At 41.2% G+C, this 59303-nt stretch overlaps 3 protein-coding genes across 3 annotated transcripts; 2 read left to right on the forward strand and 1 right to left on the reverse strand.

Moving 5' to 3' along the window:
* The first annotated feature begins 7131 nt into the window (after positions 1 to 7131).
* On the forward strand, positions 7132 to 18802 carry pou1f1 (POU class 1 homeobox 1). The gene is made up of 7 exons (XM_053440324.1): positions 7132 to 7267; positions 9313 to 9471; positions 10093 to 10191; positions 16770 to 17033; positions 17189 to 17353; positions 18408 to 18468; positions 18562 to 18802. The coding sequence occupies exons 1-7, from the start codon at positions 7132 to 7134 to the stop codon at positions 18800 to 18802; spliced, it is 1125 nt and encodes a 374-aa protein (XP_053296299.1).
* A 3484-nt stretch (positions 18803 to 22286) lies between these two features.
* On the reverse strand, positions 22287 to 33058 carry chmp2ba (charged multivesicular body protein 2Ba). The gene is made up of 6 exons (XM_053440014.1): positions 32869 to 33058; positions 30037 to 30128; positions 27211 to 27405; positions 26017 to 26119; positions 25150 to 25256; positions 22287 to 23940 (listed from the first exon to the last, which is right to left on the reverse strand). The coding sequence occupies exons 1-6, from the start codon at positions 32900 to 32902 to the stop codon at positions 23830 to 23832; spliced, it is 642 nt and encodes a 213-aa protein (XP_053295989.1). The 5' UTR covers positions 32903 to 33058; the 3' UTR covers positions 22287 to 23829.
* Positions 33059 to 43694: 10636 nt separating this feature from the next.
* On the forward strand, positions 43695 to 46513 carry vgll3 (vestigial-like family member 3). The gene is made up of 4 exons (XM_053439975.1): positions 43695 to 44129; positions 44798 to 45155; positions 45256 to 45807; positions 45926 to 46513. Exons 1-4 carry the CDS (start codon positions 44025 to 44027, stop codon positions 45964 to 45966), a joined length of 1056 nt encoding a protein of 351 aa, XP_053295950.1. The 5' UTR covers positions 43695 to 44024; the 3' UTR covers positions 45967 to 46513.
* Positions 46514 to 59303: the final 12790 nt, after the last annotated feature.

Here is a 59303-nt window from a genome sequence, read left to right on the forward strand (position 1 = left end):
GAACAGCTGGCAATAAGTTACAAGCCTGAGTGGATCCAAATGAATAAATAAACCCAACGTGAAGTTAACCAGAGAACCGTTTTGCTTTGAGCATCAAATACCGTATGGAAGCTTATGGGCAAAGTGCTTGAGGGGGAGATCTGAGGTGGAGACGCTCACAGGAAGTTGCTTTTACTGGCTCATCTCTCTGCTCCTCATATCCATCTCTGACTCACTCTCTTTTGTTTGTGCTTGCCGCTCTGTAGCCTCCTGGTGGCCAGGTGAGGGGAAAGCTCCCTCAAGGAAGCAGATGGTGAAATGCAATTGTAAAGCTCGATGACCAGGCTTCATGTGATTGTTGTGCTCTGTGGCTAAATGCTTGATGAGACCAGATTTGAGGTCTTAAATGTTACAAAGTTGCAGTATTCATTTTATTTTTCACCTGCTAAAAGGTTTTCTTTGATAGTTAAACATCATAAACCTCATGCACAGTGTAACAGCAATATTTAATATAATATAATATGTAATATTTGAATATGGGCTCTATAAACAATATGTAATTGATAATGAAGTAAGGTAAACTTATAGACATAAACTGAGACAGTAGGTGCAGCACCCTTGAAATCGATTTGATCCTATTGATCAATATCTATCAATGAAAGCAGGTTCCTACAAGTCCTAGTGGTAAAAGCAGTAACAGCAGAAACATACATTTAACTGCTCACAGTTTTCTGACTCTGTCTTGTGTCTGAATTGTTAGTGACCCTAAACATTTCTTTCCCTTTTCTGTATTTATTTTTCATTTCAGTGCTTGTTTGGCCAATGAAGGGATAGATGGAAACTCATAAAGCTTGTAGACCTACAGGGCACAGGAGTAAACTGCCCTGTCTTCCTGCCTGTTGCCTAGCTACCGCCTACATCCATCCTGTAGGATTTTTATTCTATTTCTTATCTTTTTTTTCTCTCGCTCTCTCTCTTTTTTTCATTTGTTGCCCCGGCAGAGAGACTTGATTGAAGTTGATTATATTACACCGACATGTGCATGTGTACATCATGTATGTTTCATGCTTTTATTCTTCTCCTCCCTTTACAGTTTCTTTCCCTTTGTTCCTCCTTTTATATTTTACACCCATTTTAGCCCTTTGCATCACAGCCCTGAGGACATGATGGCATTGTGCATCAGCCTCGCTTTTTTAAATACTGCTGGTACAGTGTGCATGAGGTTTATGATGTTGAACTTTATACGCTGAGACAGTTTTCCTCCAGTGGAAAAACTCTAGTCAGAAACACCCAGCAGCCTTGGAAGAAGGATTTCTCATGGATTCAAATACCACTCCACCAGAAGGGGAGACATCAACAAGTGTTAGTTTCACACATGTCTGTTGAATCCAAAGCAGCGTGGCCCCCCGTACAGGTGTCACTTCCACTGTTTCTTTTTATTTATTTTAATATTCTGTCTCATCTGGTCAATCATTGACCCACGTGTCACTCTTCTTCCACCAGTTCCTTGAAGAATAAATGTTCTTACTTGTCAGATTTACTTATTTTTTTCTGCAGCATCGTGTTATTCGGCTGATCTGTCCTGTGAAGAGCAGAGGAGATGAACGACAGGAGCACGGTCGGCAGAGCAGAGCGCCTGCAGCCGTGTTGACTATGTAGAGTCTAAAACTGGGGCTGAATCTCGTCTGGCGCCACAAATTGTATATGGATCGTCAAATAAAAGTCTCTTTAAACATTCAGCATGCTGTGCAATAAATATATTTAGCAAGTCCAAATATATTTGTGTGATTGTCAGGAGGAAACAGTGTGTGCTCCTGGCTGAGGCTCGGTGGATGAAATGTGGCGTCTGGGTCGGAGGGAAACGGAGGAAGTTTCCCACGGGACTCACAGCAGGTTTATATGGAATAATTATATTTCATCTTTACTGCATTGAATCATGATCGTTGGAGAAATTGGGTGATGCTTTTTACTTGTTTTATTATTTATATGGCAGCGGTCACCAGCACCTTTGAATACTGTTGATGGTAAATTGGATGGCTCATTCACTTGTATTACCTTGCGTGGAACCTTTCATGCAGTCTGTTGTAGGACGAGGGATTGGACTTGGTGCGATCATTGCGTATCAAAGGTTAGTTGCCAATTTAAAAAGCTTGCGGTCGGGCTAAGGGATAAGTAATCGGTGACTGTGGCTGAAAGCCCTTCACGTCTTATTTTCTCTTGTGCTGTGGAATGAAATGAGAACTTGTTGAATGGAGCTCAAGAGAGTATAATACAGTTCCTGTGCTCTGCAGCATCTTTTTTCTTTTTCTTTTTTTTCTCCGTCAGGGCTTCGGAGCATTACAGAAAACACTCAACAAAGTGAAGTGTTGCTTTTATACTTCAAAGAATTTCACATAAATGTGGGGAATGCTGAAGTTTAGACATCAAATATTTGATGCTGACATTTGCCTGATGACGAGAGATCGTAATCTGCGAGAGACGACGAGAGCAGGTTCTTGTTTCCTTCTATATGGACGCTTAACCTTTGCTGTTCTCAGCGGGGTTTGTTGAATATGTTGATGAAATTAGCCGCGTCCCATGCGTTCGGGCAGTGTTTGTGCTCGGTGAGTCAGGCGCAGCTCCGGGCAGATGGTGGTCGGAGCGGCGAATAAGATTTGCTTGATATTCATCAGGAGAGCTGACCTCTGCCGTGATGTATTCAAACATCCAACAGGCCTCATTCGGAATTCATCACTGCATAATGAACAGATGCATAAATTCACAGACAAGACAAAAAGCCGCAGCGATCGGTTTCAGCTCGCTCTCTCCTGCTTTACTTTGGGTAAAAACAGGGACATTCTGCCAAAATTCACTTGAAATACTTATGTAGGTAGGGTTTGGTGAATAAACACTGGTGCTGATTCTCTTATTCAAGGTTGATTCTTTGAGGAATTTTCTGTAGTGGTGCGGGACCAATCATCAAAGTTCAGTGTGTATTAATAAATGAAACGCTCACACCCACATCCAACCGTGAAATACTTTCTCAAGTTAAGACCTCAGAAAATAGGCAGCAGCTCAAAGCTGCAGTTCTGCTTTCTTAGCTCGGAGATCTTTAAAAACTGAAAGAAAACACTTTTCACTTCTCATTGTGTTATCTGCATAACACTTTCACACTCCATGGAAAAAAATTACTTCTGTGTGAATCTCAGGAACATGAAGGTTGATGTGAATGATACTCAACTGCAGTACTCATCATTTAACAGCATTTTTGTCAGATTGATGAAATGATGTGGCAAAACTAACATAAAAATAACATAGATGATGCCAAATTTTCCCAGATACAAAAGTTGCCATCGTTCTTATTTGGAGTTGTCGTGGCAACAACCGATCGCTAGAGGGGCTCGACCAATCACGAGTCGGGCTCAGCTGTCAATCATGTAGTTTCACAATGTTTTAATAGCACCAAATAACCAATTAAAAACCAACCTACCACTAAAAATCTAAATTTGTATATATGTCAGTCTGATAAGAACTAGAGGGAACTGTTAGGTTTCTCTACATATTTTAAGGTCTTGACCTAATTTTATTAGTGGACACTTAAAAGTTAACAGAGTGGATTACCTTTTATTTTAGTTAATTCATTTCTTGACATTTTTGTGAACCACTTTGTAACCTTGTTTAGATAAGTGCTACACAAATACAGTTTTATTATTAGAATTCCAGAAACTCTTTGAGAAACTTTTATTTGATATGTACCTTGACCTTTTAGCTTGGTCCATGCTCCATGTCCTATATGCTAACATGGAGGATGCCGGTTTTAGGACCTGTACTACGTCCATCTTTATATGCAGTCGCTGAGTGTTCACCGGGTGTTAATTCAAAAGTGCATTGATACACACGCACACACACACAATCACACACTCTCTACGGTGAAGACTGTTAAGATGTTACGATGTGGCTATTAAGATGTATACGTCATGGTGCTTTATTAGTTTTTTTTTTTAAATACACAAATGTGTTGTCAGGTTTATACACATCAGGGAAAACAAGATGTGCCAACTGGTTTTCAACACAATGGTTTACACATGCGCTCACACACACACACACACACACACACACATAGAACACACCGTGTAGACTGTATGTATGTATGTGATACCTGTGAGAATGTGTCTCTGCACCATGTTCCCACTGCACCAGTGCATGGACCTGTGGTCTTTGGTGTGTTTGTGTGTTTGTTTGTGTTGGGGAGGGATATTACTATTGTGCCTGAATCCGATTTTATGCCTGTTACAAGATGTTTTTATCAACTTTATGAGCAATTAGGCTAATAGTCTATGTGAAAACTGGAACACTGTATTTAGGTGTGTGTGTGTGTGTGTGTGTGTTTGTGAGGAGGGGGTGTGTGACAGGGATGGTGGAGGGGGATCTAGGACAGGTGCTTTAAGAGAACCCCTTTGACTCATAGTCTCTTCACTAATTAAGTTCAGTCTCTTTATGTGTGTGTGTGTGGTTTTATGTGTGTGTGTGAGTGTGTGTCTACTTGTCTATCCATGGGAAAGCTTTGCCTTTTCCATTCCCTCGCCTTTTGATTATCTTTTTTTTTTTTTACTCGTCTACGAGGCCATTCAGTCTATACAGGTCTGAGCCTATAGATCTTTGAAGCTTCTTTTCACTATCATTGTAAAACATGAACGTTGTATTGTTACATTTCCAAACAGCCATTCGGTTCTTCACCCTTAGTTAAGTTAAAAATGAAACAGAAATTTCAACATCCCTGTAATATCTCCAAAAAAAAATCATATTTATGGTGTTAAAAACAAATTTGTAATTTTTTTGTAAGCCTGCAGCAAAAAGAAACATTACGACTAAACCAAGGGTTAAATGTGATTTTAAGAGTTAACATTTCTTGTTCCGGGTTCAATTTCTTTGTATATATTGTGGCTACATGTACTGTTGTGTGGACCTCGAGTCATCTCGGCCAAATGTTACAGATCAGCTGCTTTCACCTCAGGTTCATCCACACATTTGTCAGCGAAAAGGCTGTAAAAATAGGAAATGAAAAGTATAAGCATGTGCATCAAAGATACTTGAACTTTTGCTGCAGCACCGTTCACCGTTGCTCATTATTGAGACACTCTGCAGTCTGAAGGGTTCTTTTAATTATTTAGTTATACTTTTTTTGTGAGATTTACAGGAGCACACAAATTGTTAAAAAAACAGAGGTGGTTCAGTCTTGGTGTGCAAAAATAAGACTGCACTCGCCAGCTGGGAAGATGGACTTTAGCCTGAGTGGGTGTTGCTGGCTGCAGTGAAAGAAGAAAGAAAAGTATTTTTAAGGATGATATTTGTGTTGGTGAGTGTTTTTTCTCTCTTTCTGTTGTCACACAGCATTTTGTCGACTTGTCTCCTTAATATTATGGGTTTTGCTTTGTTTATTTCAAGCCTTGAACGGGTGAAATAAGATTTGTCAACGTCCATTGTGATTTGCTCAGCTATTTGTCTCAAAGGCTTTCATTATCAGCGCTCAACCTCATTGACTCTTCTTAATCAAATATCTGATTAAAGATGGGCATCTATCAAGCGTCCAAGTTGAAGATTATTAGCATTTAGATTTTAATTTGGATTTTAATTTGACACCCCAAAGTCACAATTAACAGATCCTGAAATTGTTTCTTTCGATATTTGAACATGAAAATGAACTAAACTGTCCCTAAACCATCCTTAAATGAAAAGATTGCTCAGCTTGAGTCCAGTGAATGAATGATCTCTGTAACATTTAAGATGCAAATTCATTCCGAGGAGAAACATTGACGAAGAGTTCATCCCCCTCCAAATTTACACTATGTGCTCGAACAAGTCGAGTCGTGCCTGCCACCCACGAGCTATTTTTCACCTGCTGCCCACCTACATCAACACCAGTGAAGCAGAGCCCGGGATAAACACAAATACAAACAGACACAACAGAGTGCACATGGTGGCCACGCTCCTCGGATTAACTGTTATCCTCCCTGATGAAACCTGTTGTCTTTACCCTGGGGCGCTGTCTCTGCATTAGACACAATGTGGACACCGTGCCGAAATGGTAGTAAGCCTTTCTGCCACTCACTCTGAGATAAAGCAACAGTTTTTTGGGGGGTTGAGGGCTTAGTAGGCAGAGTTAAGGGGTGCTTCTCACCTCCAGGTCACACTGCTGAGATCTGGACGAAAAACGCCCCCCCCCCCCCCCAAAAAAAAGGCTCATGCAAGGCAAATATCTGTGGTGTACATATTGTTTTTTCCAAGTTGCTTTAGCATTGACTTGCGGGCACACACAAGCAAAACAAAGCAGAGCAATTGGTCTGAGACAATTCAAGTGTTCACTTTGCTTTCCCATTTGCTTCCACAACACAATCCTGTAATCAGGGAGAGGGACGGAGAGATGGCAAGAAGAGAGGAGGGGATCGGGTTTCTCAGCTGCGCTGTACCCTAATCCTGGATTTGGGAGCAGGATGAGAAGAACGCAGGTAAGGACAAACACAAGTAATAACAGCACTGACATTGGATTGGTAGGTGGGGGTCTCATAGGAGACAGGGGGGGCCTCATAGGTTGAGAGAGGGGTGGTTAGTCGTAGATGGGTGGGATATAAATACCTGCAGTAGACAAGGGCGGCAAAAAAGCTGTGGGTATGACAGACTGGCTTACCTGCATATCTAATAGAGACAGGGAGCTTCACGGAAGAGGCCCTAATGAGCGAAATCTCAGTAGCTCAGAAAGACCTTTGAGCACATATACAAGCAATAGTGACTTGAACTTGCAGCTCATCACTATTCATCTGCGGCGGAGGGTAAGAGTCATGCCAAAAAACAGAATAATGTTGCTCGAAGTGCTGACATGCATTTGTCTGTGAGAACAAAAGCAAAGTAACCTATCGCAGTTTTCTACCCTCACAGTCCCAAGTGACTGAAGAGGACTCGACTCCAGGTGGTGCAAGGAGGCGTGAACAAGACGAGGCCAAAGAAGACGAGACGCAGCCTAAACTCAGACGGCCCAGGTAACAGAGGACAAGACTTGAAAAGACAAAGGACAAGCAACAGCAGTGATGGGAGGCAACTAAAGCGGGAGAAGACAAAGCCAGACAAGAAGTCAGTCAATCAAGCTTCAGCTTACCATTGGGATCAGAGCAGAGAAGAATGGCGTGTCAGGCCTTTAACACAGACTCTTTCACGCAGCTGTCAGGAGACTCAGTTTTGCCGATCCTCATGCACCATGCCTCCGCCAGTGACTGCCTGCCATCCACGTCCCACGCACACAGCATGGTTTCTGCAGGTGAGCTGAACCTCGAGTTAAACACATTTTCTCTTGGATTATTCTCACAAGTTTTACCTTGTTTAATTATTTGAATTGAAACTCATGAATCCAGATCGATTTGGGCCATAACCCACTTCGTGTTTTCCTGATGTTAGATCCCAGCTGCAGGAAGACAGGCCTCTAACAGGATTCACAATCACAACTTGGGGAAAGTGAATTAGCATTGTGCCTACGACAATGTCTAGTTGAGGGTATTTTGAGAGATATACTTGCGCACTATTGATTATATCGGAAGTCTTTTGGTTGCTACAGGTGAGCCAAGTCTCTTGTCTGTACGTATAATTGACCCAATTGTGCTTGATGCCTCCTTATCAAGGCCCAGTATCTGGTGACAGTCGAGGACAAATTGACACATTTATTCAAATCCAATTCAATGTAAATGCATGAAATCAGCTGGGTTGGCCCAGCTGTCTCTACTCACTGGATAATTGCTTTTGAGGATGTGTTATCATTAGGACAAATTCCCCGAGGTCTTTTTCTGTCTCCGGAAAAATGTGGTGAAAACATCCGGGGCATTTTAGGGTCCGCTGACTGTTGTTGTTTAGAATAGACTGTGTTGGATTGTGCAGAACGTTAATCACACACTACATATATATAGAGGCAGTTTGAGTGTGTAACATTTATTTTTCTACTCTGACATCACTGCGCTTTTTTGCACTTTGTTGTTTGCTGCTACAAAATATTGACCCGGCCTATATATTTTATCGTCTTCCCAAAAGTATATAAACCAAATGCAGCCTACAATATGGCCATGTAAGACAAATACAAGTTTTAATAATGGAACAAATAAAATTCACAGTTATGACGGAATCCTCAGTGGTAGAGTATTTTTTTTCTAACACGGCCCTCATGAAAACTCAAATCATAACACACAAAAAGAAAAGAGACAGTGTCTGTACACGAGCTGCACCAGCTCAGAGTGCATCTTAACCACACTGGTGTGGATGCATGAATAATCATGTAATTAGCAGATGACATGACCAGAACAATGTTCAATAATATTTAAAGTCACTTAGCAGCAGATGAGCACACAGCAGAGACGAGTCATCCTCCAGCTGGGGAATCGCAATAATTCCAACACTTCAAAACTTCTAAAACATCCCAATGTTTATTTCCTCTTTTTTTATTCGAAGAATATAATGTGATTAACTAGTTTGTATTACTCATAAGTCCATCTGCGAGTTTAAAATTAGAATTAGTTAAAATCAGACTGTATAAACATCTTCTCCCCCGTTCTGTCTGCATGAGCATGAGGTCAATGTGGTCCAAAGAAATATCCAGATGAAAGATTTCGTATCATATTGATGATAATAATAATAATAATGATACATTTCATATTATTTCTTTTCAAATATATGTTGTGTTACACCAGCTCACTTTGCTTACACAATGTTTTTGTTAAATTGCAATTGATCAAATTATATTAGTTCATTGCTCAGCCCTACATGAGACAGAAATAAACACACATATTTGCCATCATCATTTTCAGAATCAGTTTTTTCGGCCAAGTATTTGCACACATTTTGAATTTGACTGCTGTTTTACAATTTTTTACTCCCACTGTACTGTTATAGAAATAGATATCCAAACTGAATAAGTTCATGAATGGTACAATAATGCTTAAATTCTAGTGGTGCATAGTTCCGACTGTAATGTACATACAGTATATAGGAAACACTAATGACCAAGTATACACCATGACAATAACTTGTTCTCTATGTTGTCAACAGATAAGTTGTCTCAAGAAGCAACGTAGCGCAATGAATAATAAATACTTTATAAATATGAGGATAGGGGATGGATATGTACATTGTTAACGATACATTTATTTATTTATATACACACACACACACACACACACAGCGAGATCATCTTTCTTTTCCCGTCTGTCTACTACAATGAAGCTGTCAACAATTATCGCTATATTTCACGTCTCTGCAGCACTTGTTTTGTTCCGTCTTTTGTTCTCCACTCACAATGAAACCACGTTTGTCCCCCATCAGTGTCATCTGGACTTTCCCTGGGTCAGAGCTCCAAGCGCTCACACATGCATCTGTCCGCCTCCTCCCTCGGCAACGCACTGGGTAACAGCCCCCCGAGCCTTCATTACCCAGTCGCCCCCTGTCACTACAACCAGCAGGCCACCTATGGCATGATGACAGGTGAGTAGTTGCTGCTGTTCAGGTATCTTCGATGGTGCAGATGACAAAGCCGTGATGAATTTAGCAGTGGAAGATTTAAATGGTTATATATAGAATTATAGTGTCCGGGTTCAGCTTCTTGTATGTATAAATAATTCTTTATAAATTGCTTTCCTACATTTTTTTTTTTTTATATATATTTGGGTTTTTATCAAGCGGATTCACTCTGGTCATGCTACATTGGATTCTGGGAAATTTTCTTCTCTCTCACATTTAACTAAATAATTAATGGAAATTGAAAAAGTAAACACTGTCAGACAGCTGAACTATTGATTAGCCAGTTATTGCTGAGAAATCTGAACTTGTTTGTGGGCTCTATACACCAAACGTGAGATACTTTATTTGACAGGCAGGACACACGGATGTAGTCTCATAACTTGACACAGATCACACTGAGGCGTTCCGTGTGAAGACGTCAATATGTTCAGCTCGGATTATCAATCCAATATTCTGAAGATATAACAGCATCATAGCAATAATTGCACTGACGGAGGCTTCGATGATGATTATAGATAAAGGTTCTTGTGGTATTTATGGTATCTCTCTCTCTCTCTCTCTCTCTCTCTCTCTCTCTCTCTCTAGCTCAGGAGATGCTCTCTGCCAGTATCTCTCAGACTTGTATCCTGCAGACATGTGGAGTCCCTCACCCTAACATGGTGAGCAGCGCAAACCCACTGCAAGGTAATGAGCAGATACACACTTACACCCACACACACCCATATGAGGGCACACACACACATACACACTCTTCTATTTCTAACTTGGTGAGGACAAGGATTTGCATAATGCATCCCCTAGCCCAAACTTAATCATCTCAATTAAATGCCCAACTGCTCCTACTCGGTGTCTGTGGTCTTTCTGTTATTTAATTATTTTATTTACGTATTCATTTTTCCCTTGTATGGTAAGATTTTAACCAAATCAATTATGATTTTAATGAGTGACTTTTTAAGTGTTTTTTAATTTTAATATTTAACTTAATTTAAATTGTATTTTTATACATCCACGGTCCCCGTATGCCCAGGCCCCTTGTGAGTGCTTGATTTTAAACCCAACCTAATTCGAACCTTAACCCTGAAACCAGGTCTTAACTCTTAAACAGCCCTTTGAAAAGTGAGGAGTGGCCAAAATATCCTCACTTTCCGGAAAGTCCTCACTCCATACCGTCTATGTTGATGGTCCTCACAAATATATGAATACATGTACACACACACACACATAAACACACACACTCATGCATGCACGCACACACAGGCATAATCATTCTCACCCTGTCCTGCAGTTAAACCTGGTAAACTCAGCAGAGAATTACTTTATCCTCCATTTAATTTTAAATCTGCTACCAGTTCAAATCAATTTCAGACTTGATTACCTCACCTAGCGCCTGAGATCTTTAGCGCAGTTGTTAGGCGTAACTGTCAAAGAGGACTTGCCACTTCCTCCCCCTCCTGCAGAGAGTGTAGAAAACCCAAATAAAGAGGCAATAGTGTGAAAACGGTCTCGAAGAGCTGTGTTGGTGTCGAGAGATTTCCTTTTAAGCTCATGGAAAAAGGAAACAGATTCATGTCAGTCCTCTGTGTTCTTTTTCTAAATATTTTCTAAATAAAAAGAGATATGTGCTCTAGCAAAGCAGCTGTTTATGCAATTTATCACATGTTACCTAATTTAAATGGGAGCTCCATCCATTCATATTGAGATTATATTTGCATTTCAATATTTCACGCTAATGTCTTTACCGCCTGCTGGTTGATGTTTTACACTCAGTGAGGAGGAAAAGGAACTTTAAGCATACGTTGTGCAATGCAACTAATATTTATTTAAAAGCTAGAATGGTACTTGGTAGAGTGCAAACCTTTATCATGTCCAGACAGTCCCCTAATTAAACCAGCTTAAAACTCACTGGATACACATTTTTATTAGGATCTGCACCGAATTGCCCACACTCATAAATATTAGTTCCCTAAAAATGGCAGATTTTTATTGAGATCCATTAATTGTTCTCTGAGAAATTAATGAAAATTCTGAGAGAAAAAAATCCTGGATCTGATCCAGATCTGCAACAAAATGTAATGGCTTCTTCCCTCGCTCTAATTTTCGTGGTAATCAGTCTGGTAGTTTTTGCGTAATCTTGCATACAAACCAACCAACAGCCAAATGGACAGTGGGGAAAACCACAGACAACAACAGGTCATAATATATTTAGATGTAGCTGTCGCCTCACAGCAAGAAGGTTTCTGGTTCGAATCCCAGTTCGGTCTTGGTCTTTGTGTGTGTAGTTTGTGGGGTTTGGAGGCTCTAAATTTGCCGTGAGGATGAAAAGCGGTATAAATAATGCTCAGATATTTCATTCATGCACTAAGCTTTAAATCTAAATTACAATCACAACCAAAATGGAAAATGGCAACATTCCTCATTTTGAATCCACTTTGAAAGCAGTGGTTTAGACTTTTATCTCCAAGGAAGTTGAACAACTTCAACTTTTTTTTGTACCAGACATGAACGCAGGCCAAAAGAAATATATCTAGCAAGTGTAATCTGTCAGACAGGCTGTTACAGCAGAGGTGTCCTGCATACTAATTCTTCATAAATAATAAGATTCACTGAATACATAACTCTCCTCTGTAGGTCTTAAGTAGAAAAAAAATGAATGTGACTTTAGTTAACGAATGTGTAATTGAACTATTACAATTTCATATGATTGAACCAACTGGAGGAAAATCAGGCCAAGAAGAGTAAATTAAGTAAAGTGTAACCCTGTGATTAGTATTTCCAGACATAATGCCAGCAGGGTTAAAAAAGTAGGATTCAACCCACTCGAGCATCAACCCGGTGACATCAACCCTCTCCTGTAAATGGTCTAATAAAGCAGTTTGGTCTGTGCTGTCCAAGGCGGTGCTGAATCACATTAGGATTAAAATTAAACAGGGACCCACATTTACGACCAGAAAGCGATCATTTGTCACTTCAATTAAGTTGCTGTGCTGCCAAGGGGCAGAATGATGGTGTGACAGATGTAACCAATGGTCGACGTGAGTAACATAAACTTGTTTGGGATAAAGGGATGATGCTCAGCTCAAACCAGGGAAGTATTTATTATTAAAAGGCTGACAAACCAACTGTAATTAAGACAAATAAACCTTGTGGAATTTAGTGGGAGGCACATAAAGTGTAGGGGGGGGGGGGGGATCCAAGAGAGAAACTGGATGATACTTGTTCAAACAGGTCAACAGTGCTGGACAGAAGGATATGGGAGAGGAGGCAGAAACAGTTAAACAGAGCTGTGTGGTTAGAGATGAGATCACAGTAGAAATTGCTCCTTTTAATTTTTAAAGCTGTACTAATCTATTAATTAAAAATTTACAAATTAAATGACACGAAGTGGAATGTGAAAGGTGTTGCTTTACGAACCCAAAGAGAATTATCAACTCCCCTCCGCTATCTAGAGGTTATTTAGCCTTTTTTACCACATCAACCTCCAACCTTGTTTTCAGATATATACACACATACTTATTAACAGAAAGGTACAGGTATAGATAAAGAGAAAATGAACAGGCGACCATGCTGATCATGGACGTGTATGTATGTAGAGTATATATATTAAAATGGCCAACGCATCTACATTTCCTTCCAATATCAAGAAATGAAGCTAAAATATCCGAGATGCAAAGGCCGCCATCTTGCGCCTATGGAGCCGGAGTCTGCGCAGTAATAAGTAGGGGGTGGAGCCAAAGTAGTGAAGGGCCAGTCTATACAACCTGGGCCAATCATGAGTCAGTCTCAGCTATCATTCACGTTTTTTAGCATCAAGTAACAAATTAAAACCAAACTAATCAGACACATGAATATACATCAGTGAGATAAGAACTACCTAATATGACAGAAACGGTCTTTGAGAAGATGTTATTTAATGTGACTTTAGTTTGCTGCATGTCCCATCCACTAACATGGAGTAGGAAGCGGTAAATGACCTATACTGCAGCGACAGTCAACGTAAATGTAGCAGTTTGTTTTTCTTTCTGTCTTTTCTGATGCTGCTCCACTCTTTGGTCGGTCCACATGTGCTGCAGCTGGATGGACCGCATCCATGTGCACAAAGGCTTGTGAGCCTCTTTCACAAACCCTCTGGATCCTCATGTGTTTGGAAGGGGGCTCGCTGCCCGCTCAGCCTCTGTGTGCACTGCACCATGGCCGTGTGTAGACACTGTCCAAGGAACATCAGAGCAGAACAACAGCCTCCCCCCCCCTCCAGCACAGTGAGCAAAACACGGCGCCTCAGGCCGAAATCACACAAGCCCTTGACTGACAGGAAGTTATGAGGCATCAGCCAAGCTCTATGAAATATAGGCTCCAAGTTATAATTGTGAGAAGGCAGACACGCTGTGCACTGTACCGGTATTTTACCTCCTAGCGTAAAAAAAAAGTTGATTTCAACTTCTCCCCTACACCTTCAAGACAAGAGGAAATCACTGGTGCATACAGTTCTGCTAGAACCTGCCACTTTGCTTTCCAGCTGCTGCTGCGTAGACTCGACAGAACAATTCACCGGGTCGATGACAGCAGCCTTTTCTCTGTCCACTTTGGAAGTCCAACCATTTTGAAAAGGGGTGGGGGGCGGAGATCGAGAGGGCTGTTATGGCATTTAGTATTTCTGCAGCTGTATTCCTCCACAGAGCCTAAAAACACTACTCTGCTAAACGTTTAGCTGCTGCACATCAGAGTTTCAGATGAAGCGTTCGCAGCCATGTTGTCACCTCGGGCTCAGTCGGAAAGGCGCTGCTGTTAGAGGCAACAAGCATTTGATGGATTGTTGCTGTTGTCTTTTAGCCGAGCAGACGGAGAGATAAATCTTTGCCCCCGAGCAAAGTGGATGAGAGGCTGAGATGAAACCGGTGTGAATTTTGATCAGCGGAGCGACAGTCACACAAAAAACTTTTTATTTATTGTTTACCTTTGCAACACAACAGTCAGAACAATATAAGGAAGTGTGTGTGTGTGTGTGTGTGTGTGTGTGTGTGTGTGTGTGTGTGTGTGTGTGTGTGTGTGTGTGTGTGTGTGTGTGTGTGTGTGTGTGCGTGTTAGTGTGTGCAATATATAATATAGTATAAAATGATATTATTAATTAAAATTATATAATTATATGAACAGTCTCACCAATATGATTCAATTGTTAATCCAACGATAATCTCATCATTACAACAGTCTTACAAAATTATAAAAGAAAAAAACCTTTTAGATAAATGAATAAAAGAAAAATGTGCATTAATACTTGTATTGTCAACATCAATGATATTTACTCACAACATTCATTTGAACAAAAACTGAATCATAGAAGATGGATTAAATACCCTCCTTATCACAGAAAGTCAGGTGATGCGTGCCTGTAACATTTGCATTGTAATCCCACAAACACAAGAGGGGAGTGTTGTCTTGTTTATCTCAGATGCAGTTGCAGCAAACAAAGAGCATGAGATCAGTGGAGCTACTGTTGCCTACTGCAGTGAAAAGAACGTAGTGTCAAGGAAATATTTTTTCGGTAAAATCTATCAATGCACTTCTTTTCCTCCACTGCAGCTTTGTGTGTCTGTGTGTGTGTGTGTGTATGTATTTGTGTGTGAAGCCGTGATCCAATGGGGAAGCATCATATAACAAAAATCCCAATTATGCACCAACCATCTGCTATTCTGGCAGTAATCCGTCTTTAATACAAAATAAAGGAAGGAACTAGTTATTAACAAGCAGCAGCTCCACTGCATCGCACTGAGGCCTCAACAACCACCTGTAGAAATAATGAGGAATCAAGGTTTTAGTCTTTTGTGCAACGTTTATCTCACCTGGAAACAGATCCTTCACAACAAGTGTGATAAGGGAACTCCGGTTTGCGTGAGGACACAGGAGCCAAGGACGAGAAGCCCCTGAAAACACTAGAGTTACTTCAACACAATGTTTTTCACACCATTCAAACTCTGCTCACTGTATTTCTCGGTGAATGGAGTCGGCTCAGGTGTCAGAACATCGCCCAAGTGTGACAGTGAAAAATTCCATTTCATTCCGTACAACACACGGTACATTCAATGCCCGGTTTGTGCTTGTGTTTTCGGAGTAGACGTGCGAGTGACAGCATCTACTGTTCCACTGCGGATTTGAAGTGTTGCTTGTACATTCAAAGAGACGGAAAATAAAAAGAAGGCAGCGCAGTGGTCCCAGCAGGGAGGTTCCCAGTTCGTCCGGGGTCTCTCTCTCTGGACTCTGGATGTTCTCTCTGGGTCTGCGGGGGGGGGGGGGGGGGGGGGGGGTTCTCCTGGTACTCCGGCTTCCTCCCACATTTCCAAAAACATGCAGATAGGGGTTCAATTAATTGCAAACTTTACCTGTGAGTGGATGTTTGTGTTTATATGTCCGCCCTGTGATACACTGGTGATCTGACCAGGTGGGTGTGGCAGGGATGGGCTCCAGCTCCCCCCCCCCCCCCCCCCCCCCCCGCTACCCTCTGCAGTGTAGATGGTGGATGGATGTATGGGAAATGAAAATGTATCAACAACCAGAATGGCACCCAGTAGACCCATAACTTGCACATCTTTATGATTGTGCGTTGTAATCGCAAAGGTACTTCCTTGTGAAATTCTTCTCGTAACCAAATAATCAAAAGTTAAGAAGGCTTTGCAGTTCATAGCACAAACACAATGGCACTCAGTGGAGCACACACCTCCACCAACAGTCTCCTTAAATTCAATCAAGCTGCAACAAAGTGCACACACTCACAAATACCGGGTCCCTAAATGAGACAGATTATACATTTTTTTAAACAAGAAGGGAAATTAGTTAAAATGAGAGATTCCTCCGTGGATCCACACCAAAATTTACAGAGTTCTTTTTTGGCCCATGTTCCATTCTTCCTCGAGAAATCTGCTTGGTAGTTTCTGCATAATCCTGCTGCCAAACAAAAAAACAAATGGACAGCGGTGAAAACATAAACTCCTTTGAACCTTCATTTCAGGAGGGGGGGCTGGAAGTTGTCATCTTGTTGCACACCAACCAAACAAAGGGAAGTTTTTATTCCCATGCCTCAGAGAGTCTCACAGGGGCACGTCAAAACACTTTCTGTGCTGTTGAGATAAAGGCTCCCAGTGTGCTCGTGGGAATAGAGGCCATGCCACTTCCAGTGCCCTTCTGACAGGCTGAGGGTCTCCCCTGTGTCTCCCACCCACTAATTTTCCTCATTCAAGTTCTCCCTCTCTTTCTGCCCCTCTCCCCTTCTCCAGGGTCTCTTACTCCTTGCTTGTACAAGTTTCCAGATCATGGTCTGAGCAGCGGCTCTTGCGCATTAAGCCACGGTTTCTCTTCGCTGCCCTCGGCTATACTCTCGACTGATGAGGCCCCTGGGGGCCCCACTGTCGGAGAGATGAAAACTGATGCCCAGAGGAAGAGCATGCGGGACCCTGATGATACCCCCGCCATGGACTCCCCGCAGATACGAGAGCTGGAGATGTTTGCCAATGACTTCAAGATACGGAGGATCAAACTGGGTATGATTCCTGGGCAGCTTGAAACCATCTTCATGTTTGACTGCAGCAATTAGATATCTCACCACATGCGTCTGTGTTTGCACCGACCGAGAGCTGCTTCTCCACCCAGTGCATTCAGTAAAGTGTTTCCTTTTCTTTCCCACTTTGACCTCCAGGCTATACCCAGACTAATGTAGGCGAGGCGCTCGCTGCTGTGCACGGCTCCGAGTTCAGCCAGACCACGATCTGCCGCTTTGAAAATTTGCAGCTGAGCTTTAAGAACGCCTGCAAACTCAAGGCCATTCTGTCAAAATGGCTGAATGAAGCGGAGCTGGCCGGCGGTGAGTCACACGCGCATCCGCTCTCACGCACCATCAGCGAAAGCATTTATTTAAATGTAACCTTTAGCCATCTCATCTCTGTAAGGAAAATAAGTGCTTTTGATTAGTCTAAAAGGATCTGTTAGAAATTATGAGAGCAAACTTTTCCCTGCGTTATTATTAAGATTTATGCCCGACTTGTACATCATGTAAGTCAGAAGTTCACAGTCTTTTTGCTTTATGACTTTATTAAAATTAACTGATATCTATCATCGGGCTTTAAGCAGTGGCGGCTCTAGGATTTTTCTAAAATGAGCCGCCATAGAGGGGCCACAATTTACAGAGGGGCCAATTATATATCCAATGTCGATGTACATTCCTGATTCAGTAAGGTGCACATTTAAGTGATTTTCTTGTATTTGTAAACTCTATAGCTTTGAGTCAAAGAACAACATCATTGAATATATTTGAAAATGTTTTTTTAATGTTCAGGTAAATATTAGGATTTCTGTCAGCTCTCCAGAAACCCCTCAGGTTTTGGGGGGTTGTTCTCAAACAACACTGAGGTGTAGAGGTCATTTCTAAATATTGTTGCATTGGGTCCTAATGGTTTGATGACTACTAGCAGGACAGGGTCACTTCAGGGGCCAATCAGATTTTAGCTGGGGCCAGTTCCCCAAGGCCCCGCCCCTGGCTGTGAGCTGATCTTTTCTTACTTCTAATTTAAATGAGGTCAATTACTCAGAACTGATGTAAGGAGAACTTTGACACAAATGTACGTCATGTTTTATAGTGTAGGTTTTCACATGTCTCGTAGAACAAGGTCACATTACAGTGCATCTGAGATATGTGATTTCTAACAGGGTGACTAATATCTGTTCTAAAGGTCATAGGGACGTCACAGTTGCTCTTATGCTACAGTCGTACAGGTGATTGGAGAGAAATAAAAAAAGGTCCAGTGTGTTAGATTACGTTGTTCAGTCACTAACTGTCAGTAAATCACTTCCATCTTTCTTTTCATCCTCACTCACAGCTACAGGTACAATAAAGTAACGACGTGTTTTCTTCCTTGCAGCCTTGTACAACGATAAAATAGGGATGAACGAGCGAAAGAGAAAACGGAGAACAACAATCAGGTATCTAATGTAAGGACCAAACATACAGAGCGTATATATGTAGATGTAGATGCTTATTCTCAGTGTTCTCTCCCTGTCCCCCCCGCACCACAGCCTGGGAGCTAAGGAGGCTCTTGAGCACAGCTTCGGGGAGAAAAGCAAACCGTCCTCTCAGGAAATAGCGCGGATCGCCAAAGGCCTCCACCTGGAGAAGGAGGTGGTCCGAGTGTGGTTCTGCAACCGGCGCCAGCGGGAGAAACGCGTGAAGACGAGTCTGAACCTCAGCAACTGCTTGTCCAGGATCAGCCCAAACTGCCTCTCACAGATGAGTAAAGCTCAGAGGCCGATGACGTAGTTTAGTGTTGGGATGGGGAGCGAGTGTTCCACTGACGGTCGGTGTGCGAGGATCATTCCCGGGGGGGGAGGGTGAAGTTCACTCAACAGCGAACAGAAAGGTCTAATAATAGAAACTGCACAGTAAGCAGCTGCTGACTCTTTTATTACATGTCATTTGGCTGACGCTTTTGTCCAAAGCGACTTACAATTAGTACACTCAACATTTCTGAGGGGCCATTTAGGGGTTTAGTATCTTGCCAAGGATACTTCGGCATGCATATGGGGAAGAGTGGGGATTGAACCCCCAACCTTATTGTTGGAGAATGACCACTCTACCCCCTAGGCCACAACGCCCTTGAAACAACCGGAACACTTGAAACTGTTCCGTTGATTTGACATCCAGATGAGGAATTATACCCAGTGAGGCTGACAAATTATAAACATAAAACGCTCCAACACAACATTGCTATAAAACCACAAATCAACATCAGCGGCGAATGTCTGAGTTTGTAACAACATCCTTTATTACAATTACCTTAATGCCATTTAAAGTTGTTTTCCTTCTTTATTACGAGAACAGAATTGTTTGTTTGTCACATAAAGGACAAAAAAACATCGACAATTTTAGAATAAGGTCTTAAAATTGCAAGAATGTTATTTGTTATCTTTCAAGAATAAAGTCTTTATTTTAGGCAATGTCATTTTATAAAAGGAATATCAGAGGATTTCTAGAAAAACGTTTCTAGTAATATTACAACTGTACTCTTCTGATATAAAATCCTCTGATAAATTTGTAACTTTATTCTTGTAATTGATGGTCTTTTTCATATTATGGCTTTTCTCATTGCATTATGACCTAGTAATATTATGACCTTATTCTCAAAATCTTTATTTTAAATTATCATTTCCTCAGTAGCCTGTCATACTTCTCCTCTTTATTACTGGAACAGTCCTTTTTCTGAACTCGTTAAGTTGAAGCTGTGAAGAAAAAACCTTCATTCATTAAGTTCATTTGAGCTTCAGCTTCCAGTCCTGACTTTCAAACCCACTGAACCTTGACTGTGCCTTGTTTGCAACGTTAATACAGAAACTCTATTAACCACAGAGACCAAATGTTATTAATCAGCATCAGATTGCAGATCCATCAATCTCTGTGATCGATCAGTGCCTTTTCTAAAACACAGACGTCAACAATCCCGTGCTTGAACCTTAGAGGTAAAAACATAATGATGATGATTTACATGCTTGTGCTGTACTTTTGTGTGTTTGTGTACTTGTGATTACAGCCGACGACTCTGTCTTCTTTAATCATCTGTCACTGTGTTATGATAAATGTTTGACGATTTATTTAAAATGAACGTAGCCATAGTCAGAAAAGTAATATATGTAAACTTTCACAACAACCTATTTATTTGAGATCTAATATATCACGTTGATCCACTTACGACCTCTTTGATTAATGCTCTGAGGTCTAAAAGACTGCGGTGGAACTTTTTTGACATTTTTGTCAACTAATGAATCCGAGGTGTCCCCGTTTCCTGCTGTGGGACATACTCAATATCCTGCTTTCTGTTCTCGCCGCCATGACAGAGTGTCAGACCGAGAGGAGCGGCAGCCTGACACTCCAAACCGGTCGGGATGACTAATGTGAAACTTCTGAGACTCAGGTAGCATTGATCTGTGTCTGGAGGAGAGCTGAGGAACCAAACTAAGCGTCTAAATGCCAGATGGATATTAAGGAACCTTTATTCATCTGAATTGAAAATATAAATACGCTAAAAGTATGTTAAAATGTGCACTTGTTTGAAGTTTGATTGTCTCTCGGCTCCCAGAAACTGAAAAGTATATCAGCTCAACTCCTATCTGCCAAACAATAAACTCAGTTTTATGATGAACCCCATGTGCCATCTCTCATTTGTAATGATGCTATATTACAGCTTTGAATAAATACATGAGTAGTCAGAGAGAGAGGGAGAGAGAGTACAGTGTGAGCTGTACAATTCATGGGGGGGTGTCACCGGGGATTCATGAATAAAGTCAGAAGACGCCTCAATCCAGAAACAAGCAGTTTGCCGTGTGATTCATGTCGAACCGGAGTGTCGCCAGGGGAAATAAAGGCAGCGGGGGCATCGATTGCTGCCACACGTCTGAGGCTTCACGGAGGAAAGCTCCATCCCATCGTGCTGACGAGGAGGATGGAGACGCTCGGTGCTGCTGCTGACACGGAGCTTTAATACTCCTGCTCTTCGTAGAGCCACTTCAGCTCTCCACTGCTTTTTTGTATTTCCACGGGACGTTGCTGAGTCATTGTTAAAGCTTCACAAGATGAACTTATCACACTTTGTCAAACATGTGATCACGTACTGTTCGTGATGTCTTGATATTCTACGAGAAGTAAAATGCAGAACACTGCTGCACGTTCAAGTGTCTTGTTCTTGAAAGACCCTGCTGGTGATATTATTTCTCATTTACTGCAAATCACGTTGACCCTTGTGGGATTTGCAAGAAACTCAGTGGAAGTGTGTGATGTGGGTTTTTGTCCATTTCTTACACTCACATGGTTTTTACATTTCCCTTAATTTCTTAGGGAATAATTCATGATACTTAATGAAAAAGTCGGGCATATTCAGGGGACTGATATTTAAGAGTACAATTTGGAGCAGGATAAAAATCTGGATCTAGTGAATCTATATGTTCAATAAGGTTTTACTACTTTCAGTGACCAGGCTGGTGTTGATTTTTATACATTTGGGTGTTTTTCATTCCAACTGTCGACTCTGCACTGGTTTCATCAAATGTCACTTTAACAAAAATGAATGAGGTCTGCCTGTTATGTGGAAATGAATTGAAATCCTTGGCTGTCTGGGATTTTAAGTTAAAATACACGTGTATATGAAAATCAAAGACTCTACAGAACAAATTGGAATCTGGTCTTCAAAAGTGTGAAGGCTACATGAGTCATATGAAGTTACGGAAATGGCATGAGAACAGTGGAACTGCACATTAAAGAATAAACTCATAAAGAAGAGGTTAAAAAGAAAATCTGGAGAAACTTCCCACCTCGTGATTTACAAATCACAGCTAGTACTTTCAGTAACCATGCTGGTGTTTCTCTTTATCCATTTGTTTTTCATTATTTTCTGTTTGCTCCTGTCATTCCAACTATCTATCTTAGTTCCATGTTTCTCTGCCTGATGTGAAAATCTATTAGACTCTTCATTCATCGTAAACCAATTTTTTAACGTCTGCACTGCTTCACTCCCATGATGCCACTTGACAAAAGTGAATGGGGTGGTCTGCAGTTAATGATGACATTTATGAGAATCCTTGGCTGTCTGGGTTTTTTATGTTGTAGTATAGATGTAACCATTTACTTAACAAAAATATCTTGAAGAATTTGAACCATGCATTGTTAATTTTGAGTTATGTAACTAACAAAAAACACTGACCTCTAAAGGGTAAACTCAAATGAGGCTCAGAAGAAAAATACTATCAACAAATAGTACCTGAAGAAACTTTATTCATTATAAAAGCCAAAAACCCTTTACAGAGTCAATTTACAATGACAAAGAAGGAAACAGAGATGAGTATACATACAGCACATATGTTGTTTTGGAAACTGGGAATTTTGAAATCACACTCGATGTCAAAATGTGTTAAAACAGTTTACACTCATAAGAAGACTATTGGAAGGTGGAGGATGAGAATAATTTACAAAAAGAAGATGTGACTTGAACATGTGGGATACATGCAAGAATGAACACATTTTTTAGAGTTGTTTTGGCAATGAGAGAGAGACCAGGTAAATATGAGGTGTCTTCGTCACTCAAAGCCTGAAGCTGAAATTAAATCAGTGTATAGAGGAATCTGCTTCAGCCCTGAAGAGGAGAAAAGCCTCTCTTGGATCACAGTGTAAATTTATTATTTAGTTGTGTGTGTGTGTGACTGAGGCAGCTTCGAATAACAAATGACAGTAACTGCACAGCAGCTGAAAGAGAAGAGCGACTGCAGGACCAGTGCCATCCTACAATCACTGTGTAAATCCCAAGTCTGATATAAGATATACAATCAGACAGCAAGCAGCAACCCATAAGACCCCCCCCCCCCCAAAAAAACAAAGAAATCGTGATTAATCAGTAGCATCAAACAATCGATTTACTCTTTGATAGAAAGTCTTTCATTAGTCCCAATTTGTGTTTGCTTAAGTTTTGTCTCACAATCTGTACAACATTGCAGCTTCGGCAGCGCTAATGAGATGCTAGCCAGTTTGCTATCGGATCAATCTGTCTCTTCATCTGATGCAAATAAAAGGTGTTATCATCGCCTGAAGGCATCAGTCTGTCACACGCTTCACATGAACATCTGCCATATGCATAGATTTAAATAAACATCAGGAATCTACTTGACCAGTTGGTTTTCTGTACATGGAGTCAGTTTAATAAGTTTGTCCCATCTTAGATTACCCAGTATGAACAGTAAAAGTCTTTATACCCGCAAAATAACTTTTCCAGAGAATTCTTGGACAAAGACAGTTCACCTCAGAGAGGAAGCAAATCAACCAATCACAGCAAAGTGAGCAGGTAATTTGGGAAATCTGCTTATTGAACCATCGTTTAACCACCACACTACGTCCATCTTTAATCAGGGAGAGGCTGATATCTGACTAACTCAAGTTTGACCAAGACGTCATATGGAAAAAGCTAAATATTAAGCATATAGACTGTAGCCCTTTATGAAGACAGGGGTGGATGGTAAACAACAGTGTGGGTGGTTCTTCAGGTTACGCATCCATTATTAGTCCAACTTCAGAATAAATATAATTTTAAATAGATCAGATGTTCTGCCTTCATGATCTATAAGGCAACCTGTCCAAGAATGTGAGAATATGATTGTGTTTGTGTGTGTGTGTGTCTGTTTGTTAGTGTGCACCCTCTGTTACACCTGTACCATTTAAATCATGACAAAACCAATGTGTCTCACAGTCTGTATCCATTGGTATTAATGTTGGACAGGTTTGTGGTGTGAACATTAAAACAAAGACAGCAATTAGTCCACTCCCAGCGCTCGGAGCTGTCGCTCGATCTCGTCGTCGGAGATGGTGGATTTCTTGGCAGCGGCGCTGGGGAGGCTCTTTCCTGCAGCTGGAGCTCTCACCATCTGGAAAATTCAAACTCAAAGTTAAACACACAAACAGTATCACAAGGGTCGCTGCTTGTTTTGAGATTGGCTGCTGTGGACAGCGACTCCAAAGCCAAATCTAAAATTAAAACTAATTAATTTAACACCATGTAGTAATCCTGAAAGTAGGAATAATTAGGGATAATAATAATAATAGTAATAATTATGCAAGTGTGTGTCAGTGAACTGTTTTTATTTTCCCAGACCTCAATTTAATCCTATTTAACCTCTACTTTAGAGGAGATTTGTCAGTTAATAGTCAAATGTTTTCAAAAAACATGTAATTAAATTCAAATTATTATAAATTACATTTGAATTAGCGGAAAAAACCCTTATTGTTTCTCTATGTTTGTCATCTACTCTGAAAAACATGATCAAATGAAATATGATCAAAATCCAGACTTTAATTCCTTCCCTAAAATCATTACAGCAAATACTCCTTAGCTGTATTAAAGACTAAATAAGAAATTGTGGCATTTATATTTTTCACAATAGTGCGTATTATGTTAAAAGTAAAGATAAAGACCATTAACTTTATGACTTGTGCTGAAAACACATGGTAACGAATTTGCTGATGCTCGTTTCTTCCAAACTACCTCAGTTTATGAGTCTAACTTCCTTCTAGCTTCAGGGTTGGTTGAGAAAACCTTTACTCTCTTGTTTTCTTGGAAAGTACATGATCTGCTCTGTATTTTATTGTGATTTAGCAGGAAACGATCAACCCCCTCCCCCCCTGCTCCCCAACAGCAAAACGCAGTTTAACAGGTTTGTCTGAAACCTGCCTGTTTGTTCTCTGCAGCTGTGTGGGCTCCTTTATTGGACAATTTGTAGGTTTGTGTTGTGTTTTGAGAGGTAATAACTCATGGAGACCCCAGGGGGAGCCAGACACACAACAGATGGCAGGCCTGGCAGTTTACAAGGACTGCAGTGTTCACAGCTAAAAAAGCTGAAGGCTATAGCCCCACCATGTGGCAGCTGTAATACATTTTAACACTCAGTAAAAGACGTGTGGAGCACTTATTGTTCTCTCCATGTTGCTACACTCCATTAACACATGTTACACTTGTAAAACGTGTAATGAAATGCTATGTTTTAACTTCTCACTTTAACTGTATTCTAAATGTAAAGAGTATTAAGGCAATTTGAGGTCAGTGGTAGTTTCCGTTTCTCTCATTTGGAATTTCTTACCTTTCCTGAGATCTCAATGCCGATCTCATCCAGAACCTGGTTGACAATGTCCTGAGACTCTTCCTCATCCCCAGAATCATCAAAGATCTCATCCAAAGTGTCGTTGACTGGACAGATAGTGAGGGAAGGAGGGAGAAGATAAGGACAGACGAGTCAATTAAATGCAAGTCAGACAAATCGATTTTCAGTCACTGGCTGGACTTTAGAGTGAGATAGCTGTTGGCAATTTTACCTTCAAGAAGCTATTTTACATTCAAACTAAACCAATATCTCACTCTGATAAAGGCCATATCATATCCACAGAACAACAGATACGGGTACTTGTAACTACTGTTTCTCAACAGTGAAAACCGGCACCATGTCTGCAGATGTACGCTGCAACAGACGCCGTTATCTTCCATCTTAATGATTCTTTGCCATATGGTGAGCCGTGGGCAAAGGCCTCTGTCCAGAACTCCAGCACGTCTGAGTGTGGAGTTTGTTTTGAGCACTCCACTGTTCTTCTGTGCCTCATCTGTTGACTCTCTCTGTACGTTTTCACGTGATTCTCGTGGAGGTGGTGGTAAGAGAGGTCAGATGATGTTTTTCTATATCCATCTAAATTACATCTATGTATTTGTGGATGCACATGTGTTGGTATTTAAACTTAAATTGAAAAAGCTGACAATCAGTGCTTCTTTCAAAACGTAACGTTTCAGTGTCTGCAGAGATCTCCGGTGAGAAGCAGGAGGCTGGTGTCAAACCTTTAGTTTTATATTTCTCTTTACCTAAGCAAACATGTGCTTCTCGTCCCCCTAACAAGTTTTGGAAAGATCCTTAATACTACGGATCTTTGCGTCTGTGCATGTGTGTATAATGAATCCTTACTCATCTCTTCCGTCATGTCCATCTTCATGTTCTCCTTCTGGAAATCCTGCATAGTCTGAAGGGTCTTCTGAGGATCCATTTTTTTATTCACCGCTTGCATTGTCTGTTCACGTGGTAAAAGAAGGTTAGAGAATTAATCAGTCAAGAACTGTTTGTACACAAGAAACTGAACACCTGGTCAGGTTTGGGTCAAGCTCAGTTAGTTCTCTCTGACTCTAATTGATTCCTCCAGCCCACATTGACCCTGATGCCATTAGTGTATGAGTAGAGAAGAGCTATATACAGAAGCACTATATGAATGTTTGATTGTGTATATGGCTATGACGTAACAAGGGCCAATGGAAACCAAAATCATCAACCCATCGAGGGCTGGATTCAAAACCTTCAACAACTCAGACTAACTCACAAACTATGTGTCTTCTTCCCTCCTGTAAAAGATCAGCAAGAACATGTCCTAGTTTCACCTCTGAGCCAGACACAGAGAGGACACATGTCCCATTCTCCAGTTTACTGTAGTTGGCAAACTGGTTCAAACCATGCTAACACACAGAGCTTCCTCTACTGAAAGAGGGAAATGCTGTACTATGCAAATAACTGAATGAATGCTGCGGTTCTTTTCTAAGAAAAGCACCAGTTCATTAACAAGTATTACAAAGGTCTGAAATTAAACAATTAATATCTCTCAGGAATACACACTCCTCATCACACCCCATTAAACTGAAGCCTAATTATATTTGACCTGTATGTGTTTGCTAAGTCTGACTGTACAGTAACATCGCTCCAGGCCAATTACTACCTTTCACACTTCATTAGCACCACTGTTACAGGACTCATGTTTTAAATGTGAACAGTCCCCACATTAATACTTTAATTACACTGAAATATTCATGAGTAAACACGGAAACTAGTTAATGTTCAAAAGAGAAACACACTTAATTTGTGAAGTAAATAAAATGAACGTCAAATGTCTAGATAGCCATTTAGGATGAATCAAGGTTCTAATTAATATATCTAACAGTAAGAGTTTTAGTTAGTAAGATTAATAATCAGCAAAGACGTAATCTAAACAGGCTGTTTGATTTCATGTTAATGATCATTACTTCTTCTATTAGTTCAGCCTTTACTTCCTACACACTGGTGTAAACTCAACACATTTTAGAACCTGAATTGAATAACAGGGTCTAAGATTCTTACCTTGGCTGTGCTGGACATGGCACCGGCCATCTTCATTTGAGAGTTCATGACCTTCGTCTGCGTCGACATGGAGGTGACCTTGGAGCTGACGGCGTACGTTCGGTTTTTCTGCTTCCTGAGCTGGACCAGCTGCTTGGCGAGGATCTTACACGCTTCCTTGTTCCCACTCTTTGCCATTTTCTTGATCTCTGCCTCCTGGAGTTGGAAAAATTAGGATATGAGCAGTAAGTACATTTTCCTTACACTTTATGCCTCAGTTTTCCCTGCGTGAAACAAATACTGTAAATTGTCGCATGACAGCGTGTAAATTTTGCAAATGAGTGAGTCTGTGTACGAAATGTTGAGTCAATTTAGTGTGTCACTAATTGAAAATATCTTTGGTTATCAGAACATATCCACTGAGGCTATTAAGGGAAATTAGTCTCCTGGTTTCATGGGTAAGTGAGTAATTTGCCAATCAGCCATTTTGAGATAATGTTTCTGTGTACAAACAAGTCAATTAGGAACAACAGTGGATTAAGGACTAACCCCACAGGGACGTTGAACTGCAGATTAGACACAAAGTAAAAGTAATGTTAAAGAATTCTGCTCAACCACGTCAAATGACATGCTGAGATTTTGGAGATATTTTTATGGATGAAGGATGGAGCATTTTTTTTTACACATTCATTACTGGACATAGAAGTTTCTATTTTTAGCAGTGTATCAATCCTGACTCGAGGGCCTTCTTCCTCCAACACTTCTCATGTAGTGTAGCTTAAAATGTTTTTTGTTTTTCCATGCGACATCAATCAGAAGGTCTTCCTCTTACACATGTTGCATTAGAAACACACAAATGAGTAAGCACACACACACACAAAAAACGTATTGATAAATATATCTGCGATATTCCCTCAAGACTAATGTGTTTGCGAAAATAGACAAAGTAAACACAGTCGTCCGGATCAAATGTTACTTCACTTGCGAACGAATACAAGCTTTTAGCTTTAGTAAACATAAGAACACACACTGATGCCCACAAGGATCCCTCGTGTAGGCATGAATTTGTGCGAGCGTCCCAGGGGAAAATGAATGGGGCTCCAGGTTACAGTAAGTTAGCCAGGCCTCTGAGCACCGCTTCGTACAGCTCCAGCATGTTTTGCTTATTTCTCTTGTGCATGAATGTGTGTGCGTGTGTGCTGAAAGCATCCTTTTCAGGAAATGACAATTAATTATTAATGTCTGATACTGCAAAAGCAAATCACATTCTGGCTCTCTTGCCCCTCCGTGCGAACACACACACAAACACACACTCAGATGCGTGCATAGAACAGGTGCATTAGTCTCAGTTTGTAGTCAGCTGCTTGCATAGAGAGAAAAAAAATCAAATTAATGACAGAGATAAACATTTTGAGCTGTGTGAGAAAAAACATACACTGACAATAATAGTGACAACTGCAGAATGCATTATGAATGCATTAGGAGGAAAAAGACAGAGATGAGAGCAGTGGGACTGCTGCTGATGTGAAGCTTATGATGCCTTATTTACTCCCCCGTCAGAGGGGGAGGGAGGAGGTAAGTGATGGATAGAGAGTGCTCTCCGACACATGTAGGAATGCAGCTGGGCGGCTGTCAGGCTTTGCCTGGTAGTAACTGGGAATCAAAGACAAGGGTGAAAAGGCTGAAGATTTCTCTGAACACATGGCAGTGTGCTCAGAGAAATCTGAGCACACTTTTCCAGGAGAATAATTCATAGATCTAGATTAAAATCAGTCTATGATTAAAATATACGATCACACATATTTAAGGAACTGATAACTATGAGTGTGTGTAATTCGGTGAACAGTGAAAAGACTAAAATTATTAAGGACTTACATTTAAATTCAATCATGGATTTTACTCATTTTGCTTGGTTGGAAAAAAACCTGGATGAAATGTGGAGCTTGAAGATATAACATCTTCTTTACTCCATACACTTCCTAATTTAATAAATCCTACTGAAAAGGTGTTGAAAATGAACCTGACGGGGGATAATCTCTGCTCCATGTCATTATTACACAGTATATGCAGGTGAATGTGTGCCTGTGTGCATGATCTCTCGTAAAGTGTGCACGGTTGGGGGTCAATAGTCAGTCATGATTGTGCTAAACTGCAAATACACAGTAGGTCATTTCCAATTCCCAAGCGGAATTATCTTTTATTCACAATGTGCAAAAAGGCTTTTCTTTTTTTTTAATAGACTAATTAGCACAAAGTATTAATGAGGAATGAAAAAATGTGGTTCCCCAGGGAGGTAATTATGTCCTGTATGATATTTACTTAATACAACAGAGGGGAGAGGACACAGCTGGTTTCTTTCATCTTTCAGAGACGGGAAATGTGTGTGTCTGCGGATAAAGCCCTTATCGTGTGACAGTGTACGAGTGCATGTGTGAGGGAGAGGAAGGTCTCACTTGCCTGAAGCAAAGCCACAGCACCAGCTCTCTATCTTGTATTTTCATTTACACCCATTAGCCAATCCGGTTCAATTGCAGATTGGAGGAAATGGATGTGGTGCATGTGTTTCAGGAGAGCCGAGGTTCTTAAGAAAGAGTTGACGCAATATGTAGAAATATATGGAAGATAAAGTATGTGGGGATATTTGGTTCTGTGTGTGTGATAGGCTACCTCTGGGCACAATTTTCATACTAACTACCAGTTAATTAAGGACAACTTGTCCAATTGGGAGTCGAAAGCCATTTCCCCCAATTGGGTTCGGCAAGTTATGGTTATAAGTCTCCAGGAAATTAATGCAAGTCTATGTAAAAGTGATGCTAGTGTGTGCGTGTGCATGTGTGTGTGTCCCACCATTTGTTTCTCTTGTTTCTCCAGCGCCGCTCTGTCTCTGGTGATCTGTCTCTGAGTGCCACGCAACTCTTTCGACTGTTCCTTGATGATGTCTTTGGAGGGAGAATCAACAAGGAGGAAAGATGAGTGAATACTTATCAAATCTGCAAAACTTATACATTTAAAACAACATTTTCTCTACACCAAAATGCAAATACACACTGTATTTTTACTTCTGCCTATGTTTGTGCAGAGTAAAAAAAAATCCAGCTATGTGGAGTGACGGTAAGACAACTCCAGTTTAAAATCTGGCATCTCACATGACTGGCATTAACCAAATAATGTGAAGCTGACAGCTGAACAGAGAGCACATATGAAAACCAGCAGGAAGAATGTGGAATACAAATCTTTTTTTCTACGTGGTTATATTGGCAAATGCCCTCTGCAGTTTCTTCTTTATGTTGAGGCATTTCCAGTGAGATACATTAGCAGTGTTGAAACATGGACTGTTGAAGATAATGTGAGTTTTCAGTGTGGATGTCTCTACATTTCCTATTTTTCATTGCGGTTAGAGAGGGCAGGGTCTAGGTCAGCTGTGTGGAAGAAATGTAAAACATCTATTCAGCGGGTGTGTTAGAGTGTATGTGCCCCTCATGCACACAAAATACCACAGGGTTATTCAACAGCACGTTGAGGGCTCGCTCCGGCACCGACAACTGGAAGTGCTCAACACTGAGTCAGCTCTGAACCACCCACTCAAACACAAAGTGACATCATGTGAGGTAAAGCATGACCATAAAGTCACACACACAGATTGCCCAAGATTTCACACACACCTTCAGGTCATCAGGGAAAAAAAATTCACCTCAGTAAGTCATTTTTACAACTTGACTTGGTCCCCCCCTCAAAAATAATTATTTAAAATAAAAAAAAAGACAAAATAGAATAAAAAAAAATAAACACAAAGATAAACTAATTAATCAAGTCAGGTAAAGTCACTTTTATCTTTAAAGCTCAAGATTATAAATAATATAAAAATATTGTAAAACATAAACATACTAAAAACAGCTAAAATATATTAAAAAAAGTTTTAAATGTACACTATATTGATCACCGACTATCCTTTGACTCTCAGTTCCAATAATAGGAACCCCCCCCCCCCAAACCAAACTTCTAATATGGTTAGAAAAGAAGAAGAAGAAGAAGAAGAAGAAGAAGAAACCTCAGAAAGACCGACAGAGGAGGGATCTGTTCCAGGATGGACCGACAGTAGATGTTTAAAAAAAATCAGGAAAATGCCGAGAGTTAAATGTTATATAAATAAATAAGAATTGAAGGACTTCTAAACATAGTTTGAATAAACTGATTCAGCTCCATATATAAGCTGCTATGTAATAAGAAATAACCTTAATGAAATAAAATAAAAAAAAGGTGAACCATCTGCAAAAATAGTCCAATCACGAAGTTGGTCAAGACACGTCAGTGCGTTGGACCACTTGCGAGAACGACACGCGTGTACGTACAAGGTGACGTGGCGCCAACGTCTCAAAGTGGGTGGGATATCGCCCTACAAATATGTGAGAACTAACCCACCCCCCCCTTCACCATTCACCAAATATCAAGAAACCAACTCAACGATGGCAACTGTGGGAAAAAAAGACCACGTCCAGAGAGCGAGGAATGAGAGAAATTAAGGAGAAGGAGAAGATGGAGACTACGAAGCGTCGAAGATGAGAAGACTCGGCGGTGGAGGGGGGAGAGAACGCAGCACAGTGAGTACGGCGTGAGTGAAACTGGGAGGACAATGATGGGAGGAGGGCGGGGAGGCGGCTCTGTGAAAGGATTTGCCTTTACCTACAGATTCTGTTATGACATATGCCAAGAATATTCTGTGATATTGATATGTGGATTTGGAACAAATCCACATAAATGAGTTCAAGTGGGGCCCAGAGGAAGTGAAGTCCCCCCCCCCCCCCCCCCGTCCTCCATGTGGAACTCCAGCCCGACGAGTGGCTGTAATCAGTGTTGGAAAGAGAATAATCGATTCATTAAATTTGATAAAGGACGGGCTACGGCTTCCCCATTTTGACCTTGTGAGGCTGATTACTCCGCCTGGAGGTACAAACTCCTGATATGTTACCATTGAGAGGTTTTTTCTTTTTAGGAAATTTGACACCTGCACATTACTGACTCATATAGGCAAATCAAACTAATATGACAGCAGGGGAAAACTTCCCCCATAGCGTTAGACCAGTTGATCACACCATTCACCATTTAACTGAGGGTCTTTTATTTTTCCACAGCAAAGCAAGGCAGCTGTTTAAGGCTTTTAAAAAATCTAACAAAATAAGACAGTAATGTATCTTATTAACAATATTTTTGAGAAAAAGCCTCGAAAGGCAGAGAAGGAAATGGGTTGATCCGAATTTATTAGAGATCATAGATAAAAAATATGAAGTTAAACACCTGCTTATACCTCCTCAACAAGACGTATATAACGATTTGAGGTACACTAAACGACAAGTGGGGCTAATTTCTGCTTAGTCACTGTAAACAACAACTTCCCATTAACATGGCAGTAAACAGTCACCATGTTACTATATATGGATTAAACGCTAACAGAGACACTGCAGCAACATTCCTACTTGGAATCACTCTGTGTTCCTCCATTACACAACATGTTCTCCTCTGCTACATGTTCGAGTTTCTCTTCTCAGACATGAGCAGTGACACTCAGGCAGAACCGGTTCCACGGGTTTGAGCGTGGATTTGCTAATTTGAGATGGAAACAACGCAACCGGGGCTAAAAACAAGTTAGCTAGCTCCGAGCTCCAGACACAGGAGCAAACTTACCGTCGACCGTCTTCTTCTTGAAAAGCGAGGCCATGACTGCGCTTCGTGTCGACTTTCAACGCTGGACGTAAACTCCCGGGTGGTTGACACCGTATCGCTGCTGCCTGCGTCGCCGCCGTTGAGCCGTCAGACCGGGACAGTGGCTCTCAGCTGCTCCGCCTCGGCTTCCTGGTTCACTTTCCTCTGGTTCCTGCTTCAGCGCCGAGGACACCGCTCCACGTGACGTCACGGCGGGACTCTCCGGCCGCCTTCACTGTAGCTCGTAAAAACCGCTTTCACCTCAAGACAGCGTTATCAGTATTATAACAAAAAATGATTTATATATCTGTTTATCTATTTGATTTTTACCTTTTAAATATACAATGTGTGAGGCATGTGTGTGCCTATATATATATACACATTTATTTTTGTTATAAGAAATGACATTTTCATGGGATAAAAAAACCTTTAGAAGTATTGTCTCTTTTTTATTTATTTATTTACATATAAAGGCAACATTGTCATCGAATTGAATTGTTTGGCAGAAGACTTCGCTCTCACCATCAGTATTCACATTTATTTGTGTCTAATTTAAAATATATATTGTGTAAAATTTATAATATTATTAAAATTAAATGCAAGAATATAATAACATATTTTAATCTGGACAGTTATGACTGATTATCTTCTTAAGGTACTTATGTTGTATGATACAGTTACACAGGTGTAGGAAATGCAAAAAATTATCCACAAATCTTGAAGATTATTTTTAAAACCCTATTGTTATTTTTTGGTAACTTGTGTATCTAAATTCTGGTTTATTTTGTATTCCTTGCATGAATTTAATAATCTTTAATAAGAATAATCACTCGTACTTAAATCATCATCACAGATCTCACATTGAAAAAAGAATACTACAATATAGTCATCAGCAAGACATTGCTGATATTTCTTACAGTTACTGAATGCAGCATAAAGGCAAAAAAAAAAATACATTTGAGAACCTGTTCATTTGAAACAAATAATTATTTAAATATGCTTAATGATAAGGTTAATCAAGAGCATAAGTCATGGTGACTGAGTATGGGGTCACATATTTATGATTTTAAGGAATTTTACTTTTCACACTTATATGATATTTGATCAAACTGATGTTTTAATTGGATTTTCCATTTGTTCCTTTTAGTCTTTGAAGTGCATTTGTGTGTCTGTGTGCATGTGTTAGTAGCAGATATCGTGGTCGCATCACAAAAATATGTAAACTATCATGAGGAAACAATTCACAGAGGGAAACACTGTCAATAAAATCTCCCCCATGGCTCAAAGCATCATAAATTCTGTTATCAATTCTATTCCTCGCCTGTTCAACCCCACTAGACAGCGGCTTCCTTACAAGTCAGCGTGTATTCATATATTCGTATATTGTTTTTATTTCATATTGATGCTGAGAGCAACTTTATGTGGCAGCGGTGGGACTCCTGAACCATAACCAACTCAATTTGGCGCATGTGTGTGTCACATGTGGGGGTGGTGGCGGGGCTGGGGGGAGGCAGTAGAGAAGATGATGGGTCTCAGCTCAGAAATAGTGAGAGATGCCAAGTTATGGATGGAGCGGAGTAGAGGAGAGAGGGGTGACTTTCAGCAGGGGGAGCGGAGGATGGGTAGCCCTCAGCTCTTTTCTCTATCTCCGAGGAGGTGTGTGTGTGTTGATGTGTGTGTGTATCTGTATGTGTGTGTGTTCACGTGCGCGCCCAGACTCTCGCCCGTATGCATCGGCATGTCGTCCTGAGGCGTTGTTCTTGTTAAGGTTATTAGGGAAGATGTCTGGTGCTAATCAGTGGAGGGCAGCAGGGACCCCCACTAAACGGCCTCATCATCAGAGGGCCCCAGTGGTGATAAATCTAGCCCCAAGCACCCACAGGGTCTGCAGGTACAGAGCCTGTTATCTGCCTCTGTTTTCACTGGTACTTTGTAACAACATGTAAATCAATACTCAGGTTAGGTTTAGGGCATTTCTCTACATCTGATAGGTGTGTTGGAGTTTGATCAATGCAAGGTAGAATCGATCAGGGGAAGATTTGTTGCCAAAGAGGCTTCTCTAAACCAAGTAGAAAAAAGGTATTCTTAAGTGCAATTCCGGAAAGTTATTGATAAATTACAAGAAACAAATGTTAAGAAATCCTTTTCTTTCTCCATCGCTATCTCCGCTTCTTCCTCCACTTTCAGCATCTATCAGTCTCTTTTATTCTCCTCCTCCAACTGTGATCTAGCCCGGGGCAAGCAGACGTGTTATGTTAGGGCACTAACTACAGAGTGTATGGACACACACACCCAGTAGCAGAGAGAGAGAGACACTCAAGTGTGAAATGAGATCTCTGCACAATCAGTGGGTGTCGCAGCCATAAAGCACATCCAGCTTTTCAGCTCTGAGGTATCATCCAACAAATCGCACAAATCCTCGCACTAGATGATCGTAAAGTTGCTGTGTTGTGGTAACATGAGTGTTTTTTCCTTCCTCTTCACAGATGAACCCATTGATGGACATCGGAAACTGAAACTGAGTGATGGGTCTTCCTCCTTCTCTTCTTTTTTTGTCAAAGAAGAGCAGACAGTTTGCACACACACCAAACAATTGCGAGAGTTCCTTGTAATAACTTGTAGTTTTGACACCTAGATTATGGTAACACATAAACTCTCACACATGAGCCACCTAATAACTTTGACTCTATTGACAAACTGCAGTGTCTCATCAGAAATCAACGACTTTATATCCATAACAATGACAGACATCATTTTTATGGTAACAAAGGGCCAATGTCCCCCACACTCAGCAGAATCATGGATTCCATTATTTTTCTCTATTTTGTGATTTGCAATAGAATATTTGATGAAGCTCCCTCAGGCCTCTGCAGGTTGTGTATCTCATTCCCATATTCATAAAGCATAAATCGATATAAGCTACAGCTACATCTGTGTGCTGCATCCTTCTCTGTGCCACTGACACATAAACAGACTGAATAATGTTTGTATGCAAACACCGAGCGACAAGGATCCGTGATGGGAGGCACGGGATTTCAACAACCCTCCTTTCTCCGTGATGGATGGAATCCTCACTGCTACCCAGATGGAGAGAGGTAGATGTGGGGAGGACACGGGGAGCACCAGGGGGATAATAGACAGAGGAGGATAGAGGGCAAAATCACAGCAAAGAAGCAAGGGGAAAAAGAAAGAAGATAAGGGATGTGAGGAACGTGAGGATGAAGTTTACAAGGTTTCAAAAAGTCTAGAGCTACAGGGCAATGTTGATCAATTAAAGATCAGAGATTTAAGATTAGATCAAGCATCTCTATCGACCTCCACAAATGTGTATCTCTCTGTATATGGTTCGCATATCTCGAGATTAGTCCATATATAAACCCAATTTTCAATTCATGAAAAACATTGACTCCAAAACCTTCATTGCAGATGAACCAGGTAGGATGAACGCAAAGTTCTCTAACTTTTGGGCACTGTCACTGTAATAAAAGGGATTATTTATCCGTTTCTATTATTATTTCCTGCAATGAAATGTCGCTTTCTTTGTTAAAAGTTAGAGGCAGAGATTGATACCACTCTCATGAGTAGCAGTAGAGTAAGTACTCGAGTGGATTGAGGACATATGGAAGACGGCGGGCATAGTGGGAAAACACAGGGAGAGGCAGGAAGACATGGTGATCGCAGCGGGGGAGGCAGAGGGTACAGGGGGAGTTTGGGATGGTCTAATAAATCGAGTGAGTGACTCCACTCAGTTTTGCCCATGGGACAAATCTAGTCGCGCTCACCGGCGCAGTGCAGCATCAGGGAATTGCAGGGTAATGAGAGCTTATTCTCCCCTGTAGTGTTTGTTCATCATCATCGCCACCCCCCCACAACCTCAGCCTCCCACCAGGCACACACACACACCCACAAACACACGCAGCTACACAGAAGCATGTAGATGCAGCAGTTAGATGCTGGTATGGAGTTTTACACAAGCCTGTGCCGACACACACACACACTAATGTTGCAGACACACTGTTGGTTTTTGTGAGTAAGGTCAAACAGCGAGGTGTTATTGCTTAAATCTGCTGCTGGCGCCAATTTTGGATGTCACACTCAGCGAGGCACACACACGTGCACGGATCAATGACACCCTCTTTTATCCACAGGTCTTTCTTAGCCTGAGGAGGCCAATCTGTCTGAGGGTAGATCCTACATGCAACCAACCACAACCTTCTATCACCCGTTTTCCCCCCCTTCCACTCTCTCTCTCTTCTGTCTCTGCAGTCCGGGCACCGTCCTCCTAGCCCCGGGGCCGGGCTGTGACCACCAGAAGTAGGCTGGTGGTCCCAGCAGGAGCTGAGGCTCAGACACACCATTAGCATGAGGGAATTAGAGTCATTATGAGAGGAAGGGCAACGGAGGACGAGTCCTTCCCTTGATCTGCAGAGGAGGTTTGGGAAGTTGTGTGAGGAGAAAAGACACAAAGAAGGAAAAGTTGTTCATCAGGTCACTGAGAAACATATGTCCAATATGTAGTACATGCAGTTATTATGTACTTGTACATGTGGTAGTATTGTGAATGGTCAGTACTCTGAATGCTACACGTGGAAGATGTAAATGTGTTTGTAACAAATACAAAAAGAGAATTCCTGTGTAATCCTTGTGCAGTCAATCAGTTATTTGTAATGAGAGGTGACATTTTTCAAATGAGAATCTTCAAGCTGGAAGAACAAAAATTCACTTAATTTTTTTTAATAAATGATTATTGTTGAAATATGAAGGCTCCTTTGTTTCTCCAGTGCAATAGTTTACTTGTTTAAAACACATTCAACAATGGGGGAGCAAATGGATGAGTTGTTTTAGGTCTAAGATTCATTTACGCAGCATCAAGTAAAATTATGAGTTTCTATTATTTGTTTTCCACAATATATAATGAAAATTTGAGCACAATCTTAACATTTTATTGCAATTAAATGAGTATATATCTCCTATAAAAAGTTTTTTTAAATACTTTTGTATAAGAGTAATATTGTTAGCCATGCAAAGGTGGGACAAAAGATTGAATCACCAAGATTTCAGGGTACTCAAAGTAAATTTTCACCAGGGCCTGAAAAAGGCGAAGACGAGCCCAGCGTAGTGAAAGAAGCTTATCCATTGTGTCTCCATTTATTCAAGGTTTTTCATTCATCACTTTCTTTGTTCTGCCAGACAGCACATTATTACTGTCACAGATAACGTGAGTCTATTCCATGTTTTTCCCCATGTCGCTGTTTAAACCAGACATCTACATTTATCTCTGAAAACTGACAGAGCAAACTGTTATGGGAAGGAAGCCGTGTGCCTCATTTCACACATAACCCCAACATAATCTTGAATGTCCCTAGATATTACATTTTTTTCCAATTTGCAGTGGATTTTCAGGGTTCCACATCTAAACCCAGCTTTTCTTTTAAAGGAGGATTGACCCTCTAATGGGTGGGGTGGGGGAGAGGGTGGGGGACACATCTGTCAAGTGCATAAACATGACCCTGTCTTTGAGTCTCCATCATCTCATTAACTTGTGCTGGGCAGCCGGGGCCGTCTCCATTATCTTTGCACGTGCAGAACATGAGTTGAATCTGGAGGATGGACTGAGCAATTATTTGCTTTTTTAAGCAAGGTCAGCAACACAGTCCAAACATCCACTGGTCACTTTGTTAACAGACGGACGGCGCGGCTACAGACTGTACAGACACGCTATGAAAGAGCCACTTTCTCTTTGTCTGGCGTCTGCAATTAAAAAAATCATTTCCACTTATAAAGTGCACAATAATAGCTTCGACCAATTAAAAGTGAATGTGTGAGATCACTGAGATAATGAAGAGGGAAAAGCTTTTGTCTGATAAAATGGTGTTTTCTTTTCCTTTGGCTTCACATTGAAATTCCATTCCCATTAACTTACAAATGACTGTCTTTTTTTCCTCATTAGAGCGATGGCACAGTGTAAACGATGTTGTTCTTTGTCACTTCTACACTGAATTATAAATCAAGACTCAGTTATAAATGAGAGGCAAAATAGTTTTTTTTATGTATATTGAGTTTTTTCTGAATATGACGGTGAATAAAAACCCACTCTTATTGCGTCACTCTGAGATGCACTAATGATTCTTTAATTAGACCTTAATGTCTGCGCTCCTCCCCCACCTCTGACACCCGCTATAGGAAGAGTGTTTCTGGAGGACGCAGCTTTAATAAAGCACTGACAACAGGCTATGAAAAATCTCTTTTTCACAAAATGTGTATTAGAAAGCTGGGTTATGTGTTATTGTGTTGTGCCAGGGTTAGGACGCAATCTTTTGAAGTCTTTATGAGGGTTTGGGCTTTTATAACAGATTATGATCCACCTTCAATGTACAGGCAGACACACAGTATGTGTATTTGTGGACAGCCGAAAAAGAATAGAACAATATCCAAGTCAGGTTATGGACAGATATTTCATCTTGATGTTAGTCAATTTCGTTGGTTTAAATTCAACATTATATATATATATATTCGCTCAAGTGAGATCAAATGAGGCAGCACCGGTTGGAGCAGAGCATTTAGGAAAAAAAATTGTAGTTGTGGATTTAGAAATATAAGTGATGTCTACGTCTTTACTTGAGGCAAGCAAACACACATTTAGCATATATCGTATGCTGTACTTAAAGATTGACACCACTTTCTCCTGTATTGCATACATTAGACCTAATATTGTGAAGAGTCTGAACAGTAGTGGTCGTGGTGTGTAGCCACACTTTTAATCAAAACAAAACTGCACTTAAACTGTAAATTGTACAGTGTTGGACAACTTCATATCCAATGCTGTAACACCATAATATGTAAATGTTGTTTTGTTGGATAATAATAAAAACCCCAAATTAGAGAAAAATATGTAATGCAAGAAAAGATAAGCAGCTTCATATCTGTCAGAAAAAGCGTTCGGTGATCAAAACCATGGTATGGTAAAGAGACCTGAGACCTTATTCATTAGTTCCCCTGACTGTGTTCTCCATCATCTTCACCACTGTCATCATCCCTTCACCCGCCGATCAGAGACTCGGCCCAGGCAGGTGTGTGTGAGTCTGTATTTCTCTCCAGGGCAGAAGAGCGGAAGCAACGGTTCCACAAAAACTCCTGATGCTGCACTCTGCTTAATGTGAGATATCATCATCAATGGCGCTCAGCATTATCTCACACCTGCCTCCTCAGGAGCGCAGCGTGAGGTTGAAAAGGATCAATCTTTTAATCAGGGTTAAAAAATCATTTGGCAGGATGCTGCATTGTGCTTTTATTTTTTGCTGAAAAAGGAGGTTGACTTAATGTGATGCACATTGTCTTCTTCTTTGTCAGTGTCTGAAAACCTAAAGGGTTGGACTTCCAGAGATTTTTCTTCTGTTACCGCTGAGACTCAGATCTGGGACACAACTCTTGTGACCTGTTTCTTTCAGGTTTCCTGGGACCTATCCCCCAAAAACATCCTTCCTCCCAGAGACGAGAGTTTCTCTGAGCAAGTGCCTGTGATCTGAAGTGGGTGGAAGTTTACTAAGCACGTGAAATCTCTTTAGATCTGCAGCACTGGAGGTGTCCCTAGTCCTTTAGTGCAGGATGAACCAACAGCTCTCTAACTCCACTTTAATTCCTGTCTCTAATCTTCTCCTCCCTCTGTTGCTCCCTCTAAAACATCCACTAATAAACAACTCTGTGCCTCATTAAGGATCAGAGGAGGAGAGGCACCGGCTGCTCCAGATGTTTGGCGGAATACCCCCCAGGTCCAGCAGCGTCTCTGTCAGAGAGCTTGTGTGTAACACTCGCTATCAAGTGTGCACGGAGGCACGAGCGTGTGCACAAACATGTGTGTGCGACCACACTCTGACAGTGTGCATCCTCCCTCCCGCTTCCTGCTCTGTCTGTGGGCATCCCTGTGAGTGCTCCACTGCCCCACTTCCAGAGCAGGCGCAGGCGGCGAGGGACGAGGCTTCCTCCGTGAGAACACTAGATGGAGATGTGGACAAACTCTGCTCAGCGTGCTTTTGTAATCAGTCTCTTTGTCTGCTGATGCTGTCACACTGAGTGATCTGTCAGGTCAACACATGCAGGTGACAGTATAAAATCTGAATGATTTATGAGGATGGTACCGGCTGTCTATGACAATCCTTACAGTCACTATTCTGCAGCTTTTCTGATGGATATGATAGAATCTTTTTCATTGCTTATTCTTTGTGGACCCGATCAGTGATTTTACAACATATTGATTATTAGTTTTTGTTTTAGTCTTCCTAGTCTTTACTATTCAAACTAATTTTAAAAAAGTACATATACTTTTGATTCAGTTTTCCACCCTCATTATCCTAACAAAATCTTGACTTTTTTTTTACATGATCCCTTTCCATGAAACAATAATTATTTGGTAATGTCATGTTATTTTCTTCCAAGCTGCTGCCCCACTTCCTTGTCTTCAGCTTAACATGATTTATGTTGCTTTTAAGAAATCAATGTAAATAAAACATGAGGGAAAATGAGGAGCTGCTGTTACCGTGTTGTCGTTTAGTCCTTGAAGCGTCATCAGTGACAAATGTGGCAACAACAGCATGTAGCTGATGGTCATGGAATTAATCATAGAGCTCACCTTCCTAAACCTTTCCCCACAGTGGGCGACAGCTCTCTGATGAACACATAATATGTATTGTGACCAAAAAGTCTCTGTTTGCCTGAATGTGTACTGTATGTTAAGCTCTGCACAAATCGGCCTCTTGTTTAGAAAAACTGACCCAACCATTGATTATCAGCCCAATATTATAGGTCTTTTTTCACAGAAGTCTTTGTCAAAGTTGTAAGATCACATGTATAGATAAAATTAACTGACCCAATTATGATTTTAATAAAAAGAAATTGTGGTGTCTCGATTGAAATGAGAATCATTTGTTTTATTAGATTAGATTAGAGTTGGCTCTTATGTTTAAATATTGAAGACTTTTACCATCATGAACCTGTTGGCTCTCTGTGTTTTTATGTCAAACACAACAGTCGATCCAATTGATCAGTTTTCAGCTTTTTATCCAAAGGGCCCGAGAATGGTAGTGGGCTTCAAGACGTCTGTGCAATGAATCTTCCTCTGTGAACTATTTTGAGCCTTTTCTTATTTTGTATTATTGATTTGTCATCGTCTCACAATCACCTTGTGTTTAGACTTTGCTTCCTGTTTTATTTTGAAACTTTTTTCCTGTGTCTCTATCACTTTAGTTCCTGTCTTTGTCTGGTTTCCCTCCTTTATTGATTTCCTCCCTCACCTTCATCAGTTCCACCTGTAGTTAACTTTGTGTATACATGTCAGTATCTTGTGTTCTCATGGTGTTTTCATATTGTTCATAGTGCTTGAGTTTTTTTACCTTTCTTTTTGCCTTTACGTTTTGGACACTGCTTTTCAGACTCTTGATTTGTTCACCACACTCGTAAGTCCTATTGAACACTGTTTGTTCGATCCATCCCCATCTGCATTTGGGTCCTCGCCTGTTAGAGGACATTTTAGTTCCCTATTAATAGCTCTATTAAAGTGGAGAACCATGCATGGATACATATATACAAATCAAATACAATGACAAATGCAGTTCATGTTAAATTGTTTAAAGTACGTATTAATGAAATGCCTTTTATTGTTTTGTACAGACGTCCTGTAAGAGGTGAGTTTTATTACATCGTCTTCATGTCAGTGTATCATGAGTGATGTCATATCGGTTTACTATACATGAACGTCTCACTGCTTCTAGGATGGATGATGTGGATGAGATTTCTTTGGACCTCACACTGAATCTCATTTTGAGACTGACAATGATGTCATGTCACTGACCTCACCAACAGGTGGCAGCAGACGGCTCTCAATCAATCAGGGCCATTCATTCCAGGAGGGAAACAACCGACAGTCATGTTAGACAAGACAGAAATAAATGAGCTGGACTATCTTATTCATACCGTTTTAAACATGTCATGACAGCCACAGCATGAGAGGAATGATGGTCAACAATGGTTTGAATACACGAGACAGTGAGTTTCAATATGCAAGAATTTTAAAAGAATGCGGGTCCTTTTTATTTTGGACCATTTAACTTTTGTTTCAAGGGTGAAAACTGAAATAGTTCCCCATAGATGACCTTAACTGGCTTACATGCACCTGCCTTTGAACAGCACCTGTTGCTACAGATGGCCTCATTCACACTTGGTGCAACACATTTCTTTTACATTGGCTATTTCTTCAAGTTAAATCTTTAGACAGTGAGCTTAAATAGAATAACTGATTAGTGTAGTAGTTTTAAAACTAGATTTAGACTTCCTGTTGGGTAATTTAATCAGTTAAACGGCTGAAGTACATTACCTTTTCAATTCAAAGAACCCCTATCTGAGATCTGAGACAATCTAGACCAGGGACTCCCATTTGATAAGATGTTTGATTTCCAGTGTTTTACTACAGGATGTGTATGAATATCAAGACCAATATATTGTTACTTTCTGGGTAGAACATGTTTGACTCATGACCTCAGCACTTCTAAAATCCTGACAATGACCCTGAGCCAGTCCTGGCGTTAGGGGTCTCATGAACTAATAGGTGTTATGACAGGTTGCATAATACCTCAAGTACATCATGAAAAGTTATGAATGGGAGCCTGCAGTGGGAACAGGACCTTTAGGTGCGGAGTTGTGTTCGAGCCTTGCTCCTCCACTGCAGGCCTGGCCCTTCCCCGGTGGGCGTGCGTAAACGGCCCCAGCATTCTCTAAATATAACTCCCCTCCAAAACAGAAAGACAGAAAAGGGGGAAAGGAACATTCATCCAATCAGAGGCGGTCTAAAACTTGTCAGAGGAAAAAAAAGGGGGGTGTCTTTCTGGATACAGTGTGTGTTTGTGTGTGTCTCATAGCGTTTTTGATTCATTTTGTGGCCCCGGGTTGCGTGGTGCTGGCTGTGCGCGCAGCGGGAGGCGCATTGTGCGTATGCAAACTGGACGACATGGCCATTGTGCGCGTTTGGGCATATATGGAGGCACCGGTGGCTCGGAGAATACAGCCCGTCTGAAGTCTCGGGGAGAGTCGCGTTTGTCTCCTGCACTCGACTTTTCTCCACTTTCCAACAAGCGCTCCGCTCCGTCGCTATGAGCTGCCTGGATGTGATGTACCACCAAAGCTATGGAGCGCACTACCTCCCTGCAGCGGCGTACAAGGCGACGTACTACAACCACCACCATCAGCAACAACAGGTGAGAGACTCGTCGCTCAACTTGAGCAGCGACAGAGGGACACTGACACAACTTCATTTAGTGAACAGAAGAAGGTTTACACAAGGTGCGATTAAGGATTAGGCGTGGGTACTTTATTTCCTGAGCATACCTGACAGAAAGAAAAGTTTTTAATGTACTACAGCACAGCAGCTAAAACTAAAATTAGACTGAAGGGGCTTTATGAGGATAAAGTGCTATTCAAGAAAAAACTTAAAAAACATAATGTGACCATCCCCAAAAAGCCTTCGTTCTTCACCCTTCACACAAACTTTGTATGTCTTCCACACACACCCAGCTCTTAAGGTTATGACACACAACTATTAATCCTATTATTCAAATGGTGATGTAATGGCAGCCATTCAGGAATGTGGATGAGGCACATTGAGCTTCACAAATAGTTGGAGAGCAGTATGGGAAAAAGGAAACCTGTTTTCAAACAACAACCATGCCGTACCCAGATCAAATAAATACTAATCACCTAAACGTATGGTTTATTTAAAGTTACATTTTATTTAGTCTAACGTTTTTCTTTCAGTATGTTGATTTAACTCGTCTTAAAACGATGTCTATGCTATTGTAAATGCACCTCTACTCTACTGAGGTGAAGTTTAATCCTCATTATTGAATCTCTGTTCTGTTTTTCTCAGAGGAAGCTGAGTGTCTACAGTAAGATGCAGGAGTGTATGGAGCAACAGCAGGAACACCAAGGACCAGGAAGAGGGATGCATCCCTCCAGGGACCAGGGCCTCCGGCCCGGTCCTGTACGCGAGCTAGGAGGCCGCAGATCAATGTCCAGCTCAGAGCTGAAGGACAGTACTCAACCAGCCGAGGCGGAGTACTTGAGCTCCCGTTGCGTTTTGTTCACGTACTTCCAAGGCGACATTGGCGATATGATCGATGAACATTTCTCCCGAGCTCTCAGCCAGTCCAGCGCCTTCAACAGTGAGACCAAGCCAATCAGAGTGACTCAGCAGTCGGCTTCAGCCACCGCCGGTGTATGGAAAGGTGAGAGGGGCTTCAAATCTGAGTTAATGTAACATTTGAAATGTTAGTGGTTGAAACGGAGTGGTGTCTAAGTGCTTATTTGTTTCTGTGTTTGTTTTAGATGGTGGTTCTCTCTCCGAGGGCCAGAGCGGCTCAGTTTGGAACAGCACCACCTATCCAACCCAGACCAGTCCCTGCCTCCCATCTGTCTCGGTCTCAGTCCACCCAGACTTTTGCCCCAGCCCTGTTTCCTTTAATCACCCAGACGGAGCTCTGTGGGCCGGACACATGCTCTCACAGGCCAGCCTCCCTCCTCCGGCCACGCTCCCCGAGAGCTGGACTTACAGCCTGAACAGCCAGAGCACGAGCGGCTACCCCAACGTCCATGACGTCTACCATCCTCACCCCCACGCACATATCCACTCCCGGCACCACCACCACCCGATGCTCCATTCATACCCGGCCCACAGCCCAGCGCTGGATCCAAGGTTCAGTCCTTTGCTGCTTCCGGGTGTGAGGAACCAGGGTCAGCCAGCTGCCAACCCTGGGGGCTCCCCACACAGTGAGGGGGTGAAGACGGAGATGAATCCTGGCAGCAACAGTCCTGTAACAGCTACGTCTGTCACATGGACCCCATCAGCCCTTCATGGATCTCTGGAGACATACGACTCAGGTAGATACAACAAAACAATGCAGCTCTGAGCACTTGTCTGACTTCACATGAGCTCAATCTTTGTAAACAGCAGTAAAAAGCATAATGATAATCTGAATTTATCTTTCTGTCTCTGCAGCTCTTGATCAGACCAAAGCAAAGACGTCAGTTTGGTTCTAATTGCTGAACTGAGAAGAATCAATTGAAACCAAAAAGGATCCATTCTGTGGCTTTATCAATGTATGGCTGCGACACCAGCACTGTATTGTAACTGTAGATAGAGAATGCTAACTGTAGCTTTGACTATGAGTCCTGCACTGTCCATACAACTTATTATGAGGGTTAACTCAGGCTTTGGACTTGAACTGACAGCGATCTAATGCTTTGGCTGCAGGTCAGAGGTCAAGAATTTCGCAAATGGCAAGAAAACACACGACTAGCTTTAAGGATTGAAGTCCTCCTCTTCACTGTCGGCACCAAATTATTTTTGATGCAATGTGAGACCAAGTGGTTCTGTTTCAAGAGCTTCATTTGGATCCACATGTTCTTTTGTACAGTATGTTTGTCGATAACTGTAAATTTTATTTTTGTGTACAGTTTTGCCATGCTACGTTTGCTGGATGACTTATGCTAATTTGTTGCCTGAATGCTACTTTTACATTTTTTGCCTCTTGGGTAATGTGTAGTGTAAATATTGATAGTGAAATAAAGTTGTTAAACATTTAAAGCTGTATTTGCAAATGAGTTATTTTTCAGACTGTTCTAATTAGTTCCAAAAAGAATTTGTGGAGCATAAACAAATATTTGTTATCACAAAAATGTAATTCTGCGTCTTCCTGGAAGTTCATTAAGTTAAAATCCTGCTCCTAAAAGACATTGATTTGTTGGGCACCATGTTGTGCAATACATCCAGAGATGTTCTGATACGGATTGTAGGATTCAAAATTTCTCTGATACTGCTGGAAATTGCTAAGTCGAGCATCTGCAGTTTCGTAAATCTATGTACAGATCTGATACCACATTTTTAAAGTATTTTAGTTTCTCTTAAATTAAACTGTGATACTGCTACTGGTAAGTACTGTTTTAAGGGCCGCCAATTACTGATTTTAGGTTGTGAAGCATTGGCTAGAGCTAGCTAAAATGTCCGTGGTTTGGCAGTATTTAACACTGGAAAGTCTCACAAGTAAATCCGCAACGCTCAATCAGAAATAACTATGACATGCATCATTTTATGACTGTTAAAATTTGTTATACAAGTAGTTATTTTATTATTTACTGGTATCGGTACTTGGTATTGGTATCAGCAAAGTTAAGGAGTCGGGAAGGGGTCAATATTATCGGAACATCCCTAATGAAATACTTTGTGTTACCCCCAATATACACGAGGCTTACCTAAGCCCCAGGACCTTTGTCATTATTTCATTAAAATCTAAGTTTTAAGGGTTGATGACTTATCAAAAATAATCTCAGAATTACTGAAGGATAGCAGGTTATTAGGTCAGTGTACGTAGAAAGTTATTGCGACAACCAGATAACTTTATAACTTCTAATACAATCCAAATTATCTACAAAAAGCCTAATGTTATACTCGCTGTTTTGATGGTTGCAATCCTCAATAACACATTGTACCAGGTCTGTTGCCAAACAACAAGTTGTGCACAATGGACCAAACAGGAGCTGACCTATTGTACCAGTGGAAGTGGATTGCATTCCTCAGATAACTCTGAAAGGTACCATGACAGGTTTGTTGTCTGTCTCCACACAAACATACATGCAAAAACACACACAATCCCAGACTGATGAGCACATACCAAAGAATGCATTTCCTGTCTGGACAGGAAGTTTCTCGGATAGTAGCACAATACTCACACGCTCAAATACCTACACAAAGAGAGAGACACACACATTCACACACACGTGCAAAGACATGTTTCAGGTTTTGTTTAGTTTTTTATTCAGGTTTTTCATACATATTTTGTCAGGTGTCTGAATGAAGATCATTGATTAACGATTGATCACAATGTACATATACTGACACTGAACTCTGAGGATGGTGCTCACTCCTCTGGTGCAAGGACCGGACTTATTTGTACCCATCCAATCATAATGAACAGCTGCCTGAGCTTGTGTATGGGTGGCCGTGTGTGTAGGTGTGTGTGTGTGTGTGTGTGTGTGTGTGTGTGTGTGTGTGTGTGTGTGTGTGTGTCTGTGTGTGTGTGGTGAGTGGTCTGACCAGGTGGTATGATCAGCAGGCGTAGTCCACTAACATTCCAGCCTCCTCTGCTACAAACAGCATCTCATTCTCTGCTAACCAGTATATTTCTAATCTGGACCTCAGCTACTGCATTTCTGTCCAAAATATCAGTAAATCATGACGCATTGAAATAAAGAACCTGGATGGAAAAGGGTCAGAAATAATGAGATTAGTTTTTTATCACTTCCTCATCCAACATGAAACGAGCCTGTTAATGAATGAGTTTTTTTTTTTTATACCTACTTGTGAACCATTTATATAAACATTGGCTCATGTTCTATTCAAGTTTCCTACTAAGACAAGACGTGTCAGTGAGGCTGCGTGAAATCTACCAGGCTACATCCACACTAATAGGTCTTCACTTTAAAAAGTTTTAAAGAATAACAATCGCTCTGTATCAGAAGTAATACCTACACACCTGAAAATCTGTATCATATAACCATTCATGAACACTCGTATGCACATGTTGCTGTAAGCAGGAAGCAGATGTAAACTTGGTCGCAGAAAATGCTACGAATAAGGAACATCAATCAATCAATCAAATTTTATTTGTATAGCCCATATTCACAAATCACAATTCGTCTCATAGGGCTTTAACAGGGTGTGACATCCTCTGTCCTTAACCCTCAGCAAGAATAAGGAAAAACTACTAAAAACCCTTTTAACAGGGTAAAAATATGTAGAAACCTCAGAGAGAGCCACATGTGAGGGATCCCTCTCCCAGGACGGACAGACGTGCAATAGATTCCACGTGTAGGAAAACATCATCAAGATTAAAGTTTTAAGCAGCATTGATGAGGGTAAACATTTTGAAGGATAACTATATATATATATATATATATATATATATATACTATATGTCAAGCAGTCCTGCTGCAATCATAGTCTAAGGGCAGCAGCCAGCAAGATCATGATCCGCCGTCCAGATCGGATCCACTATAGTCCACAGTTATTGTCCACTGCTGCTTATTAGGATCCATCATCAGCAGCCGACCTCGGTCGTGGTCCACCACGATTATATGATGCCAACGCCACACAGGATCCGCCATTACCACTATGATCAGCCCGCACGATATAGAATCCGCCATACTGGATCCACCATTGTGACCTCTGATATGTGATCCACAATCGTAATCCATGGTGCGGCCACAGTGGGCCCGGATCTGCAGGCGATAAAGCAAAGGGACTCGGGGAAGGGGACAAGTCAGTAACATGTACTGATGAGATATGACTTACTTCGATGTGATAGGGATGAAGAAGAGGAAGAAGAAGCAGGAAAGAGAAGCTCCGTTTGTCATGTGTCATCAATTCCCCTTGCGTCTTAGCGTCATCAGGGGTTTTTGCCTTGTAATCAATGATACAATGATAGAGGCTGAACTTGGGGGTACACCGAGGCTCAAGGTAAATCTGACTCCTTACTGGTTTGTATGGTAGTATGATGAAAACCATGTGGCCCACTCAGTAGATCAGCCATCAATACCTCCATGCCTTTTTTAACTAAACGCTTCCTATTTTAGAACATAGGACAAGTAACGTTCTGCCGCACTAATTAGCTCTAACTATAAGCTTTATCAAAAAGGAAGGTTTTGAGCCTACTCTTAAACGAACAGATGGTGTCGGCCTCCCGAACTGAAAGTGGTAGATTATTCCACATGAGAGGGGCTTGATGGCTGAAAGCTCTGGCTCCTACTCTACTTTTAGAGACTTTAGGGACGACAAGTAAACCTGAATTCTGGGAGCGGAGTGCTCTAGTGGGTTGATAGGGTACTAACAGCTTTTTAAGGTAAAATGGCACCATATTATTCAGGGCCCTGAAGGTGAGGAGGAGAATTTTAAATTCTGTTCTAGATTTAACCGGAAGCAAGTGTAGCGATGCTAATACTGGAGAACTGAATGAATGTTAAAAAGGTGGGTCAGGGATTTCTTTCCTTGGAACAACGACAAGGTGGAACCATTAATGGAAATAGTTTTAACGACACCTTGTAATCAAGTAATGAATGATGTGATCTAATCAGGAAGAACATGTGAATGTCTACATTATTGGATCCGAAATGAAACACAACCACACAGTTTTTAATTAAGTCGGGGCCAGCAGCTTTTCCAAAAGTCTCACTTTAAGTAGCTTGAAACGCTGGAATAGTGTGGAGACAGATGGAAAACTGAAAATGGTGATGTGGTTTGAAGATAAACAATATAAGTGTGGATGAACCTTTAACCTGAGGCAGCTCAAAGGAATTGATTCCGTTCTAGTAAATATTTCAAAATGTCCTTTATGGAAAAGGTCCCAGTGTTAGAGGTTACATTTTTTAACATGGACATGTTTACATCCATATAAATCATTTTCAACAGAGCAACCTATGAAATAGGGAATAATGCTTAAATATAAAATGATAACTCAAGCAAAAAGTAGAAACTGAAGCAAACTGTGAGGTGCAATTTATTCGTTCACATGTCAGCACACTCATATTTTCCCTTACAGTTTTTTTGCTTTGCTGCAAGAGGTTTTCTGTGACCTCCTCTATCTGAGCATTCAATACGACAGGCCTCAGGAAAACAATGGAGAAAAAACATGGCAAGAGGAAGAGTATTTGGAAATATTCTCCAGCAATATTCCCTCCTCTTCTTCCAAGCCCCTAATTAGCATTAGCATGTAGCCTCTGCATCAGCATGTAGTGCAGTTATATGCTAACAGGCGTCCCGCTGGCAGCCTTGGAGGATCTCCACAGGCACTTCCACTACAGGAAGAGCACTGAAGATACAGAAACACAGACCTGAGAGCTGAAAGGGAGTGAATTAATATGTCCATTATAAATGGCCGAGCCAGAGGTTTAGGAAATGTTGCATGTGTAGCATTAGTGTTCCATTAAAGTTTAAATAGCCAACGCTTTGTGCTGACATTGACGATCTTCACAGCAGTAACTGATGACACCAGCATAGAATGTGTTATTATAACTGACAATATAACAGTAAAGCATTTAATTTCTTAAAATAATATGTAATAATTGCTATCAACACATTGTACACATCTTTCCAAATCAATCCAATCAGTTTTTTTTACATAGGTACACACACACACATGCACACACACGCACACACACACACACACACACACACACACACACACACACACACACGCACAACAGTTATCCCTTACACAAAATACATCAAATGAGCAATGGATGAGCCTGAAGCCAATCTGAGGCTTTGCATCCTCATCTCCTCTTTGCAATGATTGCCTCTTTTGTAACCAATATTTATTTCCTTTTTGTACCAGAGAATCACATTACTTTTTTTCAGGGATGACAAAAAATAGATTTATTATGTCTTTTTTTCTTTTTGTGGAATTCACATTTTCTTCTGACCCGATGAGTCCTGTTAGAATTTGTTATGATGCCAGATCAGCCCTCAGATTATTGAACTACTCACCTCTCTACTGTGCTCATATATATATATATATATATATATATATATATATATATATATATATATATATATATATATATATTTAAATATAAATTTAATACTTATATTGAATTGAATCAAATTAAACCAAGTGCTGAAGAAACAGCAGGAGAATGGCAGAGTCGCAGGCTGAGGGTCCACAAAAAAGGGGGAAAAGAAAGAGTGAGAGAGAAGGAATCAGTCATAACACGGCCAAGCTACACATTCCAGAGTAATTGAGCAGATGATTAGTCTCACAATCAGCAACATAACACCAGCTGCCTGAATGGAGAGAGAGGAGAGGAGAGACAAAAAAGAAACAATACAAGAGGTATTTGATGAATATGATGATTTTTTTTCTCCCAGCTCCATCATATCCTTTAATTCAATTTTCCTCTGTATTGACCTCAAACATCTTTTTCTCACTTCCAGCCCCGCGCCTACAAATCTCAAGGGTAATTAGAGCTAATTTGCCCTCCTCGTGCGAGTATTAGGGGTGTTAGGGGTATTAGTGAAAGGCTCAGCTTTCACCACTCTGTTTGTGTCAACAGGGCAGCCTAATGAAGCATGCTGGGAGTTTCACAGAACACTTCTCCTGCTGATTACGCTTGATTCCTCTCTGTTTTAAATGATACCTGATTCCTTGTTAATACAAGGAGGAACACCCAAGGAGTGCAAACAGCGGATGTTTAGCCCCTCAAAACAAGTATTAGTATCAGTGTTGAAATTAGGATAAGTTTAAAAATGGTATTTCCTTAATTTCCTCCAATCAACCAAATGCTGCAGGTCCAATATGTAATTGAGGTTCGAACAGGACCACCGTTAAATCTCTCTAAACTTTCCAATCTAAGATTAAATTAGATCATTAAACTTTCATTTAATTTATTTGGATTGAATGGAGCTGTAATGATACCATGAAGCAAAAAGGGTCACAGCACAAGAGAGGAGGTAATAAGAAACTGATGAGGAAGGAAGAGCTCCAGTTAACAGGCGATGATAATTGACAATTATTTACACGTTTACAGAACAGAACTTATATATGAAACTATCCATTTTAACGGTAAATGGTAAATGGCTTTGTATTTATATAGCGCTTTTCTAGTCTTGATGACCACTCAAAGCGCTTTACCGTACAGTTCTACATTCACCCATTCACACACACATTCATACAGTGCATCTATTCGCAGCACTTAGTTATGCTATGGGGGGCAATTCGGGGTTCAGCATCTTGCCCGAGGACACTTCGGCATGCAGATGGGTCAGACTTGGGATCGAACCGCCAACCTTCAGGTTGGAGGACGACCACTCTACCCCTCAGCCACAGCCGCCCGCAACAGGCTTTAACAGGCTTATCGGTTTCCTCATGTGTTGCATCTTTTAAATAATCTGTTAAAGATGTAGTTATATATTTTTGGCCAATTGGGGACTGTATATAAAGATAGACAATGCATTTCCACTCCCTTGAGTTGTTTGAAAATGAAGCCAAAATATCCAGGTGCCACCATCTTGCACCTTTTGACTGAGTCACGATGTTGAGTGGGGTCGAGATTGTCATTTTTGGGGAAGGAGTCATAATGTAGATCTTTTTATGTCATTTCATTAGCTGTATTTTCAATATTCTGACAAAGTTATCTCAATAACTTGCAACACAAATATCTGGCTGTTAATTACTGAATGGGCCTCTTACTTTTCTTCCAAATGACTGATGAAATTTGCACGATGACATCCTGATTGATGAGAGTCGTGAAGCCGAACCAAAAAGGTGAAGTTGTGTGACAAGAAAACCAAAAAGAAAGAAAGCAGTAAAATTCTGCATATAGATTCTGATTCATAACCACGAAAAACACTTCTCCCCTCACACACAGCCATGTCATGTTGATTTATGCCTTTTTTTCATTTGCATTCATTATTTCATAGCTGCAGCAGTAAATATACCCCATGTTGTATTGCATAACACTGGCTTGGATCAACTGGCCATCTAACATGGTTCACCAGTTCAGTGATTTTCGTAGTACAGCTCACTGGTATTTTCTCACAGACAAAGGAACACCCTGAACAATTGCATGGCTTCACTTTTATGACTTCAGGATGTTTAATCAGAACCGGAGGCAAAGGAAGAAAAAAAAAGGGTGCATTTTAACAGTCACAGTTTCATGTCTTGTGTTTATCTGTGTATTCACATATGGCAAGTCCACGATCCTGAGTGGTGAGCATACGGTCTGCAGCAGCTCCGACGGCCGAGGGCTGGCTGTTAAATCAAATTTTAATACATAGTTACACCACGAGAAAAGATCAACATTTAAGACTGTTTACAATGTACGGCATGAACATCCACCCATAACAGAGGCCAGCCACATTCCTCTGCCTGCCCACACACAGAGCAGCCGGGATGCTCGGTGATTTGTGTGGAGCTTAGAAATTCACTTTTAGACATTCAAAATAAGAAATACTGGTGCCTGTTCTAAACCGGTCTTGAATAGGCTGTTCTATTGGCCTGTGTTACTGCTCTGGAGCCTCAAAGTCCTCAAAAAGTTTGACAAGATAATGTCACTATTTATTGTTTGCATGCTGGGCGTTGTTTTTGTTGTGTTTATAAAAAGTCAGAAAACTTGGCATTCATCCTACATGGTCTATCTGTAATGATTATTCAGAGGTCTGTTAATCTCTGATCTCAATCCTCCGACCCAAATTCACAACATTTCAAGGTAAAAGCTCGGTAAGTCAGCTCAGTAGTAAGCATTCGGTAACAAAACAAACATATATTTATTTTGTAGATTCTGGAGGGAGTGAAAAAAAAGACAATAACTTAATTCCTTTTTCTTCAGATTATTGTTTATCGTTCATTGCTCTTTTCATTTACCAAACTCAAATCCTTTCTCCATCAGTGTAAAAGTCTCTCCATTCATGAAGGCCAGAGGAGCTGCTGCAGCAGCAGCAGCAGCAGCAGCAGCAGCAGCAGCAGTCGGTTGTTTCAGTCAGCTCCGCTCTGGGTAATGTGCCAGTAACCACAGAGGCCAGTACATAGCTGTCATTCCTCTGCTTACTGAAAGCACATTTAGCAACCAACACCTGTTTCCCCTGCTCATTCTCCACTGCAGGCTGCTCCGCTACAGCTCTGCCTGCATCATGAGGAGGAGGAGCACGGATTCAACTCTTAGGACTTTTCACACACGCGTATTCCGCTATTTCAGGAATGAAGCTAATGACATTTTTTATTGCAAACAGTAACAGTAGAAGCGAGCCCAGGCTGAGCTAAATATTCCCCAGTATTTTGGCACATCTTCTCATGGAAATGGTTGTGGTGATCATTGAGAAATATCTGCAGGTTTCAACACAGGTTTCTCTGTCACACTCTGATGATCAAGCCGCTGGTCAAACAAAAACTTGTATTAAACTAATAAAACATAAAGTAGTGAGGAAGGAATGTGCACAATTTATGAGAAGAACTGTTAATGTTCAACAGAGGTTTTTCCATTTCCAGGTTCCTTTATTACAGTTGACCTGTTCTTGTTTTGATGACCCAAGAAATTAAATCCATCCATTAATAATGTGCTCAACAAATTACTTTAGCCTATAGAAAATTCTGTCTTTAACCAAGACGAAGGTCCGAGGTCAGGGTCAAGAATTTGGCCGAGCTGGAGATGGTTGTGGTTCTAATGGACACTTTCGTGTGGTGGCCACCAAGCTGAGAGCTTGATTCTCTGTCATCGGATTAAAGGATAGTGCTCGAGCAATATTGAAACCATTCCTTTCCACTGATACTGTCAGTTGGATAAATATTATACAATTTAATTATGGGGCACTCAATAAAGCATGTGCCTCTGTCAAGGCCCAAAAGTCCCCTTGAGTCAAGCCTCACCCCATTTCACACACTCATAGATATCAGTCCTCTAAATGTGCCTGATATTTGGGAAGTTTTGTGGAAATCTGTTCGGTAGTTTTTGCGAATACCCTGTTGACAATCGAGTAAACGTGTCGGAGATAATAAGATAGAATTGTCATGAGAATGGTGAGAATTCTCACATAGAATCTAATACTGCAGCTATTTTGTTTGGCAAATCAGTTGAAAAGGGACGGAACCGCAGTTACTCAGCAGTGGGGGAACCATTGCTCTGCCACCTGCCTGTCAATCATCCTCTAGGCAGAGTTATGCGACCCTACCTGCTGCTACTGTCGCATGCTGCCCACAATGACCATACCACACATACCACAGCCACAGAGGGACATTCCTGGCCCACAGTGTTGTTTTTGTGTTTTTTCACTTTTTACTTTATGTGTCACTGGAACAAGGTTTCTACTGAGGATTGAAAAGACAAAGGACGTTTTTTCCTGCAGGAAAGGGTGGAGACACAAGCTGTGCAGCATCAAAAACCAAATAGATGGATAGAAAGATGGACCGATGGGAAGATCCAGTGTACTTAACAAACAAAAACAGTTATTTTAAAACATCCTTGGAAGTTATGGCTGAGTAGTGCAAATGCATGGGGCAAAGCGAATGTAACCCAATTAAAAGGCAACAAACATGAAGCATCCTGTTACCTTGAATAAAATTAGGGGTTTTCTCTGGGTTTGAAGAGTTTTGGACACATTTCGGATATTGTAGACACACCAAAACAAATGGCATACTTCTAGTTGTTTATAGACGTTTTAATATGATTTTGTGATTCTTCTTATACGATTCCCCTGTACTGTATCCCTGCTAAATAGGCTAACAGCAGATATTGTTAAAACAGCACCTAAACAGCTCGTACAGGATCAAATGGATTAGCTCAAATTACTGTTATTACTAATCTAAATGAGATTACACTAAATTATTGGTTTGGAAAATGAAAGTGGGCCTCTCCCACTGTGTGTGTTTGTGTGTGTGTGTGATCATGTGTATAGACAGTGTAATCTGAGGGATAACATGGTACTTATCCAGCTGATCCCCCCACCTCCCTGGGTTCTGACAGGTTGACACCCATCATTCTGCACATTAACTTTGCCTAATTGGCAGGTAATTCCCCGCTCCCCTACCGTACTTCATTGTCCCGCTATTGTCCCTGTACTTGGCCCCCGCTGTCTGGGTCTTTGTCCCCAAATGCAGCCAGGCGGCTTGCACCCAAACAGCCACTCAGCAGGACGTCTTGTCCGATCCCAGACACCCAGTGGGTCCTGTCACTGGAGCCTGGGGAAGTGAAGTTGGGAGCTTCCTCTGTGATGTGACCCCCATGCTGGGAAGCTCTCTACGAGGCTGACAGGCGAGCCGGCCCTAAAAGTTTCAACCTGACAGCATCAGCTGCAAGCCCACCCCTCTCCACACACACATCTCTTGAATCACAATATGCAGGTTATCCGGATTATGTTTCAATTCGGATTTAATGTTTTCACTTTTATTGTGATATAGTTGGTTTTCCATTTGTGATACTTCTGTACAACTCTGTCCTCCATTATTGGACAGATGTCTTTTCGATCGTGTGCTTTGCTTTGAGCTCCGAAAAACAATTGTTATAGAGTGACATCAGCATAAATGCCAGTCTGCCGTCCTCGCTGCCACATTACACAGTTTGATTCCCATACAGCCCTTGTTCTTTTTTCAATGTCTCTCTCTCAAACATACAAACACACAAATTCCGGCTGTACTGTAGCTCTCGTCCAACCCTGACAGTGATTGACAGGTGTTTGCCGAGTCACTCGGCGAACTCGGACACGAGACATATGGGAGCCCCACCCTCCTGTCACGTCCGCCCTCCCATGGGTCTTTTGTTGGCCGAGGTGGAGGTGGCAGGAGCAGTCAGGAGCTTGTCAGAGCAACAGGAAGAGGATAACACACTCCCTCTCTCTCCCTCTCTCTTTCTTTCTCTCTCTCTCTCTCACGCACACACACACACATCTACACAAACACAGACAAATTCCCCGCTCTTTACAGCAACAACCCACATACACTTTACACTGTCAACCCCCCTGGGAGTGGGTCAGCTGTCATTAACTTCCCCAGACTTCCAGTGAGAAGGGGTGCTTCCCCTTGCTCCCAGCCCCTCACAGGTGACTATCACTGGGGGCTCCATGCTGGGGAGGCCAGCTTCTCTACTGGAAATCTCCATCCTATCAATACAGAGGCCAGAGAGACTTAAGTTAAAGAGAAATTAATTATGTATTCTACTGTATGTTTATGATTTAAAACAATGACGTGTGAATGTACAAAACATACCACATTTATATGTGTGTGCTCACATCTACAGCTTTATGTGATTATGTTTCATATGGTTCATTTATATTCTGAGTTTAAGTCTTCGTAGATTTATCTGTGTACGTGTGTGTGTGTGTGTGTGTGTGTGTGTGGCGGTCGGGGGGGTGGGTATCTGTGGAATTTGTGTGTGATATAAAGACTCTCTCCTCGCGCCACAATGGTGTCTTTGACAGGCGGGAGAAGGGAAGGCTTTGTTTGGTGACACCACACAGTGTTGTGAATGCCCGACATAGCTGCCATTCCTCTCTCTATGCCCTCCGCCAGGCCACAGGCTTATCAGGGATTCCTCTCCTTTTCTATCTGCCCACGCACAGCCGTTCACTGTGTGTGTGTGTGTGTGTGTGTGTGTGTGTGTGTGTGTGTGTGTGTGTGTAAGGGAGGGAAAGAGTTTGTGAAGCAGTGCTGTTAACACCAAGGAAAATGCAAATGAGCTGTGGGGGAGAACAGACCCTCTGTTTGATTACATATTTCTCCACAAGTGGACCAATTTGGCTGCCATATTTTTTAAACAATCTCAAGAACCATGTCTACATTGGATTGGGTTTGACTCTGCACTTTGAATGAAAGAACTTAAGCACATGATACATCGATCTTTATGTTATTGAACTCAGAATTACAGTGATGATCAAGAAAATAATGACAATATTTAGGGCCTCAATATCCTGAATCAAGATAATGGAGCTCAAAGTGGTGCAAGTATTAGTGCACACAAGGCCATGGAAACATGTATATGTACAAAATGTTGTTATATATTTATATTGTCCATATCCATTATGTTCCCTTGTCTACCTCATTCTGACTTTCTGCTGCTGTAACAAACCAATCGTAGCTCCTTGCACATTTTTTTTACCTTTTATTAAGTTACTCCAAACAAAGTTAACTGGTTTATCAGCTTTATCAACTTAAAACATTCTTAGTTTTTGACGTTTCATGTGTCACATGAAATTCAGTAGATCAGAAAACATTCCTAACAATAACTACCAAAGATTAAAGTAAAAGCACTCATGAAGAGTAAATTAGTCCTGTACCATAAACTTTGATTGTGTAATTCTTTTACATTTTACATTTTTTTTATTTAGTCAACTCCAAAATGCAGGCTAGTCTTCCATGCAGAGTGACAATGCAAGCAATCCTATTTCGTTTGCTCAGACTAATCTACAAGGTCACTTGGCATGTTTACCCCCATAGATGAACCCTTTTGTCAGACATGAATGGTAATATTTGATATTTGTGGTAGACATTGTTTGGCAATATGAATTTCCTGTTTAAGTTATGAATCGGAGGGAGATGAGAGATCAGCTCTGTACTCAAACAACCGGGTTGAACGAGTAACCTTTGGTGCAGCATGCCTGCCTTCAACAGACCTGATTAACTTCAGGGACAAACCGACCACTTGGAGCCGGGGTGCAGCTGTGCCTCCTGCTGTTTGTCTGGTCCAACTTGAATCGAGTAAATCGCATTAAAAGCAAGTCTATGATTTGAGCAGCGACTGGAGATGCAGCGCTGATTGAACAAGACAACTATCTTCCTCAGGCAGGTTGTTCCAGGGTTCATACTTCTTCCCCCATTTTCCATCGTCTAATCCTCCTCTCT

The sequence above is a fragment of the Pleuronectes platessa genome, chromosome 14, assembly GCF_947347685.1.
Source record: "Pleuronectes platessa chromosome 14, fPlePla1.1, whole genome shotgun sequence".
NCBI lineage: Eukaryota > Metazoa > Chordata > Actinopteri > Pleuronectiformes > Pleuronectidae > Pleuronectes > Pleuronectes platessa.

Bases quoted from the DNA above. Each gene is read 5' to 3' on its own strand.
- vgll3 (XM_053439975.1), top strand. From the start codon at position 44,025: ATGAGCTGCCTGGATGTGATGTACCACCAAAGCTATGGAGCGCACTAC. The intron at 44,130-44,797 runs GTGAGAGACTCG...TGTTTTTCTCAG, and splicing joins ACCACCATCAGCAACAACAG to AGGAAGCTGAGTGTCTACAG. The intron at 45,156-45,255 runs GTGAGAGGGGCT...TGTTTGTTTTAG, and splicing joins CACCGCCGGTGTATGGAAAG to ATGGTGGTTCTCTCTCCGAG.
- chmp2ba (XM_053440014.1), bottom strand. From the start codon at position 32,902: ATGGCCTCGCTTTTCAAGAAGAAGACGGTCGACG. The intron at 25,257-26,016 runs GTAAGGATTCAT...CTATCTGTCCAG, and splicing joins GGACATGACGGAAGAGATGA to TCAACGACACTTTGGATGAG. The intron at 23,941-25,149 runs GTAAGAAATTCC...TGAATTTTCCAG, and splicing joins GCATTGAGATCTCAGGAAAG to ATGGTGAGAGCTCCAGCTGC.
- pou1f1 (XM_053440324.1), top strand. From the start codon at position 7,132: ATGGCGTGTCAGGCCTTTAACACAGACTCTTTCACGCAGCTGTCAGGA. The intron at 17,354-18,407 runs GTGAGTCACACG...TCTTCCTTGCAG, and splicing joins TGAAGCGGAGCTGGCCGGCG to CCTTGTACAACGATAAAATA. The intron at 18,469-18,561 runs GTATCTAATGTA...CCCGCACCACAG, and splicing joins AAACGGAGAACAACAATCAG to CCTGGGAGCTAAGGAGGCTC.